The sequence below is a fragment of the Strix aluco genome, chromosome 24 (assembly GCF_031877795.1).
Source record: "Strix aluco isolate bStrAlu1 chromosome 24, bStrAlu1.hap1, whole genome shotgun sequence".
NCBI classification, from domain to species: domain Eukaryota; kingdom Metazoa; phylum Chordata; class Aves; order Strigiformes; family Strigidae; genus Strix; species Strix aluco.
Window position 1 is genome coordinate 8,414,333 of NC_133954.1, and position 60,948 is coordinate 8,475,280.

General features: G+C 56.6%; 2 protein-coding genes across 6 annotated transcripts; both read right to left on the reverse strand.

Annotated features, from left to right (window-relative positions):
- Positions 1 to 11,328: 11,328 nt before the first annotated feature.
- Positions 11,329 to 23,229, reverse strand: TBKBP1 (TBK1 binding protein 1). 4 transcript variants are annotated; one of them, XM_074849754.1, is made up of 11 exons: positions 23,100 to 23,229; positions 22,069 to 22,335; positions 20,277 to 20,501; positions 20,066 to 20,188; positions 19,871 to 19,975; positions 19,209 to 19,362; positions 18,966 to 19,126; positions 18,828 to 18,877; positions 13,693 to 13,811; positions 12,307 to 13,046; positions 11,329 to 12,084 (listed from the first exon to the last, which is right to left on the reverse strand). In XM_074849754.1, exons 3-11 carry the CDS (start codon positions 20,496 to 20,498, stop codon positions 11,956 to 11,958), a joined length of 1,803 nt encoding a protein of 600 aa, XP_074705855.1. In that variant the 5' UTR covers positions 20,499 to 20,501; positions 22,069 to 22,335; positions 23,100 to 23,229; the 3' UTR covers positions 11,329 to 11,955. The 4 variants fall into 4 exon arrangements, with proteins under 4 accessions (XP_074705855.1, XP_074705851.1, XP_074705853.1 ...); XM_074849750.1 differs by having other exon boundaries at positions 11,329 to 13,046; XM_074849752.1 differs by having other exon boundaries at positions 11,329 to 13,046; positions 20,277 to 20,505.
- Positions 23,230 to 29,505: 6,276 nt separating this feature from the next.
- On the reverse strand, positions 29,506 to 56,554 carry KPNB1 (karyopherin subunit beta 1). 2 transcript variants are annotated; one of them, XM_074849176.1, is made up of 22 exons: positions 56,417 to 56,553; positions 56,055 to 56,113; positions 52,744 to 52,926; positions 51,068 to 51,268; positions 47,848 to 48,000; positions 46,692 to 46,751; positions 46,215 to 46,304; positions 45,702 to 45,812; positions 44,024 to 44,125; positions 42,589 to 42,813; positions 41,999 to 42,190; positions 40,540 to 40,670; positions 39,193 to 39,340; positions 38,821 to 38,892; positions 36,336 to 36,480; positions 34,169 to 34,251; positions 33,429 to 33,536; positions 33,026 to 33,169; positions 32,769 to 32,874; positions 32,303 to 32,417; positions 31,529 to 31,690; positions 29,506 to 30,841 (listed from the first exon to the last, which is right to left on the reverse strand). In XM_074849176.1, coding segments are annotated over exons 1-22 (2,631 nt in total). In that variant the 5' UTR covers positions 56,457 to 56,553; the 3' UTR covers positions 29,506 to 30,840. The 2 variants fall into 2 exon arrangements, with proteins under 2 accessions (XP_074705277.1, XP_074705276.1); XM_074849175.1 differs by lacking the exon at positions 29,506 to 30,841 and having other exon boundaries at positions 31,525 to 31,690; positions 56,417 to 56,554.
- Positions 56,555 to 60,948: the final 4,394 nt, after the last annotated feature.

The following is a 60,948-nucleotide window of genomic DNA, read 5'->3' on the forward strand; positions in this document are numbered from 1 at the left end:
CGATGGTTGTCACACGTGTCCCTGCGCAGGGAGGACTCGCTCAGGGCCAGGGGGGAGCCGTGTCCTGACTGTCACCTTGAACAGCCTCCGACGGCCCCGTCTACCGGTGTCAGGGATGCTCCAGGGCACCCTCAGCCCGGGGATTGGGGCTTGGTCCCCCCCCGACGTCGTGTCCCTTGGGATGGAACAGTGTCTGCGCCAAGCGGCCGGAGCTCAGCCCTCCACGGCAAGGGAGCACCAGGATTTGGGTCCAAACCTCCCTAAAGCCGGGCAGCGACTCTGCAGCAGCAAATCTGGCCTGGTGTCCTCACCTGCAGGGCCCTTCCTGGAGGGCAGGAGCCCTGGGGACCTCCTCGGGGCTAAATTCCCCTCCTTCTTCAAGCCCCGTGCCTCAGTTTCCCCTCCGCAGCTGGCTGATGCAAGACGGCGCTTTGCACATCCGAGCATCCTCGAGAGCACGGGGCCGGTGGCCGAGGGTGGCAGCGTGTGGGCCCCCGTGCCCGTGGGTCCCGCTTGGCCACTCGTCCGGTTTCCGGCGCTCGCTGAGACACCAGCACCCGCAGAGGGGCCGGGGAGGAAACAGCTCACGCTGCAGGATACGCCCCACGGGCCGGGGCCGCGCTTGCTGCCTCGCAGGCTCTGCCCCATGGGCCACATCCCTCCCCAAAGCAGCCGCAGCGTCGAGCCCGCGCCCGTCCCCCGGCAGGACCTCCAGTCTCCCTCCCTGCCTCAGTTTCTCCTCTTGCAGCTGCAGGATTGAACATCCCCAACCTTGGGGTCCCCAGCACCGGCACGGGATGGGGGTTGGAGCCTTTGCGGGGGGGATTGTCCCAGACACCCCCTGTGACCTGTCACCTCTGTGACATGTCTCCATCCTGCATCTCACCGCTCCTGGACGTCAGCCCGGTTGATCCCAGGACCAACTCCCCGGCTGAGGCAGCGGGCAGGACCCAGCCCCCAGCAGGGTGCCCCGCTGTCCCCAAGCCCCCCTGTCCCCAAGCCCCCCTGTCCCCAAGCTCCCCTGTCCCCACGCCACCCTCCAGCCCAGACCCCAGGCAGGTGCCGGTGCTGCTGCGGGGATTTGCCTTTCCGTCAGGAATTTGGCTGTTGGGGACCGAGGGGAAACTTGGGGGTTATTTTCTTAGTAAATGGCATTGTTCCTGTTTTCATTATTAAAACGAGCGCGAAGGCACCGGGCACCCACGGGGGCTAAATTTGGTCTCAGGGAAAAACAAAAATACTCCCCCCAGCCCGGAGGAATTTGCATCTCGCTGCTGCTCGAAGGCAGCGCGGTGCCGAGAAGTTCATGGAGGCATGAATGCAAACCGCAGCGCGGCCGGGCCGGGCCGGCCACCTGCCACCCACCCGGGGGACCCCCGGGGCACCCCCCGCCACCCCTCTGCGGGGCCGCATCCTGCACCTGCCTGCACCCAGCCCTGGGTGCTTCACAGCCCAGGGGCCGGAGGGTGCAGGGGGAGATGGAGCCTCACCCCTGGTCCCTCTCTGCTGTACCCCCGAGCGGAGCGATGCTGCTGAGCCCCCCCCCAACAGCCCGCCTGGGCTCTCACCCTGCAAAGCCCCTTCCTGCACCCCCAGGCACCTTGTCGTCCCCCCCCCCAAAAAAAAGCACAGCCTGGTTCCACACCACCAGCAGTGTCCTGTGAGTCAGAGCGAGCAGGGGAAGCCGAGTCGCAGGTGGGGAATGGGGCAGAGCCGGTGGATGGTTTGGGGGGCTCGGCCCCCACCGCAGCGGGTCCTGGCCCCCATCCGCCCCACGCCGCCGCGCCCCGCCCTGCGCCCCAACACTGTCACCCCCCCTCCTTCCTGCCCCAAACCACTCGGCAGCCGCCACGCTCCACCCCGGCCCTTTGGCAGCCCCGCTTTGGGGGGAAGCCCCATGGCGGGGGGGGGGCTGAGGGGAAGGAGGGGAGTGGGGCAGGGGGGGCCGTGGTGAGCCCGTCCCGCTGTGGGGCTTCCCCTGAGCACCCTCAAACCATTTAGTGGGAGGAATCCTGACCGGTGCTGGGAGGATGCTCAGCACCTCCCGCTGCCGGATCCCGCTGGAAGGGGAGCACCCATGGGTGCTGCCCCTTCCCCAGCGCTGTCAGAGCCAGGCCGGGGCCAGCCGGGGGTGACAAGTCGATAGCAGCTCTGCGAGGCGGGGGGGGGGGGTCAGTGGCTGGGGGGGGCCGAGCAGACGGCTCCTTAATCTCAGGGAAGGAAGCAGCTCTGGTTACGGAGCTGCCCTCGGTGTAAAAGGAGAGCAACAGGAAGAAAAGTCATTAACATCGTTCCAGCCGCTGCCATCCAAAACCCTCCTGGTGCTCGGCCCCGCGTCGCCAACCCCCGCACCCCCCACGCCCCCGCCACCGCGCTCCCGGGGGGCCCTGGCATGGGGTGGCACGAGGGGTCCGGCCTAGGGATCCCCCCTTCCCATGCTCCATCCCTGGGGTGGTCCCGCTCGAAGCCCCAGCTCCCGGAGTCACGGGATTTAGCGGTCCTGGCCTCCTGCCTGCGGGACAGATCCTGCGCGCTGGCCCCGGCTGCGGCTCCAGTCCCTCCTCCTCCTCTTCCTCGCCGTGGCCCTGGGAGGTGGCAGTGTGCGTGGGGCAGCTTCCCACAACCTCCCCATGTGGGTGCCACCATGTCTGGGGTGTCACCATGCCCAGTGCGCCACCATGCCCAGGGTGTCACTGTGTCCGGGGTGTCACCATATCTGTGGTGCCGCCACCCCCCCACCCCGTGCACGGAGCAGGAGCACCAGGGAGCTTTGATGAGTGTGACGTGGGTGTGCGAGGGTGTGCATGGGTGTGCAAGAGGGCTGGCCAGAGCGTGTGTTAGTGTGGGTGGGTGTGCAAGGGCTGGGGGGGTTGTGCGAGGGGGCTGTTGTGTGCAGGGACAGCTGTGGGTGTGCAAGGGCCCCCGCCACACGCGTGTGAGGATGCTGGTGTGAGGGTGCCTGCGTGTGCGCAGGAGCCCGCGCCGTGCGAGCGAGCAGCGCAGGGTGTGTGTGTGTGTGTGGGGGGGTCCACAGGGTGTGCCAGAGCCCCCCCCGCTCCCCGCCAGCACCCGTCGAGCCGGGGGGAGCCTGTTTCACCCCCCGCCGCCGCTCGCCGGCCCCTCGCCCCCTTCCTGTACGAGGGAATTTGCTTCAGCGGGAGCCAGATCCTCGGTGAAAAGCTGCAGCTCCCTGGGGAGCGCCGGGGGGCTGCAGCCCCTGTCTGGCCGGTTTAGCGTGACGGGGGCGCGTGGGGCTGCGGGGCTCGGGCCCCCGGCCCTTCCTCTTCGTCAGCGGGAGGCGAAGGCCGGGGAGTGATGTGCGCTGACCGGGCGGGGGGACGGCGGGCGAGACACGGGCTACAGCTTCTGACAACACGCGGCCCCGCGGGCACACACGCGTGTGCGGGATCGCCCGCCCCGCTGCCCTCCCGAGAGCCCCCGATCGGGGATGTGGCCACGGGAGGGGTCCCGCAGGCTCCGTGACATGGGTGACATGGGGACATGGGGGTGCTGGACCCTTCTGGGATGGTGCTGAGGATGCTCCAGCCGAACAGAAGAGATGGTGATGTCTGATCCTGCCCCATAGGTGCCAATCCTGCCCCTTTAGGTCCCATCCTGTCCCTCAGGGTCCTGTCCTGCCACACAGGGTCTCATCCTGCCCCATTAGGTCCCATCCTGTCCCTCAGGGTCCTGTTCTGCCACTCAGGGTCTCATCCTGCCCCTTTAGGTCCCATCCTGTCCTGCAGGGTCCTGTCCTACTCTGCAAGGTTCTACCCTGCCCCACAGGGACTGATCTTGCCCCGTTGGGTCCCATCTTGTCCCTCAGGTCCTGTCCTGCCACGTAGGGTCTCATCCTGCCCTGTTGGGTCCCATCCTGTCCCATCAGGTCCCATCCTGTCCCATCAGGTCCCATGCAGTTCTGCAGGGTCCGACGTGGCTCTGGAGGGCCCGATCCTGCCCCGGGGGGTGGCACGGGCTGGGGGAGGCAGCTGGAGGCAGGACAGCGACAGGGACAGACACTTGCCGCGTGCCAAAACGGCAGAGCCAGGAGTTAAAAATACCCGTGGGGGCCCTGCGACGGAAGTGGAGGTGTTGGCACCGGCTGCTCAGGGCCGGGGGGGCCATGCTCAGGTGTCCCGGCCCCCACCGGGGACCCTCCTACCCACCACCGGGACCCCACCAAAGTGGGTGGCAGCCCCGGCTGTTGGGTTCCCCACCACGCAGAGTCAGGCACCCCAAAATACCGGGCAGGAGGAGCGTCACCAGCACCCATCCCGCGGCGGGCACACCCAGGCCGGCGTGCGCCCACCGCCACCGCGGCGGCACGGCGAGGGGCCTGTGGGAAATGCAAAGTGACAAATGACGCCCCACGTGCGTTAATTGATGTGACACGGGGCTGACACTGCGGTCGCACCCGGGGCCGGCACGCGGGAAAAGAAAAAAATCCAATCAAATGTTAAAAATAGGTCAGGGGGAAGGAGCCGGAGCCGGTTTCATTTCAGCCGCCGGTTAAAAGGAGCCGCCCGTGGGTCCAGCCGGCGCGGTGCGAGCCCGAGCGCGGCGGGGGGAGCCAAAAATGAGGGAGGGGTGTGATGGAGGTAGAAGGGGCCGGGACGTGCTGTCGGCATCGCACGGCTCTGCCGGGGCGGGGGGACCCCCAGCCCCAAATCCCGCCTGCCCAAAGCGCGGCTCTGCGCAGCACCGGGGCTCGGCATCACACCACGATGCTCCTGCTGGCACAAATGGGGCTGGATTTATCCCCAAAATGCTGCTTCCCCCACCTCGAGCCACACCGCAGGCGCTGGAGGGCTTTAGGGGACCCCCAGGTTTCCCGTGGGGGGGTTCAGGGCAGGATTGCAGTGGGGACCGCTCCCCCAAAGGGTGGCCTGGTGCCTGGGGTGGCCTCGTGCTGGTGGTGGCCACGGCCGCCGTCCCGGCGGGTCACAGGGAGTTCAGGCTGCCGGCGCAGGTGTCGATGGCCCCCGGGCACCCGCCTGGCGCTGGATTTTGGGCCACCGGCCAGAGCGGGGCCACCAGCGGGTCATGGCCGTCACGTCCCCACATGTCCCCGTGGCCGCAGCGAGAGCCAGGACCTGCAGCAAGAGCTGAGGAGCAGCTCCCCGGGGACATGTCTGCCACGGGGCCACCGCCATGGCTGGCCACCACCGTGCTGTCCCCGAGAGCCACACAGGGACCGGGGCAGGGGGGGTGAGGGGGACACGATTTTTGTCCCTCCCTCCTCTGCTTCCCCAGCGCTCCCAGCATCACGGAGCAGCACCCCCCGCATCCCACCCTGGGGGGTACCAGGGCGCAGGGGGATTTTGGGGTGGGAGGGGGTTGTCTTCCACTAGATCCCCCCCACTTTGGATGCTCGATCGGGGTGACCCCGAGTTTAACCCCACTTACGGCGCCGGCAGACGCTGCCCCCGACACAGATGGGTTGTGACAGCCGAGAAGTCCCCCCCCGGCGGGCGCTGGCAAGGCGCTGGCCACGGCGGGGGGGGGGGGGGGTGAGACGAGGCCCATGTCACGGCGCGTTGGCTCCGTCACCTCCCCGCAGCGAGATGGCGGGTCCCGTACGCGCGAGGCCGGGGCCCAGCCGGCAGCTTCTGGGTCCCCAGAGGGCCCGGTGGCACTTGTCTCTCTGCAACATCTGTGATGGCGCTGGGCACATGGCAGCCAGGGCGCTGTGTGTGTGTGTCCCTGCTGTCATTTGAGGCCGCGGCCCCCCCCCGATGGTTGGGAACGAGGTGTGTGGGGGTGTCACCGCAGATGGATGCCATCACAGGGATGAGGAAGGACATTGGGGTGGCTTGGCTAGGAGGGGACATGCCACATCCTCCCCGGGGTGTCAGGGTTGGCCGTGAAGGGCAGGAGGTCCCTGGGGACTGTGGGAGCCACCACCCACCCCCCCTGCCCCGCCCCAGGCTGCGGGGCGCGGGGCTGGGGAAGGCGAGGCACGTGCGAAAACCTTCTGTCTCTCCAGGAAGAGCATCTGCGAAAGGTCAGGCAGCTGCCAGCACACGTGTGTGAGGGGACCAGAGCCAGAGCCCGAGCTGGCAGGGCAGCGACAGGCAGCTGCTGCCTGCAGGGCAGGAGAGCTGGGCACCCCGGGGTGACACAGGCACCCCAAGGTGACGCACAGACCAGACTCCCTGGGATTTGGGCACCCTGGGGTGACGCAGGGACCTGGGAGTGATGTGGGCACACGGGGTGATGCTGGGACCAGGTACCCAGCCTGGATACAGGCACCCAGGGGTGACGTGAGCACCCAGGGGTGATGTGGGCACCCAGGGTGATGCTGGCACTGGGTACCCGGCCTGGACACAGGCACCCAGGGGTGATGTGGGCACCCAGGGGTGATGTGAGCACCCAGGGGTGATGTGGGGACCCAGAGTGATGCTGGCACTGGGTACTTGGCCTGGACACAGGCACCCAGGGGTGATGTGGGCACCCAGGGGTGATGTGGGCACCACGCTCCCCTGAGAAGGACCCGAGCTGAGAAGCTGAAGTGCAGCAGCCCGGGGCCTTTTGCAGAGGAATGTGGGCCAAGAGCAGAACCTGTGGCCACCGCTGCAGCCGCCGGTTGTGCCACCTCCACCCACGGGGCCAAAGGGCTTCACCCCAAGGGCGTGGGGTCCCTTCCCCCGGCCGGGCAGCCCCTCCATTTCTTATAAACGCCTCTGGCGATGCTCCCCCATGACATGGCAGCTCTGGGGCTTGTGGTTAAACCCCAGGGCTCTGGCTTTGACTCACACCGGATCCACGGCAGAGAGGGGCCTTTCGGCGCCCACGGCTGGAAAGAAACGCTCACCCGAGCAGGAGCTCCGGGCGCTTCCTCGCAGCGCCGTTTCCTATAAACCCCGACGGAGGGGAGCCGGTGCTGAGCGGCCACTGCAGCCCCCGAGCCAAGGCGAGGGATCCCCTGGAGCCCCCCTGGAGCTGCGGGGATCCCCTCCAGCTCAGTTTGGGGGGGATCAGCTTGCACACGCAGGTGATCCCCATGAGCACACGGAGCCCTTTGTCAGGCATAGGTGGAAGGAGCGAGAAACACCCGGGGTTAGGCATCAGCACAACCCTTACTAGACACCAGAGAATCCCCTTCATGGCACACACAGCCAGGGACACCAGGTCTGGCTGTCACCGTTGTCCCTGCCTGGAGCTGGCCCCGAACCCCCAGCAATGGGCCAGGAGCATCCCTGGTCCCCGTCCCCCTCCCTGTGCCGCAGGACCCAGCTGCAGGAGAAAGCGGGACCCGAGCAGCGAGAATTGTTTCATTTTTCCTCTAAATGATAGAAACGCCGAGAAAAGAAAAAAACCCAAACCTGAAAGCCTGCTGGAAAAAGAAACCTTTTAACCGGCCCAAAATAAGAGGGGTTTTTTGCTGGGAAAAACAAAAACAAAAAAAAGTTGCCACATAGGAAACAGCGAGACGTGACCTGATGCGAGTCCGGGACGGGGACGCAGGGGGACACGGAGCCACGCGTGCGCTGTGGGGTGTCCCACCACGGTGGGGGGGGCAGAGCCCTGGGGTGGGGAGGGGGCTGCCCGCACCCCGCGTGGCTCTGGGGACCCAACGCCCTGTGCAGATGTTGTGACATCCCCGGCGTTTCGGGGGACAATTCCCCTGCAGATGTTCCCACCGCGCTGGGGACAGGCTGGAGGAGACGGACCCCCAGCTCCTGCCACGGTGGGAAGTGCCCCCCCCCCACCTCACCCACCCCCACACACACCCCCCCCCAACCCCTCTCACAGCAGGGACCAGCTCGTCCCTTGTCACCGCAGCTGGCACAGCTGGGCCGCACCGGGGGCCCAGTGGGTCCAGTCAGACGCCTGACCCCCCCCCCCGAGAGCCCCTGAGCCCCAATTTGGGTTCTCCCACACCCCTGCTGCCAGTGGGACCCCCCCCAGACCCCCAGGCACGGTCCCCACCCCATCCTGGTGCCGTGGGGTGCAACACCTGGGGGGGGGGGGATGCTCCTGGTCCTGCTGTCCCCTGCCCCGAGATGTGGGGACAGCGGGGGCCACCCCCCACCCCCCACCCCAAGCACCCTTGGGGCAGCTGCAGAGGCACTCGGGGGTGGGTTTGGGGACTGAGGGGGGGGGTGGTTGGGGGGGTGCCATGCATGGGTGGCATCGCAGCACCCGGAGCCCTACGAGGTGGTCAAGGCACCCCAGGGTGCAGCGGCCCCCAGGAGCCCCGGGGGGGGGGGGGGGGGAGATGAGGGCGAGACCAAAACCACAACCCAGCGCTGCGGTTCGCAGCTCCCTCCTGCGAGGTGCCGAGGAGGCGGCAGCAACCGAGGGAGAGGTTGGGGGGTGGGGGGGGTCAGAGGAAACGGGGCCGCACACCCCACATCCCCCCCCCCCCCCCCACCCCGGGCAGCCCCGCTTGCCCTCACACCGAGCGGTGGAGCTGCAGGGGGGTGGGTGAGGGAAACTGAGGCACGGGGGTCTTGGGGGGGGGGGGTGCAGGAGGGGGCTGGGCCCCTTTTGCAGTGGGGGTGTCTCAGGGTTTCATCCAGGTCCCCACAGGTGGATGTGGGGGTGCAGGGGCGGGGGGTGTTGTGCCCGTATCCTGCTGACGGGACGTGGCGAGCAGGCACCGAGCCTTGTGCCCCCCACGAGCACAGGTGGCCCAAGGCCACCACCAGCCCTTTGTGTGTGTCCCCCCCCCACCCCAGCACCAGCAGCAGGAGCAGGGCAGCCCCCAGGCACCAGTTTTGGAGGCAAACGCCCCAAATTGGGGTGCTGGGACCCCCAAATCCCGCAAGCATCATGCGCCGGGGATGGGGACACGTCTGCCCTGGGTGACACACGTCCCAGAGCCACCCGGCTCCTCCCGCATGGCCCAGGAGCTGGAGAGGGGCTGGTGGGTTTTTTTCTGGGGAGGGGGCCGGGGGTCTCCGTGCCCTGGGGGGAGCCCAGCAGCCTCCTGACTCAGTGGCAGCCGCCCCCGGAGGAAAGCGGCGCTGAGTCGGTGGCAGGATGAGTAACGGCACCCGCCGTTTGACATTTATCACGTGATTTCAAAAAAAGAGAGAAGAGCTGGGGGGGGAGAGTGGGTGGGGGGGGCGGGGGAGGGGGCCAGGCACCCCCTGCCCACCGCTGGGCCCCCCTCCTCCACCCCCATCCCAGTGCATTTCCAGTCCAAACTGGTGGACAGGCGGAGAAGGAGCCCGGCCGCCCTCGACGCCGCCCCAGGTGCGGTTCAGGCCTCGTCCCCAGGTGGGTGCAACCCCCCCCCTCCCCACCCCCAAAATTTGCTCTTTTTGGGACCATCTCATCCGCACGGGGGTCACCGCGTGTGTCCCCCCCCAGCTCAGTCCCCTCGCTCCCTGTCACCCCAGAGCTGCCGGTGCCCAGGCGAGGGGCCGGATGGGGCTGAGCGCTGGGCAGGGGCTGCTCTTCCTCGCTCCCCCCTGCCCGACGCAGAGATGAGCTGCGATAACGCCCGCCGTGCCGCCGCCTCGCCGCCGGCGCAGAGCCTATCTCCTTCACACCATCAGCCCCACAGCCTGCCGTGCCTCCGCACCCTGCTCGGGGCTGGGACAGAGCCCTCCTCCTCCTCCTCCTCCTCCTCCTCCTCCTCCTCCTCCTCCTGCAGCCTCCCCCCATGGCAGAGTGGTTGGAGAACGGGCACAACTCATCGCACGGATGCGCCCTGCTGGACCCAGGGTAGGCAGGGGGGGTGGGATTTCCCACGAGTGGCCGAGTTTAAGGGTGTCTCAGCGCCGAGGTCACGCACCTGCACCCCCACAGGGTGTAAAACCAGCTGAGGACCCTGCGGGGCCAGTGCTGACCCCCACCCCGCAGGTAGGGAGGCTGCAGGCCCTACAATAACACGGAGGAGAGGGGCTCGGCAGTGCTGCTGGGGCAGCCGTACCCACGCTGGGGGGGGGGGACAGGGCTTCCCCACGCACAGGATAACCAGGAGGATGTCACCCCCCCACCCCAACCCGCACCCTGAGCCCTGCGGTGTGTCCCCCCCACCTCGGCCGGTCGCAGCAGCCCAATGACGAGCGGAGGTGTGAAGCCCCACAGCCCTCCCTGATCTCCCCCCCGCTGCCAGAGATACCCCCCGACCGTCACCCCGGTATCGTGCCCAAGGGCACCCCCTCTGTGCTCCCCCCAAACCCGGCGTTTCGCTTACCCAGCACCCGGGGGGGGCTGTTTGCTTCCTCCGTGGGTCCACCCCCTCGGCTCCTCCTGGGGTTCGGCGCAGCCCCTCGGCTCCTCTCGCCCAAATAACGGGGAAGGGCTGAGCTGCTCCGCGCTGGGGTCCCGCGTAGGGTTTGGGGGGGTCCCCACAACTATTTTACCCGCCGTTTGTCACCCTGGGGACGTTCAGCATCACCGCAGTGAGTGGCTCAGGGCGGTGCCACCGTGCCATGAGCACCCGTGCTGGCATCATCACAACCCCAATCCCCCCGTGCCCACCCCACACCCCCCCCCAGGCCCGGGACAAGCCCAGGGGGTGGGAGGGGGGATGTCCCCAGCTGTCAGGGGACCCCAAAAGCACCGATCTGGCCACACAGCGGTGCTGGCACTGCGGGGCTGGGGTTCGGCCATGCCCCTGCTGTCACCCCTGTGGGGCTTGGTGACAGTTTTTGTTTTGCTTTTGATTGTCCCATTTCTTGTTGCCCGCCAGGCCAGTAAACCCGAAACGTGCCACCGTGCCGGGAACGGGGCCACCAGTTCCCTGCAACGGGCACCCTGAACCCCGTCACCCCCGCGGCCGCCCCGCTGAGCCCTGGCGACACGAGTTGGCTCTGCCGGGGCTGGACGTGGCAGCACAAGGTTTGTCCCCTGCCCTGTCCCCAGCCCTGGGGGGGCAACCCACAGCCCAGCTCCCCCCCCTTCCCTGAGGACCCAAAGAAAAGAGGCAGCTTTGGCCCCCCCACGGCGTTTCGGGCACTGGAAGGGTTTTATTGGAGTCGGTGGCGTTGCAGAGAGCGCGGGTCCCTCCGCCCGGGGGTCCCGGTGCAGGGTGGGGGGGGCCGCACCCAGCCGAGCCCCTGGGGGTGCGTGGGGGGGGGGGTGGGTACGCGCCGTGGCACGGGAGGGACATGCAGCGCAGAGCGGCTTGGCGGGGGGGACGGCGCTGTGGACCCCCCCTCTCCCAGCAGCTTTGAGGTAGATTGAACGTGGGGGGGGTGAAGGTGGGGGGCTCGGGGTGAGCAGCCACCCGCAGCCCCGGGATAAAGCAAGGGGGGACCCGGTGGCGGGGGGCTGCTGGGGGGCTGCGCTGTCCCCACGCTGGGGGGGTGGGGGGCAAGGGCAGGGAGAGCCCCCAGGCCGCAGAGCCCAGTGCAATGGTGGGGGGGGGGGGGGGTCCAAGCTGCGCCTCGGGATGTGGGGGGTCATTTCTGAGCAGCATCATTGTGGGGAGGGGGGAGAAACGGGGCCAAGGGGGGCGGGTGCTTTTAATGTAAAAGAGTGGAAAGATGCTTGAACCGGTGGGACGAGGTGAGGGGGACCAAGAACAAGCAGCTGCCCCCCTCCCTCCGACCCCCCCAAACCCAACTCTGACCCAAGGAGCCGGGGAAGGGGCAGCCCCTTCCCTTCACCTGCTTCCTGGGGGCCGGATCCAGGACCCGGCCCCTCGAATCCTCCCTGAGATCAAGCAGCAACACCTAAGGGTGCAGGTGACAGCCAAGGGTGCAGGTGACACCCAAGGGCGCAGCCGGGTCCCCTCCAGCTGCCACCCGGGATGGCGTTTCCCCGGTGCCCCGATTCCAGCATCCGAACCCGGCGCGGATGCAGGGTCGGGGCGAGGCGGGAGCAGAGAGGAGCCCGCATAGGGGGTGGGGGGGCTCCGGGGTGTTGAGGTGGGGTGGGGGGGCTCAGTCTTTCTGTAGCTACTGAAGACTTGGAGGTATTTCGGGAGCCGTGGTCGCTCCTCGTGTGTTTTCATGCAGCATCCAAAGGTGGGGAAAGGCGGGGGGGGAAGGCTCAGATCTTGCTGTTCTCCAGGTGCGAGTCGATGTGCTTGACCAGGGCATCGTCCGGGTACCCGATGGGGAAGGCCAGCTGGCACAGCGGGCAGCTCCGCACCTCCGAGTCCACCGTCTCCAGCAGCAGCTGTTGGGGGGGGGGCACAAGGTGGCACTGAGCCCCCCCCCCCCCCCAAATCCCCCCTCGGCACCCTCCCGCTGCCGGGTGCGGGTTGGGATGCCGGTCAGAAATAGGGAAACTGAGGCACCCTGCTTGCGTGGTGCAGGGGGTTCCCTTGCCTCTCTCCGTGCCCCCCCCCCACCCCATCGCAGAACATCCCTGGAGCAAAGAGGGGGGGTCCCCACTTACGTTGATCGAAGGCCAGGACTGGGCGTGCTCTGCCCGGGCGTAGGCAGCGGCCGTCCGGTGCACGGCGTCGGCGTCGGGGAAGCCGGCGCAGAAGGATGCGCAGCGGATGGCCCCCGCCTCGGGGCTGGGGGGGCTGGGGAGAGCCCACTCCTCCTCGTCTGACGATTGCTTCTCGAAACGCACGTGCTCCTCAAAAGGCTCGCGGGAGCTCAGGGGGGCCCCCGCGCCCCCCAGGTACACCTCGCCGTAGGGCCGGTGCTTGGGGAGCGTCGAGGCTTCGGGCTGGAGCCAGAGCGAGCGGCTCTGCTGGTACAGGGCTACGTTGGTCACCTCCGAGTAGCTGCGGCGGCCCTGGAAGCCGGCTTTGATGTGGCGGCTGGAGGGTTTGGCGTATCCCAGCTCCATCCTCTCACCGGGCAACCGGTGCGGTGACGCCGAAGCCGGGGACGGGCACGGCGGTGGGGCTGGGGACCGGCGCTGCTGGGCGGGCGACTGGTTGGAAGGGGGCACCGGGGACCGGCGTTGCTGGGCAGGGGATTGGCAAGGGCCGGGGGCTGGCGAGCGGCGTTGCTGGGCCGGCGACTGGCTGGGGGGTCCCGGCGAGCGGCGTTGCAGCGCTGGCGACTGGCACTGGGGTGCTGGCGAACGCCCTGGTTGAGCGGGCGAGGGGCACTGCGGGGCGGGCGAGCGGCGTTGCTGGGCTGGGGAATGGCACTGGGACAGCGGGGAGTGGCGCTGGCCTGCAAAGCAAAACGGGGTGGGGGGAGAGCACAGAAAATTACACACACACACACCCCTGTCAGCTCAGCCTGCCCTCCTGTCATCTCATGGGGGGGGGGGAGAGAAAAGAAGAAAAGGAAGAGAAGAAAAAGAAAAAGGAATTTAAAAAAAGAAGGAAAAAAGAAGGGAAAGAAGGGAAAGAAGGAAGAGAAAAAGGAAGAGAAAAAGGAAAAGGAAAAGGAAAAGGAAAAGGAAAAGGAAAAGGAAAAGGAAAAGGAAAAGGAAAAGGAAAAGGAAAAGAAAAAGGAAAAGAAAAGAAGAAAAGAAGAAAAGAAGAAAAGAAGAAAAGAAGAAGAAAATAGAAAAAGAAGAAAAAGAAAATAGAAGAAAATAGAAAAGGAAGAAAGATGAAGAAAAGAAGAAAAAGAAAAAAGAAAATAGAAAAAGAAGAAAATAGAAAAGGAAGAAAGATGAAGAAGAAAAAGGAAGAAATAAAGGAAGCAGCACAAATACCCCCCGTCACCCAAGTGCATCCCGGACGGCTGGGGGGATGCGCCCCGCGGGGAGGGATGCTCTTGGGATGGACGATGGCAGCCAGCGCGGTCTCCCCGTTTTTTGCATCCCCGGCCACGGGGTGCAGCCCCCCCACCCCTGGCCCCCCCTTACCGCCGTTGAGGCTCTTCTCCTGCAGCAGGGCGCGGAGGATCTGGCTCTGCAGGGAGCTGAGGTTCCGCAGGCGACACAGCTCCTCCGTCAGCTCCGTGTAGGCCAGCGCCAGGTTCACCCTGCGGCGGGGACGAAGCGTCACCGGGGGGTGAAACAGCCCCGGTCCCCAGATGGGGGGGGGGGGTCCCCCTGCCATGAGGTGCTGTGGGGAGCACCCAAAAGTACCCCAAATTCAGGTTTTTAACTCAAAAGGGAAAAGTTGTGGCTGTGCATCGTACCCGTGGGCACCCCCTGGGGAGCAGTCAGGAGCGGGAGGGAGGTGGGTGCTACAGTCACCCCCCCCCCCCCACTTTCCCAGCTCTCGGAGGCCCTGACAGAGTCATCAATTCTTCCCCAACTTCGGTGTCGCTTTTCAAAAGCATATTCTCCGCGGTGATGCGAAGGGAGAAGCCGCCTCCCGAGGGCCCCGCGGGGCTGGGGGCTCAGCGCGTCCTCCCGCGCCACGCGCCGAGGGTTCAACTGAGCCGTTGTGACACCCCGGGGACCCGGGAGACACCGCTCGTAACAGCAGCTGACAGGTCTGCCCCTGCCCGCCCTCCTGTCATCTCATGGGGGGGGAGAGAAAAGAAGAAAAAGAAAAAGGAATTTAAAAAAAGAAGAAGAAAAAAGAAGAAAAAGAAGAAAATAGAAAAAGAAGACAAGATAAAGAAAGAAGAAGAAGAAAAGAAGAAAAGGAAAAAGAAGAAAAAGAAGAAAATAGAAAAAGAAGACAAGATAAAGAAAGAAGAAGAGAAGAAAAGAAGAGAAGAAGAGAAGAAGAGAAGAAGAGAAGAAGAGAAGAAGAGAAGAAGAGAAGAAGAGAAGAGAAGAAAAAAGGAGAAAGGAAAAGGAGAAGAAAGGAAAAGGAGAAGAAAGGAAAAGGAGAAGAAAAGAAGAAGAAGAAACGAAGAAGAAAAGAAGAAGAAAAGAAGAAGAAGAAGAAAAGAAGAAAGAAAAAGAAAAGAAAAAAGAAAAGAAAAAAGAAAAAGGAAAAAGGAAAAAGGAAAAAGGAAAAAGGAAAAAGGAAAAAGGAAAAAGGAAAAAGGAAAAAGGAAAAAGGAAAAAGAAAAAAGAAAAGAAAAAAAAAGAAGAGAAAAAAGAAAAAGAAAAAAGAAAAGAAAAGAAGAAAAAGAAGATAGAAAATAGAAAAAGAAGAAAAAGAAAATAGAAAATGAAGAAAGATGAAGAAAAGAAAAAGAAAAAGTAAGAAAATAGAAAAGAAAGATGAAGAAGAAAAAGAAAAAGGAAGAAAAAAGAAATAAAATAGAAAAAGAAGATAAAGAAGAAAATAGAAAAAGAATAAAAGAAAATAAGACAACAAGAAATGAAGAAAAGAACATAGAGAAAGAGTAAAAAAAAGAAAAGAAAGTAAAAAAGACCTTTCTGTAGCTGGGTACCCGTGTCACGGCCCCGAAGTCCCCAGGGCGGCCCCGCACGCGGCTGCCCTGACCCCCCCGGCACTTCCCCGCTCCCTCCTCTCCTGCCTCCGCTTCCCCCCGTGGCCCATCGTGGGCTGCGGCCGCTCCCCGAAGCGGGGGGGTCCCGGCTCCCCCGGCCCCGCTGCTGGATTTCGGTGGCTCCCACCATGGGGGGGCCCACCCCAGCCCCCCAAAGTCACGCTGAGGCGCAGGGAGGAAGCGCCAAAACCGCAGCGCTGGGGTGGAGGAGCGAGCGGTGCCGGGGGGGGGGGTGTGGGGGGGTGTGGGGTGGGGGGACACGAGCAGCCCCCGGCCCCCACCCAGGGCACCCTGCCAGGACCCCTGCCTGCGGGTGGGGGGGGCAGGAACCTGCCCCATGGGTCCCTCCTGCAGCTGGGGGGGTTGTGAGGCTTTTCAGAAGGTTTGATGCCAGCGGAGGGAAATGTGGGGGGGTCTTGGTGCCCCCACCCCCCCAGGCATCGTTTCAGGGCAAAACCGTGGGGTTTTGATACGCGACTGCAGATAAGCGTGAGAACAAAACAGCCACCGAAAACCCGGCCGCCCACGCCTGCCCCGCTGCTGCTGGGGGGGGCAGATGGAGCTGGGGGGGCACGTGGGCCCCCCCCTGCGACCCCAGTGGGACCCCCGACACCGTGTCCCCTCCTTGTCCCCCACCAGCGATGCTGTGGCTGGTGGGGGGGGGGGGGGGGGGCATGATCAGCCCCAAGCACAGCTGAGACCCCCCCAAGGCAGGACCACCAAAGCAAGGGGCTGGGGACACACGGGGGGGGGGGGGGGCTGGGGTGCAATGTGTGTGTGTGTCCCCCCCAAACCACCCCGTGGGGGGCACCAGACCCATCTGAGGCGGGGGAGCAGCTCCCCCCCGTCCCCAGCAAATGACACCCATCATCCCTGCGGCGTGGTACCCAGAGAGATACCAACCACATCACATCCCTCTCGCCTCACCGCAGGGCTGGGCCCCCCCCCGCCCCCCCCCCCCGGCCCCGTGTGGTCCCCAGAAACCTGGGGGACACAAACACACACACGATGGCATCTTCGTACCACCAGGACTGGGGTTTGGCCCCCACTCGTGGTGGCAAAGTTAATCCACGGTGTGTGGGTGATGGCCAGGGTGCAGACCCCCCCCCTGGTGGGGTGGAGGGGGCAGCGAGGAGTTGGGGGGGGGTAGGGGGGAAGGGGTGACCTTGAGCGAGTCACACCTGGTAAACAAGAAGTGGGCGAAGAGCGAAATAAAAGCAGGAACCCGCAGGCACAGCTGCCAGGGGGGGCTGGGGGGAGCATGGGGTTGGGGGGGGACCCCTTTGCTGGGGGGGCGGAGCCAGGGAGGGGAGCAGGGGACAGTTGGGGACATCCCAGCACAGGCAGCAAAGCACCGTTAGCAAAGGAGGCAACGAGCAGGGTGGCAGCCCCAAGACGGGCACCCAGGGGTGCAAAATTCATTAAACCCCCTAAAATCCCACCAAAATGGTGTCAGCAGCAGGGCAGCGACAGGCACGGGGCTGAGGGGGGGGGGGTGTGTGTGCTCTGACCCCCCCCCTGCACCCACCACCCCTGGTTTTTGGCCCTGTGTCACCCCTGGATGGTGGCGGCGAGATCCTGGGGACGGATCCTGCAAAGCGGCCCCTGGTCCTGCAGCTTCCCAGCACCCTCCGCGCCCCCCCCCCCGCACCCCCCTGCTCCCCCCGGGGCTTTCTCTGTGATTTAGCTCCCCGCTTTTCCTGGCCCCGTCCCGAGGAAGCACAAGTGGGAACGGTTGGAACCTCAGAAAGGACAAAAAAATAAGGACAAAACCTAGAAAAGAAACAAAAAAATCCCAAAATATCCCCAAAACAAAAAAATTAACCAAAATAATAAAAAAAAGAGGGCCGGAGGGACCCCCACCCCGCTCCCGCTGCGGCAACACGCTGACTAATTCGACAAAAGCGAGCCAGAAAAGTCACCCGGAGATGGAAAGCGCCGATAAGGTGCCTTTCACACCAAAAAAGTGGTGGAGAGATGCAGGTTACAAAAAAAAGAGCCGTATTTACCAGAAAAGAGCGAAAAGAGCGGGGAGGGAAAGGCTGGGCCCGGGGAGGGGGGAAGGGGCTCCCAGGCCTGGGGGTGAGGGGTGAGGAGCTGGCCCTGCCTCAGTTTCCCCACCCTGACCTGGGGAAGTCGGGCTTAAAAACAAGGTGGGTTTGGGAAATGTTAATATTTGGAGTTTTATTTCTCGGTGGGGGCTGGATATTGTGGGGAGGGGGATGGGGAGAGGGGGTACGGGGAGAGGGGGGGCGGTGAGGAGAGGGGGGATGGCACAGGGGGGGTGAGCTCGGCTCTCCCGGACACGGCAGGGCTGAGCTTTGTGAAAAATAAAATGAATTATTTTTCGAGGTTCTCCAGGGGAGGGTTATCGAGGGACCCCCCCGGGGCAGCGCGGTGGAAAAATGGGGCGGCAGCCGCGCGGCCGCAGCCCCCCAGGGACGCTGGTGCGGAGGTGCCTGGCCCCCCCCTCCGAGCCCCGCGCGCTGATTTACGCCGGGGAGACAAGAAATGGCAAAAGCATCCAACACCTCGGGAAAAAGGAGGGGGAACGCCCCCCCGCCCCCCCCCCCAAACACCCCGGCACCTCCCTGTGCCAGGCGAGTCCCCGCGCGTCACCTCGTATCTGTCGGCAGCTCGGCAGGGGCTGACGGCCCCGGTGGATACTGGGGGGGGGACAGTGGGGGGACACAGGGGTGCCAAGTCCTGCTGCCACAGCCCGGCAGCCCCGCGTGTGCGAGGGCAGCGGGGTAACGAGGCTGTTGCCTAATTAATCAGGTTACGGGCGGCTGCTTTGCACACCCCGATACCAGGGTTGGCCCCGGGGGCCGGACACGGGGAGAAGCCCCTGCCCTGGCGCAGCCCCCCCCCCCCCCCCCCAGCCCTCATCAGCCCTCCCCAGATTTAGGGCTGTCTTGGCCCAAACCCCCCCCAAATCCGAGGTGCTCAGTCCCTCTCCCAGCCCCCCACGGTACCTGGGGGTGCCCCAATGGAGCCCCCAGAGCTCACAGCTGCAGCGAGGGGGAGGCCAGGAAGAGGCGCGAGGCCCAGAGGACGGACTCGGGGCACCGGCACCGCGACAGCTCCGCGCCCCGTTACACCGTCACCAAAAGAAAAACTCTGGCAGGGTTTGGTACGGAGCCGGAGATGGAGTCGGGGCAACCAGAGGCTCCTCCGAGCAGCCTGGACACGCTCCTGGTGCTGCCCGGTGCAGCCAGGCCGGTGTCCCGCGGCGTGGCACAGCATGGCACGGTGTGGCACGGTGTGGCACGGTGTGGCACAGCATGGCACGGTGTGGCACGGCATGGCACAGCGTGGCACGTCGTGGCACCGCGTGGGCTCGCTGCTCTCGGCAGCCACAAGCCGTCAGTGCCCTCTGGAGGCAGCGGCTCACTCGCCCAGGCGGCACCGCGCAGCCCGTACGGCACCGGACACACCGGCCCGCGGCCACCCCACGCCTGGAGCCCAGGTCAACCCCAACCCACCGGGGCGCAGCTTTTGGGGTGCAGGATCCCACCTGCCCGCAGCACTTCAAAGCGGGGGAGGCCCCCAAGTCCTGTCCCCAGCAGAGAGTCCTGCGTGTCCCCAACCCTCCCTGCCAGCGTGGGGACCCCCCTCCCAGCACAGCCCAGCACTTACTGGTCGTCGCCCACCTTCTTCACCCAGGCCATGTCCCGCTCCGACTGGTCCTGGGGAGAGCAGACGCCTCATCAGCACCCAGACCCCCACCCATGGGAGATGGGGGATGATCCCGCGCAGCCGCCCCCCACCCGCTACCTGCTCCCGGGTGTCCTGCAGATGCTTCAGCTCCGCCTGCAGCCGCTCGCACTCGGCTTTGAGATGCTCCTCGCGGTGCTGGGCCCGCTGGGTCTCCTGTCGCGCCGCCTCCAGCTCGGCCTCCAGCCCCCGGCTCTGCCAGCCCCCGGCACGCTCCAGCACTGCGGGCGCCACACGGCTCAGCACCCCCTTCCCCGGCACCAAGGCTGTGGGGCCGGGGGGAGAATGGGGGGCGCTGCTCACCGTGGGTCAGGCCAGGGTTGGGGTGCAGGGCGAGGAAAGGCACCTCCTGGCCCGCCAGCGGGGTGCCCAGCCCGGGGAAGGTGCCGCCGTCGCGCTGCCGCAGCTGCTGCTCCAGGCTCCGGATGCGGCTCAGGTGCGTCTCCACCAGCGCCCGCTGCCCGGGGAGGGGCGGGGGGGAAAAGGGCTGAGCCCCGTGGACACAGCACCCCCTCCCCGGGGTTCATCCCACCCCCCCTTCCCAACAGACCCGACGCTCGAGGTCCCCGTGGAGCTGGTGGCCGTGGTGGCAGGGTGACGGGGGGATCTGTCACTGGCACGTGGCCGGCTCAGAAGAGGGTGGCACGGTGGGGGTGGCCCCCACCTCGGGTCGGCAGAGCGTGGCGCTGGATGGGGCAGGGGAAAATGGGATGGGGGACAGGCACCACGCCGGGGCCGGGAGCGTCCCTCGGCGGGACGGGGCGGGGAAGAGACGGGGATGAAGGTGAGTCCCCCCCACCGCGGCCGTAACGGGGGCAAGTGGCCACGGCCCCCCCAGCCCCGCTGAGTCCCGGCGGTGGCCCTGGCAGCGCCGGGGGACAGAGAAGCAACAATCTGCTTGGCTGCTGTCGCAGAGCGGGGAAGGGGGACCCCGGCGTCCCCCCAGGCGCCCGAACGGCACCCACCATCTCGCCCAGCTCGGTCTCCAGGTCGGCTTTCTCCACGCAGAGCTTCTCGTAGGCCTGGATCATCTCCTCCAGCTGCTCCTCCCGCTCTTTGCTCTTCTGCAGCTGCCGGGGAGGCAGGCGGGGGGGTGGGTGGGCAGTTAGGGGACCCCCCCCCACCCCTGCGTCCTGCGGCCCCCCGCCAGCCCCACTCACCTCGTGCTGGAACTGGTTGAGCTGCTGCTGCAGCGACGCCTTCTCGCTCTTGAGCAGCGACGTCTCCTTGGCCTCGTAGAGGGAGAAGATGTGCTCCTCCCCGAACTCGCCGATCAGCGGGTACTGCGGCCGCGGGGCACAGGAATCAGCGGGGACCCCCGGCCCTGTGCCTGCCCCCCCCCCACCTCCCCGGTCTCCCCCAGCCCCTCACCTTGACCTCGTACATCTTAAGCCGGCGCTTGAGCGTGGAGTTCTCCCTCTCCAGCCCCGTCAGCCGGTTCTTGATGTCATCGTAGGCGGTGATGAGGGCGAAGTGGGAGGCCGAGCACATCTCGCCCGAGAGGTCGGTGTTGGGGCTGTCGAGCCAGTCGTCGTCCGGCCCCAGCGCCTCCTGCGTCAGGATGCTGATGTCGTCCTCGAACATGGAGTCCATGTCCTGCCTGGGGGGGGGACGGATGGACAGACAGACAACAGTCACCCCGTGGCCTCACTCCCTAGGCAAAGCCTCCCTGAGCCCAGCGGGAGCAGCCCAAAGCCCCTGGAGCAGGCTGGGCTGGGGGGGCACTGGGTGCCTGGAGCGGGGGGAGCTGCGGATTGGCCCCCCCCAAGCCTGGCCGGGCCCTGGGGGCAGCGCGGGGTCTGCAGGAGCTCGGCATGTCCCAAGGGCAATGGGGGAGGGACAGTCCGGGGAGCTGCCACCATCAGCAGCTCCACCCCACAGCATCCCCAGGGTGGGGGGGGGACAGCAGCCAGGCGACCCCCCCATCCCCGCTGGGGAAAAGGGGGTGACGGGGGGTCCTGGCAGCCCCTGCAGCAGCGGCCATCACCAGCGGGGACAAGGTGGTGGCAGAGAGCATCCTCGGCGGAGTGACCCTTGGAGGGGGGGACACGGTGACTTTCCCCATGTGTGTCGTCCCCCCCCCACGGGAACAGACACCAGAAATAGCATCAGGTGCCGCCGGCGCCCGCCCCGCGCCGCACGCGAGAGGCTTCCTGCTCTCCCACGCCTCCGCGGCGGCACGCAGCCCGCGCCGTGCCCTATATACCGGCACCGCCGCTCACCCCCCCGGGAGCTGCCTCCCTCACGGGCACGGCCCCGAACCCTCCCTGGGGTGGGGGGGCCTGATCCTGCCCATCCCGCTCCGCCCAGCGCCGCAGGATTTGTCCTCGGTGGAGGATTCTGAGGGGGGTCGAGGCTCCCAAAAGCCGCTGGCACCGGTGGCTCTGCCGTGGCTCCGTGGCCGGTGAGGAAAAGGCGCCTCGAGCCGATGGCGACTGCGGTGCTGAGCCCCGGCACCCGCACGCGGGGCTTTGGCACGGCCCCCCCACCCCACCCGGGGACCCTGCGGCCCCGCCGGCGCGGGCAGACGCCCGGGAGCTGCTGCCACACAAATAATTCATAGCATGAAGCCAGGAGAGGGAGGTGATTTCTGTAGGGTGATGGGGGGCTCACAGCCCGCCCCCCCCCCCCACCAAGCCCAGGGCCAGCACAGCACCCTGGCACCCCCAACCCTGGGGGGAGACACCCCCCCCACCCCAGTGCTCCCGCAGTCTCAGCACGGCCAGAGCCGGGTGGTGGTGGGCTGCTGCAGCCTCCGCCGGGATGAGAATGAAACGTGCACAAACCCCCACCCCAGCACCGTGACCCCTCGTCTGCCCCCTCCCCGTGAGGGTCCCAGGGCAAGGATGGAGGGGACCCACCCCTGCTCGGGCAGGGAGGGCACCATCATCATCACCACCCCCCTGGGGAAACTCAGGCTCCCCAAGTCCCTGGTGACCCCCTCAAAGCAAGACCCCCAAGTCCTGGGGCTGGTGGGGGCCCAGACCCCTGCTCGGGGGTCCTGGGGGCACCACAGAGGCAGAGGGGGACCCCCCAGTGCCAAACCCCCTCCCTCCCCGATTCACAAGGCCCAGCAGCAGCTCTGCCCCCAGAGTCCCCCGGCCCTGCCCTGCTGCTCCCCAAACCGTGCCTCAGTTTCCCCATCTGTATCACACGGTGCCACCTGCCTCGCAGTGGGCCCCGGGCGCGGGGCGAAGCGGCGCGGGCTGGGCAGGGCTGCGGCGCAGGCACGCGTGTCTCAGGCGTCGGCAGCGCAGGCAGGGAGCCGCGGCGGGCAGGCACTCGGGAGCTCAGCCACGAGAGGGTCGGCGGGAGATGGCGGCGCTGTCATTAGGTTCCAGGGGTAACGGCGGAGAGCCCCACGGCACCGTGTTGGCTATGCTCCCTCCACGTTCCCAGTGCTCAGCCCCTACTCAAGGCCTACAAATACCTTGAAAAAAAGCAAAAACGGGGCTGCGGGAGGGCTCGGCTGGCGAGCGGCTGCTCATCGCCCCGGTGTGCTGGCGGGGACGGGAACGGGCCGGGCAGGGGGTGCTGCCGGGCCACCGGCACCCCGCTGGAACTGGGGGAGAAACACCCCGCAGCCCCCCAACACCACCCTGCTTTGGGGGGGTCTGGAGGATGCAGCCTTGGGGGGCTGCGATGGGGACAAGCCCCCTCCCCACTGCTGGGACCTCCCTGGGCGCCTTCCCCGCTGCTGGGGGTGGGAGATGGGGGGGGCTGGGGGAGGCCAGCGAGTGTGATGACACCCCCCCCCCCCAGCCCAGAGCGAGCGCAGAGGGGCTGGAAACCGGCGTGTAAAAACCGGCGTGTGAACCGGCGTGGGAAGGGGGTGGGGAGCGAACGAACCCCCCGACGCCGGGAGCGGGGCCCGGGCAGGCGGGTGAGCCCGAGCGGGGGTCGCGGGCACCGACGGGGCGGGGGGACACGGGACGGGGACACGGACCTGGCCTGCGACAGCCCCAGCGCCTCCGGTAACCCCCCCCCCCGAGCAACCCCGGCCCGGTGCGCCCCCCCCCCCGCACCCAGCCCGGGGCCGCACCGCGCCGGGGGACACCGGGCCGGGGGGGGGTGGCGGGGGGTGATGATGAGGATGGAACCGGAGAAGACAGGCCCGGGGAGGGCGGGGGCGGCCCGGGGAGGGCGGGGGCAGCCCGGTTCCCCCCCCACCCCCGGCCCAGGCCCCGCACTCACCGGCGATGCGATGCGATGCGGCGGCGCCCGCCGGGATGCGGCTCCTTCCCCGCCCCGGTGCTCCCGGTCCCGCTCCCGGTCTCAGCCCCGGTTCCGGCCGCCCCCGCCGCAGCCCCGGCCCCGACCGCCGGTTCTTCCGCTCCGGAGACACCGCGAAACCACGTGGGCACCGGGCGGCCGCCAGCCCCTCCCCGCCGCCACACGCCGGTGCCGCCCCCCCCCGGGCACGGCGGGTCCCCATGATGCTCCCGGAGCTGGGGGGGGGTGTGTCTGTGTGTGCGTGTGTGTGTGTGTGTGCGTGTGTGTGTGTGTGTGTGTGTGTGTGACACCCTCAACACGCTGCCCCGGCCCCCACCCTGCTGCAGCCCCCCCCCCCCCCTCCCGGAGCCGCCACCCCCTGCCCCGAGGACACACACACACCCCCCCCGGACCCCAACCCCCTGCTGTGATCGGGGGACCCCTCAGTGGGGCTGGGGGGGCTTCTCCCTTCTCCCGGGGTTGGGGGGGGCGATGGCAGAGCTGAGCTGCAACCTCAGGCTGTGGGGGCTGGGCTCGCCTCCCCCCCCCCCCCCCCCCCCCCGAGAACATTTTATTCCCTGAATTGTTCTCTCTGAGCCGCTTCCATTATGGAATTACATTTTTTTCCCTTTGCTGCGCAGGGTTATTAATAGCTGCTCTCCTTTCGCCGGCGCCGCTGCTGCCGGGGGCTCCACCAGCGAGGCCTGTGCTTGGGGGGGGGGGCCCAGACCCCTGCGGCCCCCTCCGGGGTGGGGGGATCGCTGCCAGCCAGGACGGACAGACCCACGGCACCCGATGGCGCTGACGGGCACGAGCATCCCTGCCGAGGCCTCGTCCCAGCCCACCAGAGGATCCCGTGGGGGGGGGAAGCGGAGCCCCCAGGATGGGGACGAGGCCGGGGGGGGCTTTGCTGGTGGCAGAAGCGACGGGGGAGAGGCCAGCGCGGTGCGATCCTGCGCCCCGGCGCGTGCGGGGCAAAGGCGTCGGTGCAAACCCAGGAAAAAACGGCGCTTGGCTTCACCCAAGCCCTGTCCCTCCCCCTCGGAGACCCAAACGGAGCGAAGCCCCCAGCTGAGGAGCTCCCATGGGGGCCCCCCCCATCCCAGACCCCCCCCTTTCCCAGCGCTATGTTTAGCGCAGCCGTACCACCCCTGGGATGGAGCCTGGGCCGCGGCGGTGATTCAGCGCGTCGAAGCGTCGCCAGCGGCGGCACGGCCGGACCCCCGCCCGCCCCAGGTTGGCATCGGCGTGGGATTCCCACAGCTGGAGCAGGAGCACGAGCTGGGGGGGTTTGTCGAGCCGAAAATGCAACGGGAGGGTTTGGGGAGGGCGATGGCAGGCGGGCACCCGGCTGCTCTGAGGCTTCGGCGAGCGAAGTGCGGCCGTTTCCATCTGAATTTCTGCCAAAGCGGCGCATTGCCTCCGGTGCGGGGCCTGGAGAAGAAAAACAGCTCTTGGGGGGGTCGCAGGGCTGGGTTGAAAGGCAGGAGAGCGACACCAACCCCGGGGGGATCGAAGGGGTGCAGGCAGGGGCAGGCAGGAGTCGCAGGGCCAGGCTCTGCCGCAAACAGGGCCCCAGAAAAATCCCCGAGTGCCAGCTCCGGCGATGCTCGCGCTGGCAGATTGCTGCAAAACACTTTGAAGTGCAAATTAAGGTTTTCCATCAGGTTGGAAGTTAATTTTGACGCAAAGGAAACAGCCCGGCCGCAGCCCCGTGCGGCGGAGGCAGGCGTCGTGCCGGGGACGCGCAGCCCGGCGGGGAGCGGGGGGCAAGGGGGGTGCGTTCGCCCCCCCAGGAAGGAAAAACCTCGCAACCGCCCCAGGAGCCGGCGCAGGGTCGGCCGCAGGGAGATTTGAGAGGCTGGAGGAGCAAACACAAGCCAGGCCCTGGGATTTTTGGGGTCCCCGTTGCGCCCCCACGGCCAACACACCGGCCGCCAACGACGAGGGCTTGCAGCACCCTCAGACATTCGGGGTGCGGTGGTTGAGTGATGCAGCGCCCAGAGCGACGGGAACGGCTCCAAAGCTGCGTTTACAGCCAGATTTCACAGTAATTATTGCAAACCCAGGTAAAATCCCAGCAGTGTCCGTGCACGAACTCACCAGGCAGAGGGATCCCAAGTTGTTTGTCCAGCAGTGGGCCCCCGCGCCGGCTGCTCCAGGCAGGCAGGGATGCAGGCAGGGACGCAGGCAGGGACGCAGGCAGGGATGCAGGCAGGGACGCAGGCAGGGATGCAGGCGCTCACCCCATCAGACTTCACCTTTCATCTCCCAGCTTTGCTCACAGCAGAGGAAACACCAGCACCCACCTCCCCCGCCCAGGAGCTCCGCCAGCTTCTCAGCTGCTTCAAAATTCTGCTCAAACCCACGTTTTCTCCATCCCCCCCGATGTCACACGGGCCTCCGCTGCCGGCCAGGGATGCTCCCTCGTGCTCCCTGTCCCGCTTTCACCCTGCAGCTGGGCGGGGGGAGGCTGCCTCCCCCCTGCATCTCCAAGCGTCTCTCCTGCCTGCCTCTCTCCCAGATCCCCATCTTAACTCCTGAATTATTTAATTTTAATGCATTTCGGGTACGCTCGAGGCAGCTCCTCAGCGCACTTCCACAGGGCCCATGGCAGGGAATGCTGCAGACCAGGGGAAGAAAAACCTCTCCTGACCCCCCGCCTGCACCAACAGCCCGTGTTACTTGGGAGGCTGCAAACTCCCCGGGTTCACACAAGGCCTGGGCTGTGATGGAAACAGCAGTCGAACCCCAAAACGTCGCCTTCATCATCCTCAGTGACTGTCTCTCATTTGTTACCCCCATTAACCACACTCAGAAGGAACGAAGGAGCCTGTCAGATCCCTCGGTCGAAGGCTTTACTTGCCTGAGCATAATTATTGATTAGAATTATGGCGGAGGCAGCATTGGGCTCCTTGGTTATTACCAATGAAAAAAAAGAGCCTGGCTGCCTTGTGGCAGGGGACACTTAAAATGCCTCCCAGGATTTTAAATGTATAAAAAAATGAGCCCGGTGCCTGCTGAGGTTTCCCCTTCTACCCCCATCAGCTCCAGCTGCCACCGGGACGAGGCCGAGCAGTAAATTCATCCCTCGGTTGCTCCTCACAACCAGGCTCTAACACAAACCCTCATCCCCACGGACAGGGCTGCGGAAGAGGCACCTTCACGGCGACACCCTCATCGCCCTGTCGCGCGGAGCACAAAACCTCCGACTGTTTTCCACTCGGTTTATCCAGCCCCGCTGGGGAACAGCGCTGGCTTGAAAGAAAAGCCCCACGTGCTCAAAAAGGCAGCGCTGAGCTCGTCTCCCACCTACCCAAGGCACCCCCGGGGGTGCCCGAGGACCCTCCGCTGGGTGCCCACCCCTGCGCGTTGGGTGCCAAGGCTGCAGGAACGGCCCCAGCCCGGTGCTGGCGGGGGCTGCACCCAGGAGCAGCACAGCACCTCCGGGCTCCCCAAAAGCTCCGAGCGCGGAACGACTTCGCTAAAACACAGAGGCAGCTGCACGCACGGGCGGAGAAAACCACAGTGTTATCCGGCACCGGAGAGCTGCAGCGGTGGGATTCGGCGTTTCCTCGCCGTAGGCTCGAGCTCAGCGGGGCAGGACACAAGTGACGGGCTGCGGGTCCTCGTCCAACCCTGCTGCTGCCCGATCCCCTGCCCTGGCCACGGGAGCAATAAGGGGAGGAGGGTCCAGGGGAGCACAAGCAGGGAAAAGCTGCTCGGAGAGCATAAAGCCCCCACGCCGGAGCCTGTCCCCGCTCAGCACAGCCCTTCCACAATCACACTGGGCCTGGTTGGGCCCATCCAGCTCCCGCGTGCTCGCAGCAGGGAGGTCGGACATCTCGCATCCAGACTTCCCAATATTTTGGATCCCTGCGGCCGCGCGGGGCCCGGGTTTTGCGGGACATGGCGGTTTTCCACCGACGCTCCCCAGCAGCCGGCGCACGGAGCAAAACCACCCGCTGCGCTCGCACCCGCGCCTCAGCAACAGGGTTCAGGGGAAGAGCTGTAAAATTCAGCTCCCCGCAGCGAGAAAGTTTCACTCGAGTGGTGACACCAGCTCAAGGGCCACGCTGACCGCCCTGTCCCCCCCCCACCCCGGACGCTGATTCGTGCCACCCTCACGGGTGGGAAACTGCAAGTGCCGGCGGCGCCAGACAGCGACTGCGAGAGGGCACCGAGGCCACGGCACCACCTCCAAGACTAGAAAATCAAGTTGTTGGGTTTTTCCCCCTTCTTAAGGCTGCAGGAAAATCAGGTTTTATCCTCACGCTGCGGGACGCAGCCGGCCTGGGGGAGCTCAGCACATCAGCCCGCTCACCTCGAGCCACCCATCGCTAGGAAGATGCTAAATAATAAAATCCAGCGTCGGGAGAAGAGACCGAGCTCCTGCTCCCAGAAATAGCTCTGTACGGCCCCGCTATCCTCGGGTGCTGGAGTGGCACATATGGCTGATGACACACTGCTGTCACCTCCGGCTCCCCCAAAGAGGAAACGGGCGATCGTCACTCATTGAGCGCACACCCACACAGTCTCTCCGAGCCACCGCGGCGGGGGAAGAACGCTGGCAGGAGGAGACGCGGCGGGCTCTGGGAAAATGAAGCAGCAAAAAAAAAAAAAAAAAAAGTAAGGAAAACAAAAATAAAGCGTTTTTTTTTTTTAATTTAAAAGGTAAATAAATCGGTCCTACCGATTTGTTAAGGAATTGGGTCCTTTCCAATCGTTATTACCGAGAGGGGAGGTGACGCGGCGTGTCAAAGCCTTCGCTACCGGGAGGCGCCGGTTCCTTCGCTGGGTGCGACCGACAAATCGACAACGTTAATAAAGGAACTCAGCTGGGAGCTACGACTTCAGGATCGCGTTAATGGGCGCTTTTAAACTCTTCCCCCACCTGCGCCGAGAGATGGATGTAGAAGGAAAAGGCCCGACGCGAAGCGACAGAGCGGAGCCGCCGCTCGGGGCACCTTGGTAGCCGCGTGGCTCCGGCGAGTGGCGCCCAGCCCAGGTTGCCCGCTGAGGCTGGGCTCTGCTGAGACAAGCATGTTTCGATTCTAGTGCTGAAATGGCACTTTGAAAAGAAAAAAAAGAATAATCCAGGATTTATTCTGTTAATTAGATGTGCCAAGCAGTGAAATCGCCTCTTAAAAAAAAAAAAAAATATATGTATAAAATGGGTATTTGGCCCTCCCTCTGCAGCCAGCAAGGGGATCGAGGGGTGAGAGGCACAGGGGAGGCAGCGGGTGCAGCTCCTGCTCACGTAAAGCCTGCACCGCTGCAATTACTTTGAGAAACGAAAGCAAAAAAAAAAAAACAAACCAAAAAAACCCAAAAACAAACCCAAAAAAAGCCCCAAAACAAACAGGACAGACACAAGGTTTGTTTCCACTACTGTCTCAGTGTACTTTATTCTCCTGCTGTCTACAGCTGAACAGCCACACAGGACAGAAACAGGTAGCACTGAGGAATGATCAGATTTCTTCCCTCCACACCCCCTCCCCAACTTCAGGAATGGCTTTTTCTTTTTTTATATTTTCTTTTTTTAGGAAATCCCACCCCACCTCAAGAAACAAAATAAAAAGAAAAGGCATTACTAGAAATGTGACCCAGGCCTCTCCCTAGTCTGTGCTCCGGAGCTGGCTGGCTCTCCCAGTTCACAGAGCTCCTCCTCTCCTCTAAACACCTGGGATTTTTTATTTTATTATTTATTTTTTTTTTTTTTTTGTACACTGGTTCAAAGTCGGCACTTCGACTGCAATCTGAACCCAGCACTGAAAGGCACATATCTGATACCCTGTACAAGAGCTATTGTGGATGCTGCAGTGCAGATGGGCAACGAAAGCGGAGTCCATTGTCATGGATCCTAGGATCAGACCGGGAAAAGGAAATCGGGGGAATAAAGCAGATCCTTGCCTGCTTTTTTAGAAAAAAAAAAAAAAAATAAAGAAAAAAAAAGAAAAAAAAATACTGGCTAAGGTTTTCTACTCTCCCTCCCACAAGCAGCTTTTAAAAATGCCCATGTTAAACTGCAGATTCAAATGCTGGTAGTTATCAACAGCTGCATTAATAAAAATGAAATGAAAAATAGTCTCAAAACCCTGCACCTCCTCCGTTTTTTTTTTTTCTTGGCTTATTGCTGACAATCTAGGCTAAGCAAGGGACTATTCCTCAAAAGCAAAAGTTGGGTGTTTTTTTTTTTTTAAGAGGAAATGAGAGATTCTGATCCTTCATGTGAAAATAAGACGTTGCATGATTGGGGAAGCAGTAAACAGCCAATTCATTTCTGAGTTGCCCATCAGACTGTTACTACTCTATTAAAAAAAAAAAAAATCATTAATGGGTTCCCCTTTTACTGGAAAGACCAAGAATACAAAAAGGAAGTATTGGGGAATGTTTGACACCATTTTATTAATCTTCAACTGCAGTGGAAAAATATAACCTTTTACAAGTGCCGCCTTGTGTAAGCTCAAGTCAGTATATATATATTTTATATAAATTTCTTTTTTCCTTTTTTTGTTTTTGAAGTGCAGCAAGAGACCAATACCACATTAAATTTGATCAAATAAAGAGCACAAAAGGCCAAGCAGTTTCCAAATGGCATTTTATCAGATTTTTGTTTGAACATTGAATTTATCCTCATTTTGCAATCCAAAATATTACCTGAAGTTTTATTTTTGTTTTTCAACTCTTTGGCACAATTTTTGTGGGTGTTCTGGCTGCTACAGTACAAGTCAGGAGAGATCTTTCCCTTTGCGTTCTCACTGCCAATTCGGAGCACTTAACGTTTGTATTTTTTTGTGTATTTTTTTTTTTTTTTTTAAGCCTGAAATCTTGTTTGACAATTTATTTCTATTCCCTCTAACGCAAGAGTTTTGTTTTTCCCCCATTTCTACATTCACAGTTGAACAATATTAAGGAAGGAAAGGCGCTTTGATGAAACGAGATCATGAAAAGCGTCACTCGGATCGGGAGCTCTGAACATTCGTCAGTGTTTCCCTAAAATAAAAAGCCCTAAAGAGCGACTTTCCTTTTTTTTTTTTTTCTTTTTTTTTTTTTTTTCTCTCTTTTCTTTTTTACATCTCTTATGCTGCATCAGTAGACTGAACTTCGGTTAGTTTATGAAATGCAACAGCTAACCCTTTTTTTTTTTTTTTTTTTTCTTGGGAAAAGATAAACTGCAATGACTTGAAGTTGAGAATGTGGATACCGCCTCATTCACACACACTCACTCCTAGACTGAAAATCCTTCACCCCCTCCTTTATCCCAATGCACCGACAGCATCGTGCGGCAAAGGTTACAGCGGGCGGCTGGAGACCCAGGCTCCGTCTCCCTCCAGCAGCCAAAGCCAGACCTCAGACAAAGAGCACCACAGTTGAACCCAGTTTCCTCTCCTCCAAACCGGCCGTTCTCCTTCTGCGCCGGAGAAACTAGTCCTGATCTGTTGGAAGAAGAGACTCGCTCGTTACTCGGACAGAAATCGGTCGTTCCCTCTCCCCGGAGATGGCCGACGCCGGGTTTTCTAGGCAAGTCAGTGCTCAGCTCGCTAACAGCGCTGCTGCTGTTGCTGTGGCGGGATTTTCAATGTGGTGTGTTTCAAGCCTCACTCACTCATCCTCTCATTCCCAAACATTCAGCATCCGTGCACACTCCTCACTTCCGGGTTTTTTCAAAAGATTGGAGATTTCCAGTGGGGGTCTCAGGTGTCATCCCAATGGTAACAGATCTGCAAGCAAAAAAAAAAAAAAAAAGAGTCCGTCAAAAAAATAACCCCGACACCACAAAACGCCCAAATTCCAGAGATAAAATTAGCATTAAGTGGGAAAAATTGACTAATAGGGCCAGTAAGGAACTTCAAGGTGGGGCGACAACGCTGTAACAAACTTCTCCCCCGTGCAGACACACCATCACCCCCCTCTCCACCACCTGCTCCTTTTAGAAGGTGCTTCAGCGGACTCGCAAGCTCAGAGTATCTCAAGTTGGAAGGGACCCATAAAGATCATCAAATCCAACTCCCTGCTCCTCGCAGGACTGCTGAAACCAAACCAGACGACTCAGAGCGTCGTCCAGATGCTGCCCGAACTCCGAGGAGGACGGAGGAGGCAGCAGCTTCGGTTACGCGGCCTCTGGAGCAGCGCAGGATCGCCCCCGCCGAGCAAAGGGGCCGCGTTTCACCACGCCAGAAGCCCTCCGGGCTGCGTCTGGGTCTCGTGAAAGCCAAACAATTCACCGTGTTTCTGGGTCTGTCTTTGTTCTGATACACGAGACCACAGATGGGGCTTGTTTACAGAAAAATAAATGAGAAGCAACCTTCTAGAGAACAAGGCTTTTGCGAAGCGTCTCTTTCAGACTCAGGAGTTTAGCCAATTTCATAATTATGCAACATGAAAAGGAGGTGGGTGTGATCCCTTACCAAGCTTGATTCTTCAGTTTTCTCAGTTCTTTAGTCGCCCAGGTAGCGAGGGTTTTTGTTTTGTTCGTCTTGGATCTTCTTCCTTCAGTTAGCAGTTCATGTATCATGGGTCTAGCTTCTACTAATTTCAGTACATCTTTCCCAAAAGCTGTACACAAATCCCTGAAGAAGAAAGAAAGGCTTTGAGGCTGAGTGCCACAAACAGATGTGCCAGTACCACTCTGATCAGCTCTCGCTAGCAAAAAGAAATCTGACTCACAGCTAACGTCCTTTTTAAAATGCTGCATATGGTCACTAATTTCAGCAGGAGAAGAGCTGAACAGTTTTCTAAAATTGTGACTAACCAGAGACATTCAATCTCTTGGCCAAAGACCGATCTCCTCCACGTTCCCAGCAGCTCTCCCTAAACTCAGTAGAAAAGATCAAAACCCCCCGACCCGAGTTCCCCCGTACCCAGGGAATTAGGGGTGGGGTGTTTTGTTTTTAAGCCCAGACCATCCTTGAAAAAAATCCCAGACCTGGAATTTCTGTAAGACACCTCCAACTTTCACTTCTACCTGCTGCCTTTCACCCTGTCAAGTTAAAGGACCTCACCTGCATAACCACTTCACACCTTGGGTTAAACAGACAACACCAGACCGTAAAAACCCAGAACTGACGTTAAATACTTCTGACAGCCATAAAAATGCAGCTTCAAATATTAAGGCTGTTGTACAAATATTTCCTTCTGTCTAACGAGCGTGCTGTCAGTTGAAATCGGATCGGGGTGCTCACCCTATCAGTCCAGCAGCACATGCCACTACTCCATCAGTGTGATCCTCGTCTCCAGCAATGTGGTCAATGTAAGACAGAATAAATTCTACTCTGGGCTGCACCAGCATCACATCCGCTGAAAGAAAAGAGATTTACTATAGCAGGGTGAAACACAGCTCGTGTTTAATAGTCTGTCCTGTATAAAAAGGATTCCAGTATAGCCCCAAAAAGGCAGAATCTGAGCCCAGGAGAGCAATCTGAGATAGGGAGGGGAAAAACTGCTGGAGGAAGAGGAAGCGCAGCAAAGGGCTCTGCAGCCAGTCCCTACTCACGGCAGCAGAGCCTTCACTCCCACACGGAAGGGAACGAACAAGGATACGCCCGTGGTCGTGCCAACAACCGTGAAACAGCCTCTCCAAGCAGAGTTCCTCCTATCTCCCTTTGCCACGTCAGGCACGGAAGCACCGCAGCAGGACGGAGTACTCACGGTGAACGTTTTCTTGGTCTCCTTTCAATCCCTGGATGATGCCAGTGTACGCCTCCAGGCAGCCCTCCCTCAACTCGTTCAGGTAATCCACCATGTCGTAGTCAGACTGGAAAGGCAGCAGGAGAGCCCCTTCAGCACCGCCCCCACCCTTTAGGATCTCAGTGCCCCCACCCTTTAGGATCTCAGTGCCCCCCGCCCTTCAGGATCTCAGCAGCCCGCGCTCCTTTAGGATTCCAGTGCAGGAACCGCTGCCTTACCTTATCAACCTGCGCTTGGGAAGCCTGCTGGAGGGTGTTCAGGACGACGTCGAGGTACTTCTTAAATTCCCCTCCAATGGCAAGGGCGATATCGCCAAAGACCGAGAGAATCTGAGGCTTCACAGACCTATGAACATTTTCATTCTGGAAGAGATCGCAGCGCCATTACGTTCAGTTGCGCTTCTCTTCAAGGGGGGAGGAGCTAATAAATTAAGATTGTTTATTTGAAATGTAAGTCCTTACCCCCAATAAATTTGGATCCCATTCAAATAGTAAGCAAGATAGTTGTCAAACATGAGATCTTCAGAGCATGCCTAACACTTCTGCTTCTCCCACCTCCCACTTTCTTCTCAGTGTGCAAGCCAACTGTTACTAACTGGCTAATGAGAAGGTAAACACTCACCCCCAAGTTCTCCAAGAGCAGCTGCATAACCTCATCACAAAAAGGCAAGATGTTGGATTGCAGGGCTCTGCATAAGTCACCAACCAGGCCCACTGCAGCCAGACAAACCTGCAAATAGAACAGCAAGTAAGACACCCACCCTGTGAGTCAGTCTTCCACACTCTATCCTTACAGCTTCGGCTTATTAAAGCACTAAGTAGTGGTGAGAGTCTGCTGCCATTAAACCACCGAGAATAACGACCCTCATATATAGCAGCTGAGTCCCTGCTTCCTTAACCACTTGTGTCACAGAGCTGCAGAGAGCTGACCTCGCTTCGCCAAGGGGGAGGGCAAGAGATCCAGAGGCCAACAAAGTGACAGGTACTTGGTCTGAACAAACGCTGCCAAATTCAGGAGCCAGGTGGTCTAAAACATCTGCCCCCCGGTGGGTACCACGACTTGACCTTCTAATGGAAATTCACAGCCAGCACCAACCTCTTTCCTCATCAAGGACGACTAATATACAGCCACTGTGAAAACACAGGTGTCAAGGCAACGAAGGCATTCTGCTGAATTTAAATAGAAGAGAGTCTAAATTTGTGTGTGCAGCCAGTAATTAGAGAAAAGTCTATGGGGCTCCAATTGTGGTTTCAGCACAGAAGCTGTGGTGTTTTACAGATGCACACCTGCTGAACTCAGCATCTGCCAGCAGATGAGAATTTAGGGATTGTGAACACTGGGCTGCCTGGTTTGACCTCTACCTGGTACTCAGCATAGTTCTTCAGTCCAATGCCAAGGAACGGTTTGAAGGCATCCATGTACTTCAGAAACTCTCCACCTAAGACTGTGCGTGGAAAATATTCGAGTTAGAAAAAAAAAATCGCAACCTACAATGTATTTGCTGGAGTTCAACAAAACAGAAATCCACCATTATATTCCACCCAAACCCAGAACTTGTACGGTCCACAGAAGCACAACAAATCAATTCTCCACTAGGCATCACATAAAAAACTGAGCATCAGTGAAACGTGTCTGTCTGGACTAAACAGATCCGAAAGCGCTCAATTCCTCGCAGGCCTTTGAAGACAAGACACCCCCCTCCCTGTGCTCAGAAAGGATGTTGAGATCTTCCTGACTGAGCAGACCCAGCAGGGAGAGGGACGTGGCAGCACACGCCAGACAGGGTTTGGCACCGCCGTGGTGCTTTGCATCAGCTGAAAACTCCACACCTTTTCATGCAGCTTTACTGCCCTACCAGCTGTAACCTCTGCCTTTTGGAAACAGCTGCCCCACCTCTTCAGAGCTGTGTGGTTCAAGCAGGGCACTCTTCAGTATGTTTCTACTTAAGCAATATTTGAAGTAAAGTATTTCTGCTCTTCTCTGCCAACTCCTACCTTCTCCAAGTCACTTGCATCACTGAGACCATGCATGCAGACTCATCTATCCAAAAGTGAAGAGGTCTTTGTCCCAAGAGGATACACGCTTTCACTGGCACTTCCTGGTTAGTTTGCAATGATCCCACTCAGCCTTCTCATTCACACAGAATCCCAGAATCATCTCGGTTGGAAAAGACCTTGAAGCTCCTCCAGTCCAACCATGAACCTCACCCTGACCGTTCCCAACTCCACCAGATCCCTCAGCGCTGGCTCAACCCGACTCTTCAACCCCTCCAGGGATGGGGACTCCCCCCCTGCCCTGGGCAGCCCATTCCAACGCCCAACAGCCCCTTCTGCAAAGAAATCCTTCCTAAGAGCCAGTCTGACCCTGCCCTGGCGCAGCTTGAGGCCATTCCCTCTTGGCCTGGCGCTGGTTCCTTGGCTCAAGAGACTCATCCCCCCTCTCTGCACCCTCCTTTCAGGGAGTTGCAGAGGGCCAGGAGGTCTCCCCTCAGCCTCCTCTTCTCCAGACTAAACCCCCCCAGTTCCCTCAGCCCAGTTCACTTCCCAGTTTCCTCACACAATCCCACTAAACATTCCCAAGAGCAGTCAGAGGGGTTCCTGCCAAAGGCCGGCTCTCCAAAACCCGCTGGTGTTGGAAGGGGCTACTGCAAAAAACCAAAACTGACTCTGCTGCACTTAGGAGGTGTCCCGTGTTCTCAGGGCCATCAGGCACGTGCTCCCACTAGAAAAGGGTCCCGTCGCCTGCTCGGGCCCTCGCAGGGTGCCAGGGTAACAGCCTCGGGGGAAAAAGGAAGACTCAAACGAGCCTCTCTACGAACAGATCTCCCCCAGGCCCGTTACCAAATCACGCACGGCTTTTATTAGAGGTAAGGCAGGAGCGTTAGGCAACGAGGTTACAGACAGACTTCCAACAGCACCTCAGCTTTCACACCCATGTGACAGCAGAGCGTGTTCCCAGAGCTCCAGACGATGCCACAGCCACCGCTTTCTAAACCTGAGCCGTGAAGCTCAAACCGCCTGGAACGCCACAACCCAAATTTTATTTTACTTCGCCCGTTCTGACCCACTCTAACGCCGATCTTTGCCACCGTGATTTCTTTTAAACAAGAACAATGACTGTAAATCCACCGCTGACAAAACACCACGAAACAACCACGGGTCACAGGCAGCGGCAAGGATGAATCATTAAGATAACGTTCAATCTGTCCTGCAGCAGCACAAAGAGATCAGGTTCCCATTGTGCTGGGCACTGTACAAAGTAGCACTAGGGTGTTTTTTTTTTTTTTTTAGCAGAATTTGCATTGTAGCTACGTTAGTAACAGAAAACAAACCATTCACGAAACACAGTCTAGCGGAACCAGCTTTGCAGACAGATGTGGCGAGACGTGTGGTCAAAACCATACCTCAACCAAAACCAGGAAGCAGTAATATTTTTCATCACATAGTCAAAAAGAGAAGGAAGCAAACCAGTTCTGTCCCAGCTCTGCCTCCCCCCGAACACGACCTCGCTCTGCAGCGCAGTACAGACCTTCTACCAGGGTGCTGACCGCCATCAAGGCGTCCTCCTGCACACCCCCCGAGCCCGCCGTGCTCTGGAACATTCTCAGCAGAGATGCCATCACCACGTCGGAGATCTGCAAAGCATCCTGGTGCTGGACCTTCCGGAGGACGTTCTGGGTGGGAAGGGATTAAAAAAAAAAAAAGATTGTAATTGCTTCCATCTCTGCGAGGCTGGATCGTGCCTTTACATCCCCAACGCTCGTGACCACGTTGGGCTGCTAAAAAGGAAGCTGCTGTTTGAACTTTGTCGCTGCAGAAATATGCTTTGTCAGTGCAAGTGCAAAGTCCCATTCATTTTAGCTGCATTCAATTTTCCAGCTACAGAACAAGCTGAATTTACCTTTCCTGCTGCATAGGCTATTCTCTGGGCTTTCCATTTGTAAGCTGGCATTAAATGTGAGCAGCCCAAATTTGGCCCTATTAAAAAAAAAAAAAGCCCTTTTCCATCACAGCAATGTGACTGCAATCTCTTACTGCCAAGCATGGGCTGCATGGAAGCTTTGCTTCTAAACCACAGAATTAAAACTTCAGAAATGCCAGTTGTTAAACTACGACAGAAGCATGTCCTCACTGCTAACTGCAGCTAAACCTCTCCTACCCAGGATGAACGGAGAATAAATTAACATACAACCGATGCACAATACGTTTACAGGAACACGTTTAGCACCGAGGTGTCTGAAAAGCAGGACTGATTTCTGGAGAGAGCAGAGGCAGCCTTACGTAAAGCCGAGCAGGCTGGCGAGCACACGCGTGCTCCGTGTTATCCAGCACGTTACAGGGAGCAGGAGGGCCAAGGAAACACCGCAGGTAAACACCTGAGCCTAACCTCCACCTGCTCCTGCTGTACGTTCTGACCGCCTCTTCCAGCATGTGAACTACAGAACACAGCTTTGATGTAGCCTTATTTAAAATCCATTTGCATTTCCTATGAAAAGAGAATGACTGATTCCTTAACCTGCAGAGGGGAATAATTATTTCCAGTCTGATTCTTCAAACTGAGTCACTCCAAAGAGATTGACTTTGACTGTTTAAATAATCGGTCTTGATTTTCTCATTCCTTTTAAATACTAACAAATGTTCTTCCTCTGCTGGATGTTCATAATTGTATTTCCAGAAGAGAACAAGCATGTAACAAATTAGTATATCTGAATACGTAACCCCGAAAAAATCTCCCTCCTGATTTTTACTTAGTGGTATTTAAGTATCTGCAGCAACTACTGTAAACACTTAAGGTACAGATTTTGCAATAATGAAGGAACACACATTTACAAATTAGAACTAGCAGTTTAATTCCACCTGTCCTACACTTCCCACAGGCAAACAAAGCTGTCCTGAAAGAGATCAGTGATCACACCGTGCCAAAAGGAGAAGATTCTAGATACTGAAGTCTCCCCGTTAAAGCCCACCATAAAGACAGATTATTCCCATCTACCCATTATTTGAAGAGTTACCCTAAAAATTGGAGAGCGAGAGTAACAGCTGATGCTATGGGCTTTTGAACGAGAAGGATGAAGTTAATGATTTCTCAAAACAACCTGGAGACAACACCCAGGAGACCTCCTAACCTCGCTCAGGAGAATGGGAAGCAGGCAGCTACCTGTGGGCAAGGAAAAGGCTCCCTGGGCTAATCGGGAAAAACAAACTGCAGAGAACGGGTAACACCACCCAACAACAGAATAAAGCTGAGTGGAGGTAGATACTCTGCTCTGCTTTTATTTCAGTTACATAGTACTGTTCCACTCCTGAAGAAAATGTTCCTTTCTTCTCCTGAGCTGCATTGATGCTGAATTTACGTCTATCATAGTTTTAAAGCAGCGCCTTGTAAGTGTTAATAAGCTAGGCTTGACAGCACAGAACCACCCCTCCTGCAGCACAAACAGGGAAGCTGCGCTATCACACACCACCTAGTTCAGAAGGAAGGTCTGATGAACCTCCTCAACAGTTTTTTTTGGGAAAAAAAGTGGCTGTTTTCAGTAGACTTCGTAGGAGTAAGCAAGGAACTGAAATGCACTAGTACTCCAAGTCACATGGAGTGTTCATTACCAGATGTTTAATTTCAAGGACACTCAGTGCATTTTAATTAGTGCCATTTTAAATAAGAACACCAACCACAAGAGGCAGATGAACAAATTAAAGCCGTTATGGGTTTTTTTCTGTGCCAACCAAAGTGACTGTTCAGCCTGTAGCAAACCTAACAGCCAATCTGAAAGCAAATACAATATTTAACACGCCACATACAGTGTTCTTTATTCATATTGCCCTAAATTTTATAAGTTGTACTCCACTGAAGCCTTCTGAACCTTGTATCACCTCCCACATGTCAGCTGGGACACAAGATCCAATTTCCTCATTCAGATCTCATAAACAGAACCAAACCCACATCCTGGGGGGCACAGAACTGTCTCTAAAATCCCCTTTTACCCATAAGCACAACGCAGGAGACAGGAACTTACCTGTAGAGTAGCACAAAGGAGAGACTGAAGATCATTGAACTGGATTCTATCGGAAGTGCTCTGGATATGAGACTGAAAAACAAACCCCCACATGTGAAAAGCCTGCATCGCAGTCCACGCAAATCCAGCAGATTTTGACAGCACTACGAGCTGCAGAGATTCAATTTTAAATATTTATTTCGTCAAATTTCAGACAAGAGGTACTGCTCAGAGGCTTTGTATTTTTTTGGTAGATAAACGCATTATAACATAATATACACAGTCAGCAACAAAACTCATTTTTCTACACCAGATGAAGCCACAGCACAACAGCACCATCACACCTACTTAGTTTCCTTAAACCCCGGGGGTTTAAACCTCAGGTTTACCTACCTCCATCTGCAGCACTTGCTGGAGTCGTTCCATGATGACCAGGGTTGTCTTTTGGACAGCAGGGTAACAGTCCTTGGCACTGTTTTTCACTATTTCCATCAGAGATTCATATGCAGAACTCCTCAAGTTATTCTGGTGTCCATCAGGCCTGTAACAGAAGGAATATATTTGCAGCTCCCAGTGCTCAGGCTTGCCTAGAAACAGACTTTTTTTTTTTTTTTAGTAAATCAGCAACAGCTAAATTTTAGTGTTGTGACAAGCAGAAGCACTTGCATCCCTGTATTCCAAGACTTGAAAGTAAATGAAATTTGTGAAGCCACTTTTAGAACGTTTTTTCATTTGCTATTAATAATGACTTCCAATATCTGCAGTCACTGGCAGCAAGTACAGGAGCAGAAAAAGCCTCAAACCCACATCTTCCAGTGTGCTGTTATCCTGCCTGGGAAGGGATGGTCTCGAGAGGTGAGCAGCATACATTACTACCCCTGACATCCCTCCGAGATGTTGGTGAGGGTGTTAAATTTGAAATAAAGACAGCTGAGATCTATGCTAAGATGACTGATGGGCTTCAGAGCCTTGAGCTAGACACTACGCTTCTGGTGGGATGTAAATTAGACAGGAAGAGTTTCGACTTTGAACTGTTCAGACAGGGACACCGTTTAAGAAGAAGTAGTCCTGCAGCAAAAGGCTTCAACTGACGATTGAACTGATCCAAGGATTGAACTCTGAGCTGTCAAGATTTATGCGACCTTCAAGGCAGAATATGACTTCAGCATTACCTCTATTTTTGCATCTGCAGAACTGAGAAAAATATTTTGCCTCGTCTATTTATATTTCAAGTTGGTTGGGAAAAGGACAGCATCTAGCCTAACTAGGTCCTCGGCTCTTCTGGGAGTACCTGGTGCTAATGTAAATGGATGTAACACCACAGCAACAACCACAGCATTAAACAATCAGAGTAAAATTAACTGTACGATACACACAGATTTCTAATTATGTCTTGCTGAATCCTAATTATTCAGTGGCCTTGTAGCCAACCTTGAATACTGTACAAAGATGTGCACAGTCTTAAACTGTGCTCGGAGACTTCAAAGTAAAACATGGAAGAGACACTCTTGGAGGAAACCCCAGACTTACTAAAAGCAGATACGGACAAAATGCTGAGAAATTATTCTGTGTGAATAGCTTTCTTCCTGGGGATTAGCATTCTATATTCCATGTGATACCAAAAAAGCCTGGTTCTGAAAAACACCATTCAGATCTAAGCTGCAAGAGAAAGAGGACCAACAGCCTGAAGTAACATGAAAAGCATCTTTGTAGAGCTTAAGCCAGCTGGTTTAGTGTTACCTATCTGCAGTCTCCAGAAGTTTCTGAACTATTAGCTCAAACGAAGAGGATAAGCAGTAGGTTGCTGGTTCTTCCTGATCATCAGCTACATCTGCAGCTTCATAGGCAGCTTCAGCAAGACTAGAGAAGGCCTGAAACACAGAACCACCGTTGCTATTACTCAAATGAGTTTACCCTCACAAGTCCAGAAACATATTCCAACAGTTTCCATTCTAACAAAAAAAAAAAAAAAAACCAAACAACCCAAAACACACCCCAAATGTACAAGATTAACAGCTCCCTTCATGAACAGCTAATTTTTACTGCACCAAAATTTGGTACAACAGCGTTGAAAATTTGAAAGACTTAAAACCCAACACGAACACGCGAGGCAGTGACGCTGTCTGCAGTCAGACGTCTGCACGGTGTTACTGGTCTGAGCGACTGGTACCTGTCAAGAATCAAACTGAATAAAGGCAGATTGCTTGACTCTCGCAGGGTATTAACAGATTCTACCCACTATCCATCATCATCACCACAAGTTAAAATCCTGGTTTAGACACGGCTGCGGACTGCTCAAATCCCCCACTGCAGAGTAATTTTAGCTGCTCTGAGAGACAGGTGGATTAGAAGAGTTGAAAGCCTCCTGATTTTCATTTCAATCTAAAAACGTATGGTAGTCATCATCTTCAGAAGACAAAAGCCACAGCTACATGGACTTTTGCCAGGATCAACGTACTGGGGAAAAGCTTCCGTGCTGACTAGAAGTCTTCAAACCTCTGGAATACTAAGAGAACAAATTCTGTCATTTCTACAACTTGTTTTGACATGCAAATACTCATCTCTAACTCAATTCTCATTGAGCAGCTCTCTTAAAAGGCAGTAAGGGACACATCCTCTTTATAGTGAAAGATCAGATATGCTACTTGGTAGTAGACATGCATCAAGACGAGGCTACAACTGAAGGTAGCAAATCAACCCCAGGGACTGCAGCTCTGTAAGTGAACAAAAAAATTCCCTGCTCCTCAATTTAGCTCTGGAACCACTACGGAAGAAGCCTTAGGTAATGGGAAACAAGGTATCCTGTCTCTCCTGGAAGATTAAGGCGGCAATACAGCTGCCCCCAATAAAAAAAGCAAAATCCCAGCACACCTTTTCTAAACAGCTATCACAGTTGTTATCAAGGACAGCTCCCGTAGCCTTTTCAAACCAAAGGCAACTTCTAAACTCAGTGCACATTAGCATTTTTGTCCTTAAAATCCATTTCTTCCTTTATCCTTTCCTACCAGAGCCACAAAACAGACTTGAGATAACAGTTAACAGTTGTGTGTGCTGGATGACCGAGCCACGAGTCATCCCTGAAATGCATTTAAGTGCAAGTATAAATCTGCATGTGTGTATACACACCTACGTATGAACGTGAGCTGCATCCCCCTTGCTGACAAACTCATCACGTCCCCCAGCAAAGGGTCTGCCTTACCCAGCACACGTTGGAGGCCACTCTGGGCTCGGCGCTCAGCCCCTCCATCAGACACTGCAGCAGCGGAGCGAGGTAAATGTCATTGATGGCAGCTTCAGGAAGCATCTCACAGATCCTGCCCACGGTCCAAGCCGTTGTGTCTCGAACCACAACACTGGGGTCCTTCATTAGTTCTATTAAAGTTGGCATCGCCTAGAACATGATTGCAGTCAGGAGAAAGATGTGATCATACTCAATATATGGACATATGGATTTGCCACCGTTGACGTATTCTCTACGAGTTCATGGTAGATTGGAGAGGGGAGGACAGTTTAGATCCAGTTCGACCACTGTTCTCACATTTTAAGATTCATAAAGTTATTTCCCAGGGGGTAAGACTGAGGCGTCTGGAGTCAGGTATTCTGAAGCCCTGCATGTCCCCATGAATCAGAGCTATGTAACCTGCCCTGGGCCCAACAAATCTCACTAAAACATGACTAAAAGGAGTCATCCTTTTGCTTTTCCTCAGATTAAGAACAATGTGCAAAGCAGGCGTCATCCTCCAAATAAACCAGAAAGTTTTTGCTCCAAGAAAACACAATGGGTCTTACCTGTATGACTAGTGGTTTGAGCTGGTTAGGCTCTGGTCCTTCCAAAATGCACCCAAAAGCCATCACCGCTGCATCTCTGTATCGCCAATCTGGATTTTTAATGTGTTCTTTAATAAAGGGCAGCACATGAGGAACAATGTCATCTTCACAGCAGGTCGCCAGGAGCATGAGGCAGACGCCTGCTGCTTTGCAGGGGTTCCAGTCGTCGTCATCATCGTTTTCATCCTAGGAGGAGAACAGCAGCCCTGGTCAGCCTGGGGGAAAATATCCCTTACCACAGGCAGGGGCATCCTGTTGGATCTACTGCAAGTAGCGTTGCCTTACTACCAGGTGTTATATTTAGAAATTAATTCAGGTCTGGAAGTACGAGCTGCACCTCTGACAGAGAGGCAACCTGAGTTACTTGCATCATCTGTACCTTTCCATCCCGGTGTAAGGCTGCCAGCTCTTTCCTGACGCACCTACAGTAGCCTCATACATCTTCCAAACTGCTTCTCTCTCATCTAGGTTGAGATTTTGTTCCTTTGATCCATGCCATCGCCTGGCGGAGTGGCCCCGCTGCACCAGTTAAATAGCTTCTTCCTCCCCGCCGCCCCCGACTGTTAGCTCAGCCACTTACCAAACTCCTTTGAAGCCGTGTACCTGTGATTCTCTTATCTGTTTTATCTTTCCCATTTTAACAAGCACTTTAGAACCTCCTGCAATTTAAACTCTCCGCATCCAAGCGGACAGCGATACAAAACAAACAGGGAAACAATTCCCTGATTTCGCTAAGAGCACCAAGCATTTTCCCAGTGCATTGCAGTAAGCCAAATGAACTCCGTCCTGTACGGCTTAATTAACAGTTTTATTTTATAATTAGACCTGCTGTAGCAAGTGATTCCATTAATTTTGATTAGGCTGTGAAACACAGTCCAAACAAATCCCTGTGAAGTGCTTAATAGGTACTAAATAAACATGGACTTCACAGTTCAAAAAGTAAAGCTCAAGAATTCCAGAAATCGGATCTCTAATGACGCAGAGACTGTATATTGGTTTTAATTTCTCAAACAATTCATTAGGAATACAGATAACTATCAAACCTCTTCAGAAACCAGAAATACAAGCGTGTGTTAAGAGAATTCAGCATAAGAATGACACTGCAGGCAGCCTGACAGTCTCAGCCCTACAGAAGGATGCATCATCCAGTCAGAGTGGTGCATGATGTCTCATCACAGACCAAGGGCTGCCACCACGGGGGCTCCCAACAAGAGCACCCTAAAGAACCACCCAAGGGGACCCAGAGCACCTTTGGGACCAAGCGTATGTGAAGTCACCCGTGCGAGGGAGCCACGACCACCGCGGACAATTGCTGCTCATTCAGCAGCACGGTCCCACGATCTAAAGGAGGCACAGTACGGCTTCTTCAACAGGCACCAGTGACTTTGCAACTCACCTGTTTTGTTAACGTTTGTGTTAGAATTGGGACCAAATATTGTAGCGCTCCCTTTGCATAAAATTTGCTAGTGTGCTCTGGAGGCCTTCCTTGCTCTGCTGCCTAGAAAAAAAAAAGGTTTACAGAATGATTCTCAGTGGCTATATAGGCATGAGGTCTGAATTATGAACTCCAGGAGATACAAATTTCTTTTTTGCACGCCTTCCTCTCCTTCCCAACACAAACCTTAAGTTACCGTAACAGACAGGAACCTCAAGGACACCCTGGACCAGGCCCAGTTAAATATTCAATAAGCAAGTTCAATGTGCCATTCCATACACGTATAGAGCCCCTCCTCACGTGGTACAAATATAAATATTTTCAGTTTGCAGTTATGTATAATTAACAAGTGACCCCAAGCAGAAGCAGCAAAAGGTCTTCAGCGTATAAACTAAACCTACGTGCTGCTGACTGTCCTTTTATCCTTGCTGTCCTTGCTTTGGGCTTTCAACATAAATATATATTTAGCTACTTTTAAAGATGGATATGATTCATCTGGAGCCCTTCAAAGTTTAAGCTACTATTGATCTCTACAGCTAATTTATGCAAACAACATCTGCATGCAGAACAATACCCCAAATTCATCTCCAGCCCCATGCGTTGTAAGCGATAACGATTACTTTTATTTCATGCCATAATTTTATACTTAACTCATAAATAATGCATTATACAGAATGCGATCAATCTTTTTGCGCACTGGGGTAGGACTAAGTCCCTCACACCTGTAACAGACCCCAAAAATCTTACACATCAGCTAACAGAATCCACTAGGCCTCCAAGACAGCAGGTAATTCAAGAAACGCTCTCAACCCGTTTCTCAACAATTCAAGATGCTGTCTTAACGAAGCAACAGCTCAAAGATTTTCATGATACTGAGAATTTTCTGGTATTATACTGTGCCTAGTATACACGCTTAATGCACATTTCAGTTCACCTTACAGAAGTAGCTTGAGCTGACTTCTGAATGCTAAAAATTAATCAGGTAACTGTCACGTACCGTTTGCAGAAAACCAGCACTTGTATGTCTCAGTGCGTTCTCATCAAACCTGTCAGAGAATCTTTATCTCAAGTAGTTTTAATTCCAGCCAGGCTGGCATTAAAACTATTTTTCTCACTTGAAAAGGCAGTTCATCCTGATCTAATCTAGTAAGAAGAAGGGGTTATATTCAAGCTACACTAAGAAATTTACCTTAGGCTACAGAACCTATAAAATAACCCAAATGGTTATTAAAGGGAATTTCCAACAGCAGCCCCTGAGCACCCCTCAGCTACAAGTTCGCATTTACCTTGAACAGCGGAATGAATTAACCATAGCTGAGACAGCTGCTAGTACCCCAGCCAGCAGCCACAAGCTAAGCTGGGTGCCACAACCCCGTGCTGAGGTCTGCAGCACGTAACACCCCGAGTCAACCGGCCTCGCGGGCTTCACGCAGCCTCCGGTCTCAGCTTCTGTCACAGACACGCATCCCGCGGCACCAGAGCTGTGTAATGTCCCACCACAGGCCCACGACTGTCCCACAAGGGGCTCAGACGGGCTCTCCTAGGCTATCCCGCTCGGGAGAACAGGAGGATTTCCACACGTGGTTCAGAGACACGAGTTCCCAAAGCGACGATCACGGGCAGTCACCGGCGAGCTCACCTCAGACGCCTCTATGGCCAGGTCCATCTCCTCGTCGCAGACGTTTGACCAGAACTCTATTCCCTGTAGAGCCACCTCATCTATGTCACTTTTCATTGCTTCAATAGTTATCTTTAAAAACATGAAAGAAAAGAGGATGTTTCAGCCAGTCGTTTCTCCTGAAATATGTGCCCCAACTTCTGGCCAGCCGCTACGAGATTCAGGATTGTCTGAAATCAGCTGCCACACTCTAGAGTTACTGTTCTTGAAAACCATCTCCTCGTTTGGAAGTTTATCAGCTGTCAGCACCCCGGGGGGACTGCAGAGCAAGGCGAGCACTCTGCACTGCCCTGACTTTGGGAGTCTCAAGTCTGATGTGGGTTTTAGGGATTTTGCTAGGAGAGGGATTCACAGCGTGCAGTCACAGCCAAAGAAAGGAAAACAAGTCAGGAACGTAAGAAAACTTTTCCTCTTGGATTAGGACAAAGTTGTACAGAAAGATCAGACAACTAGGTATGAGAACTGAGTACTCACAGCAAAAAGCGCAGGACCCATGTATGTCTCCATATACTGATAATAAAGGGACATAATCTTCACCAAATTCTGTAAGGCAGCCACTCGTACCTGTCAGAGTAGAAAATGGATCAAGATGTGACCTTTCCAAGTGCTCTGAAACCCAAGCACAGCTGTAACCTACCACAGATTAACCACCCAGCCTTTCTGCTGATTTAGTTTCCACACCTAATACAGTCTTTGACAAGCAGCAGCTTAAATCCTCCTAGCAATTTACTACTTCTTTAAGTATAACTAATACTAGCCGTGTACTAATTCTTTAAGTATAAAAATAACACTTAGAGTATAAAACTAATTTTTTTTGAGTATTTACATGTGCACCAATAATTTAACAACACTGTTTATCTCATGTAACACTTTTCAACTGTTGATACTAGAGGTTGTAGCCAGCTCCTCCAGAGAAGTGCAATGGCAAATCAAGCATTTAATTTCACTCACCCTTGTGTCTGGACACTGCGTTGCTTCACAGACTACTTGCATAATAAAGTGCCTTTCGGACTAGAAGAAGAAATAAAAGAACATTAGAACTGCCTTACAAAAGTCTTTGCAAACCTTCCTAGGGAGGACGGATTTTGAGTCTACACCAGTCCTATCGCTTATACAGCACTTCTGAAGATCCACCAACAGTACAAGTTGCTATTCACTGCAGTATTTTAAACCATTTTTTCCCCAAAATGGGAATCCCAAGCTTCCATTTTAAAAAGCACTGAACAGGCTGTCCAAAATAGAAGGATACAGCAGAACTCAAGACACTACGTTTTCAGGGTGGGGAAGAAAAAAAAAAAACCTGCTGTTTCCTGAAGGATTTCAGCAATTGCTTCAAGAAACCTCAGAACTCGGCCAGGACATACATTTATTGAGGGGAAGTTCCTGGATACTTGCATTTTAGTAGGAAGGAACAGACTTACGCCCAGGCTGTTTACAGTACTGCAGCCCAACAGAAATACAGCCCAACAGGATCATGCACCTCCCACCTCAAACCCTGACGGTCTCTAGTTGATCCCCATCAACATCCACTGAATAGTTGACTGGGGAAAGTTTTCATTAAAAGACCTTCAATATTAATTCCATCCTCCCCTCATATTCTCCCTGGTAGAGACCTAGAGGACAGACTTAATCCAAGAAGGAAAATCAATAGATTTCTCTGTTCTGAAAAGACTCTCATTCCGAGGCCCCTATTCTGAAGACTCTTACAGACCTTCCTCCCCCAACAATTTTCAGAGGCAAAGTTAAATCTGGATTGCTGCCACACCACTTGAAAGAAAGTGCTGATCCAAGCTCGTACTCTTACAGCAGCATTATAGAGTAGAGTTTGATTAGGAAGCAGAGCATCTAACAGGCTAAAAACTCTAAGGTCAGTTCAAATTTATCCAAAAAAAAAAAAAATCAACGATGCTTCCTTTCCATTGACAAATCTCTGCAGATTTCCACAGAATTTCTGCATTACAATGAGAACGTACCGGATTTACAGAAATGAATCCAAGTCTCAGTTGCAACATAATTATGCATCAAAACTCAGCGTGGTGCATGATTTCTCATCATAGACCGTGGATTCAGCCTTTGCATTTTGGGCCAAGAATTGTTATCCCCTCACCTCTTTGTCAAAGTTTGCTTTGGTGAATTCCAAAGAGTTCAGGAGTGCATTAGTAGCTGCTAGCTTCACATTGTTGCTGGGCTCTTCCTTTCTCATTCCCTGGATGATGGCTGTCAGGATCTCATTGGATTTGTCCTGAAGCTGCTCTGGATCCTAAAAGAAGTGTTGATAAAGTTATTTGCCACCTGAACAGCTTTCTCCATATTTTAAAGTAAAGATTTGGTCCTGAAATCCACAAGTACAAGTTTTGAGACACGAAGGCCAAGAAGCCCTTTGTTCACTGGGAGGACCAGAACACAAGTACAAGGAATTGATACACCATTATGTCTTTACAGCTTCTGGGACAGAAAAGAGAGCACCGAATGGAGCACAAATACTGCAGATATTCAAGTCATAAATGCCAAATAAACTCCACTGTTTAAATAGTAGGCCAACAAGCTGCAGACTACTTGACTTCATTCAATTAGCAAGTTAAAAAACACTGACTGATCTCCAATTCCTTTAGATACTGGGCAAAGGTCTACGCCCGCAGTTGTGATTGAGACTTTTATTGGTAAAGTTGCCAATCTTTTTCAGACACATGGCAAAAATACTTTGTCTGGACCAGTAGCAAAGGCAGGTAACTTAAGCACTCAAGGCTTAAAGAATAAAGGTGTGAACATAGTCTAAAGATTAATTTTTCTTTGTGGTAAATTTAAAGACTGCAAGATTCCCAAAGTAAGGGTGTTAATTGTTACATCAGAATTTATCCAGCAGTAGATTCCCAAACTACGGTCACAAACTGTGTCACAATGTGACTGGCAAACTACAAAACTCTAAGAGGGACATTGGTTACAGAATACCCAACCAGCAAGCCAGGGCAACCAAAAACCCAGAGGCCAACGATTCATACCACCCAAGGAAACACACACTCAAGCCTTGCACGGACTTGTAACAACCAACGCCTGCCCTGGAGCACCCCCCCGTACAGCTGCAGATTTCCTCTTTTATATCATCGATGCTTCATGAAGCGACCAACCTCCCCAGTGAAGCCAATCCCCTGCAGCCTGATGGAAGCACCAAACAGAAGATTTCTCCTTCTACCTCATTAGCACACAACCATAGAATGGTTTGGGTGGGAAGGGACCTTAAAGATCATCCAGTCCCGCCCCCCTGCCACAGGCAGGGACACCTTCCACTAGCCCAGGTTGCCCAAAGCCCCGTCCAACCTGGCCTTGAACCCTCCCAGGGAGGGGGCAGCCACAGCTCCTCTGGGCAACCTGTGCCAGGGCCTCCCCACCCTCACAGGGAAGAATTTCTTCCTTAGATCTAATCTAAATCTCCCCTCTGTCAGTTTAAACCTGTTACACCTCATCCTATCCCTACAGCCCCTGATCAAGAGTCCCTCCCCCCTTTCCTGTAGCCCCTTTCAGTCCTGGGAGGCCGCTCTAAGGTCTCCCCAGAGCCTTCTCTTCTCCAGCTGAACCCCCCCAACTCTCTCAGCCTGTCCTCACAGGGGGGTGCTCCAGCCCCCCGAGCATCTTCGTGGCCTCCTCTGGCCCCGCTCGAGCAGGTCCGTGTCCTTCTGATGTTGGTGCCCCCAGAGCTGGACCCAGCACTGCAGGGGCATCTCCTGAGAGTGGAGCAGAGGGGGAGAATCCCCCCCTCGCCCTGCTGCCCACACTGCTCTGGATGCACTCCAGCACACAGGTGGCTTTCTGGGCTGCCAGCGCACATTGCTGGTTCAGGGTCAGTTTTCCATCCTCCAACCCCCCCCCCCAAGTCCTTCTCCTTGGGGCTGCTCTCAATCCACTCCTCACCCAGCCTGTGTTTGTGCTGGGGATTGCCCCGACCCACGGGCAGGACCTTGCCCTTGGCCTTGTCGAACCGTGGGAGGTTCACACGGGCCCACCTCTCCAGTTTGTCCAGGTCCCTCTGGGTGACATCCCTTCCGTCCAGCGCGTCCCCCACACCACACAGCTCAGGGCTGTCAGTGAACTCGCTGAGGGTGCCTCGATCCCACTGTCCATGTCCCCAACAGAGATGTTAAACAGCGCCGGTCCCAACCCCGACCCCTGAGGTTCAACTATATCAAGGTTCAACCAGCAACATGCCACACGGACATTCTCCAAGGCATTCAGTGGCACCAAAAAAGCAGCAGCTAATTTTGTTTTTTAGTGGTAGGTCAGACAGAACACAGGGCTTCTGCAAGCAATTTGCATCAGATACTCGATGCAACACATTGCGATACTGCAAGCTACGCTGATAAAACTGGGAGGCCTTTTGCAGAAGGTGCCTCTAAGAGATAAATATTCTTGCCTGTGCATCAAAAAATTCCTAAATTAAGAATAAAGGGACTCCTCATGCAAGATGAAGGGAGTTGTCAGGTTTCCCCAACACAGAAAGGAATCAAACTCTTCTCATCCGTAACACCTGACACAACTGGACACTCAGCTGAAGTTGTAGAACAGCACCCCTCAGCATCGTACGACCGCAGCGACAGACTTAAATCTGCACCTTATGAAAGATGACCTGGATTTGTGCTGCGAAAGCAGGTCAGTCCTTTCAGACACCATCCTTGCGTGTTTACTGCCCAGCGCTCTGTCAGCACAGAGGCATCCTCCAGACAAGTATTAAAAGACAGGCACGAGGAAGCACTGCAGCCTGCTAGGTACAGGTGTGGGAAAGGAAAGGCTGGAAGAGAAGAGGAGCTGGGGAGAGGCTGGGCCAGCGCTTGAAATATACTTAAAATACATTCACAATAATTTAAATTACTTAAAGCATACTCGTGGTAATACAGAGAATCATAGAATCATAGAATCATAGAATCATAGAATCATAGAATCATAGAATCAGAGAATCAGAGAATCAGAGAATCAGAGAATCAGAGAATGGTTTGGGTTGGAGAAGACCTCAAAGATTACCTAGTTCCAACCCCCCTGCTATGGCAGGGACACCTCCCACTAGATCAGGTTGCTCAAGGCTCCATCCTACCTGGCTCTGAACACTTCCAGGGATGGAGCATCCACAACCTCCTTGGGCAACCTGTTCCAGGCCTCACCACCTTCACAGTAAAAAACTTCTTCCTTATATTTAGTCTAAACCTCCCCTCCCTCAACTTCCACCGATTACCCCTCACCCTATCCTTACAGCCCCTTGTAAAAAGTCCCTCCCCAGCCTTTTCGTAGGCGCCCTTCAGGTACTGGAAGGCCCAGTAAAACGGTACTTAAAATACACTCACGATATCCTGACAGATGTATCCAATGGCCTCCAACGTCGACTCTTTCATGTGCTCCGTACTGTGCTGATTCGTAACGTTCGCTACCAACTGGGGAATGAGTTCGGGCCACTGGTTCATGGGGATCTCCGCACACGCGATGCCGGCCACGCACTGAGAGGCTGAGCTGGGCCTGTATGTTTCTGTACCCAACGTCTGCAAAACCTGCGGGAGAGACGAGCAGGCGATGGGGTTTGGTGTCGGTGACCGAAGCGACGGGCGCTGCCTTGCCACCGAAGCCTTCGCTTGGCGTTATTCCCAACGCACCCCTGACCAATAAAGCAGTCTGCTCGTTCTGCTTTCTCCCGCCTCAAACGAGGCCGTGACCATGGACAAACAGTGTTTGAAACGAACTCGGCCACGGCTGCCCCTTTCAGGAAGTGAGATACAGCTGTGTGATTACACACACTTCTACCACATCCTTTAAATCCCATACACAATGCTGTGCGCCATAACGCGCAACAATGACTCACTGAACAATTCCTCCCCGCTTGTATTATAAAGCAAAATTGCAAAAGCTGAACAAATTGTGGTTTAAAAATCCCCCCCGCCCCCAATACTGGACTGTTTATGCCAAGACAGTCTGAATAGGACTGAATAATTTTCTTCCGTTTTAATTGCAATCAATGAGAAGAATGATTTTTTGTATACATCAGCAACATTTCTTTAAAAAAAAATAATGGAGGGAGGGACATGCATTTGTTTCTGCATTTCCAGTTATACATCTCCATTTTCCATATATCCACTTAACAAATTCTCTATTTCGAATGTTACTTGACAGAAAACAGTAATCAACTGGTTTATTTCGCTGCAGCAGGCAGCAATCTGACAGCTCCTGTTAACAGTGTAAGTTCCCCTGTAGCCATCATCAACATAAATAAAAGACTAAGTTGTAGCCTCATCACTTGCCCAACCTTTTTCTGCGATATACGGACTCCAGTAACACAAAAATGTTCTATAAAGCGTACGGCCAACTTGCACCAATTACATAACCCTGGTACATCCAAGCACACCTTTGTTCCCATTAGCAAAAACCCACTAAGCCACCAGTTCTGCCACCGCAAGTCCTGAATTTTAACTATCAAAGAGCTCGGGAATCCTCAGGCAAATTCCCCATCTGTGTGAAAAATTTAACAATATATTTTCCTATTTGGAACTTGTAAATTTTGACCACGTTCTACTCTTAGAATCTGCTAGGCCTCACGTAAACACGTGTGTTCCAACACAGATTATGCTTCGAAGATGTTAATGTGGATTGTAAAGCAGCTGAGGAAGCTGTTCAAGTATAAGAAAAAGCAAATGCCAACCCAGCTGCCATCACCCAGTGGGGAAGCCAAGCCCGTTAGCTCCCGCAGTCGCACCAGACTATTCAGAGGCTCCTTATAAAAGTATTTACAGGTGTGAATTTAAAAGTAGCAGCCTCACGCCTGTGTGGCTCTTTACCCTAATAATTCTACAGATTAAACATGCCACAAGCAACAAAGCACCCAAGCAAGCACAGATGACGTTGCCTGTCTCATGAAAGGCAGCAGCCAGCCAACAGAAGCCTCCTCGGGTGGAAAAGGATGGACAAGACATTCATCGCTCATCGCCCCCAACGAGAAAACAACCAGCGGAGAACCAAAAGTCGCAAAACTTACGTAGTTCTTGACTTCCCTGCGGGCGTTGGCGTCGATGGCGAGCCATCTCTGTTGGTACTGGGCCTTGATGTCGGGGTCCTTGGAGGTCAGGGAGTTCTTGATCTGCAAGCCGGCCGCCACGCGGGCAACTTGGCTGTTGCCAGGGTTTGCCAGCACTCTGGACAGTTCCACCAGGAAGGTTGGCTGGGGAGAGAGGAGGGCTCAGCACCCCCCCCTGCCTGCGCCTCCCCGCTGACAGGGGGGGAAAAAAAAACCCCAATCGCCCACCAAAACGAGACCACGACTCCCTGAAGCTCCTTCTCTACCAAGCCAACCGCAAAGCGCCGCCACCGCTCAACAGCGGCGGCTCTATTCCGAGGTTACGGGCGTTAAGCTCCTAATTAGAACCGCTGGAAAGCCACGTTAAGTTGGCGTTGACTTTGCTGGATTTTTTTTTTAGCTTACCTGAGAGAGTGTTACCTTCCATGCTCCCGCCTGCTTTATGTATTCCCTTAAACAAACTACTCGGGTCATATACCAAGAAATGTATTTTCTGGATGGATATCAAACACAGCGAAGAGTAACCCTCTGCTACTTATTTCCTTGCTTCAAGGCAAACACCCAAACCATAATCTAACACAGGAATTATTAAAATGTGAAATCAGATGCTCCTTTGGTGCGTTACAAATCGGTTTGTAAGATTATAAACTTCCTTCTCTGCAATCAAAGGGGCACAGACATACATGAAGATTAGCCCCGATGAAAAGCACATACGTGTGGATAAAAATACCTGACATTCGTGCCACTTGCTTTTGGTGAGAGCTAGTGAGAAATGCCTCCGCATTTAAATCCTTTCCTGATTTGACAGCTTTACGTTTCAGAGACTTCCGCTGCGTGCAAGATACAGCTAAAGTTTCAGCAGCGAAGCTTTTTCATTTCGTTGGCCCTATGAAACGTTTTGCCTACTAAGAAAACCTTTCTAGGAAATAGTGGAAACAGCTGCACCATGCTGAAAACCCTTTCACACCAAGCAGGAACACGGTTTTCCTGAAAACGTTTAACATACAGTTATATGGAAGCCACTTCTAAAAATCTCTGTAACAGAATTTAAAGAGTCCATACAAAGATTATTAGTGCACCAAAACCAGCCATTTTAAATACTAACTTAACTTTCAAAAGTTCACCAGAAACAGAATAAATCCAGTACCTTGGACTTCCCATTTTCAATGACCAAGTGCAGCTCTTCAAAAAAATTTTAGTTGGACTATCCAGTACTCTTTAACATTTGAATTGCAGAATTTGGAAACAAAAACATGGGCCACAAACCGATGAGTGTAAGCCATTAGGAATACTCTGATATTGTAACACAATGGACAAAACTACAAATATACCACACTAGATCACTTACCAACCATCAAGATGGCTCATGTTTTGTACTCTGATTTTATTAAAAGTGAGGAACCATTCAAAAAAAGTTCACAGGGCAAAATAAAAGTGTTGCTGCCACTCTTGAGAAGAAAATCGTACTAAAATGCAAAGGTGAAGAAGCATCTCTGGATTTTTCACTCATAAATTAGCGAACAAAACCTGTCTTTTCATGGAGTTTTAAGAATAATTCTAGCTAAAAATAAGAAGCGTTACATTAAGCTTTCCAGACTTGAGACTCAAAGCTAATGCAGATGCGTACGACCTCAGCTCCCACACCTACAGAAGTGCCAGTGAAAAATCTCAGAAAAGGGTCTAAATTAACTACAGGGAGGAGGAGGAGATGGGAAGAACAATCCGCTTTGCAGGTGCATCTCCACTAACTGGGAGATCCCTCCCAGCTCTGGGCGCTCGGCTGCAGCCTTGGGTGCAGAATCTCTCGCTCGAGCCCGCAGCTCCTGCCCATTCCCGTCTCGACCCCTTCCCTCTCCCCGGGCTGGCTGCAGCTCTTCCACCCACCCCGCACTGCAGTGGGAACAGCCCTCAGCCCCACATCCTCGCTCTCCCGCCTCATCCTCCCGCAAAGCCGAGTCATTAACTGCCCTCACACCCTCCCTGGAGCCCCTCAGCCCCTGCCAAGGCTGCACGGTTCCACATCCTCATCCCACGCCAGAGCACAAATTTTCAGCCCCAGCATGAGCTCTGCTTCCTCTACTCACTGCCTTGATTTGGCTCTTGCAAGGCACAAAGTATAAATGAAACCATGAAAAATTGGTGTATCCCTCAGCTCTTTTAAAAGCCGAAAAGCCAGAATCATGAGCTGCTGCAGCACATCGCCCTGAAATACTTCAGGTAACACAGCCCAGGATGCTTCAGCCTCACCGGGGGGATTCTAAGACTTAAACAGCGATTCAGAGAATTTTGACTCTAAACTGACACTGAGCGCAAAGGCCACACAATTCCAATTCTGAGGGGCATCTCACACCCCTTAAACCAGAGCAACAGAAATAAAGACTCTGTGACTTTCCCAGCTGCCACCAGTGGAGACCAGCATCCGTAATGGCTTAAAAACCGAAGGCCACCAGCTCTGCCTGCTGCGACAACGACAGCACCAAAACGCCAGGAGCCAACCCCCCGCCCCCCCCCCAGCACAAGCCGCCCTCGGGAGAGCCCAGGGCGGCCGCAGAACCTTCCCCGCTCCGAGGGCCGCGGAGCAGCTGCGGCACCGCCTTGACTAAGCAAAAACCCGGCTCCGCCGCCCGCCCGTTCAACTTCGCCGCCCCCGTTCCAGCCCGGGGATGAGACGTTGGATTTGTTGGTTGATTTTTTTTTTTTCCCCCCTCTTTTTTTGCTTTCTTATGAGGTTTTTTTTTTTTTTTTGTCTTTTTTAAGAAGGTGACGGGGGGAACTCCAGGCGCGGCTCCGCTCCCTTCGCTCGGGGTGAAGCCACAAACCCCTGACCTCCCCTCACTCCCCCACCCCTTCCAAGGCCGGTTGGGCTCCGGGGGCTGCTCCGGTGCTGCCGTCCCACCGCCCCCCCGGCTCGTGCGGAGCACATCGGGCCGCTGGCGGTGCGGGGGGAGGCGGCCGGGCCGGCGGCGGAGGCCGGGCGGCGCCCGGGGCAGCGATGGCCGCGGCCGCACATGGCCCGCGGCCGCTCCCGCAGCCGGCACCGCCCCCTCGCCCGGCGCCGCGCTCCCATTGGTTGGTGAAGACGCAGAACGCGCTGCTATTGGCCAGGCGCGGCGGCCGGGCGCGGACAGGGTAGGCTGCGCTCTATGGCGGTTCGGCCTGGCCGGGCGGGGCGGGCGGGAGCGGGGAGCTAAGGGGGGGGGGGGGGGGAGGGGGGAGGGGAGCGCCCGCCACCGGCCCCGCCGCCCCCGGCCCGGCCGCCCCCGCGCGCTCACCAGGTTCTCGATGGCCGCCTGCTCCAGGAACTTCTGCGCCGCCTCGAGCTCGGAACGGTCTGCGGGGGAGGGGAGGGGAGCGGGGGGAAACCGGCGTCAGTCAGCGGGCGCGCAGGGCCCGACCGCCCGGCCCTCAGGCGCCGCCGGCGGGCCCCGCGGCCCCCCCCGCCCCGCCTCCCCGCCCCGCTTCCCATCCCCGGCCCGGCCGCCCCGCGGCCTTCCCCGCCGCCGCCCACGCCCTCCCGGGGCTGGGAACCGCCGCCTCGGCCGCCCCAGGGGTGCGCGGCCCCCGCCCCGCCCGGCCCCGCCGGGGCCTACCCGCCACCCTCCCTAAGGCCGCCGCCGCGCCGCCCGCGCCCTACCCGGCGAGACCGTCTTCTCCAGGATGGTGATGAGCTCCATGGCGGCGGCGTGGCGGCTCCGGCGCCGGCGGGGAAGGGGAGGGGGGAAAGGAGGGGAGGGGGGGAAAAGCGGGGCGGGCCGGGACCGGAGGAGGGGAGGGAGGGGAAGGGGAGGAAGCCGGGGCCTGCCCCGCGGAGGCGGCGGAGGGAGGGTCCGGCGCGGAGGCCTGGCGGGGCGGCGGCGGCGGCGGCTCCTGCTGCTGCGGGCGGCGGAGGGAGAAAAGGGCCGCGCGAGCGGGGCGGGCGCGCGCGCGCACACCGAGCGGGGCGGGTGGCGGAGGGATACCAGCCGCTGCCCGCCGCCCCGCGCCGCCACGCTCATTGGTCGGCGGCTCCCGGCGCCGCGGTCTCCTATTGGCGGGGGCGCCCGGGGCGCGGTTCATTGGCGGGTAACGGGGGGTGAGGGGGGGGAAGGAAGGGCGGGGGCGGGGCTTCCGGCGGCGCCCGCCGTGATTGGGCGGTGCCGGGAAGGGCGAACCGGCGGCGCTGGGGGGGGGGAGGGAGGGAAGCAGCCACGTGGGGACCGCGGGGGTGCGGGGGACCGGACCGGGACCGGCGGGTCCCCACCGGCGGTTCCCGGCGCCGGCTCCGCCCGTAGCGCCGCGGGGAAGCGCCCCCTGCTGCCCCCGGAGGCGGCCCTGGGGGAGCCACGTGCTGGGCCCCGACCGGGGAGGGGAAGCGGAGCCGCGGGAAGGAACCGGCCGCCGGTTTCACGCCGCACCGGGGTGGGGGACACGCGACGCCCGGTTGCGCTGCCGGGGCTCCGGAGAGCCGCGCTGGGACGGGCATCCCGCAGGAACCGGCGCTTGGTGCCGCGGGGGAAGCGCCGGCCAGTGCCGGTAGCGGCGGGCGGGGCCAGGGCAGAGCCCGGGCAGAGCCCCAGCACCGACGGCAACGGCCCTCGCGTGTCCCCTCCGACGGGGCGCAGCGGGGCCCCCTCTGCCCCCCCGAGTGACCCCAGCAAAGGGCGACAGGGGCGCAGAGCCGAGGGCAGGGAAGGCTGGAGGAGAGTAGAGGGGGAAAAGAATTTTAAAAAAAAGGAAAAAATGAATACCTGAGGGAAAAAAGGGCGGAACAAAGGTGGAGCTGAATAATTAAAGCTAGGTAAAGGCACAGCCTGTGACTTGCTGGGCTCCAGCTTGCAGGAGGGAGCAATTAGTAACAGAAGCAGGCGGCATTGTGGGACTAAATCAAAAGGCCACAGGAGAAGGGACAACTCCCGGGTGACCAGCCCCGTCCTCTCCCGAGGCCGCAGGGAAGAGCCCTGCTCCGCTCCCGGCATGCGCTGGGCTCTGCTCCTACCTGGCAGTCACACTTCGGTGATTAATTATTCTTTGCTCTGAATATATTTCGGTTTTCTGGGAAAGGGACACGCTCGAGGAAGAGGCTGTGAGCGACTGCAGCCAGCACTGAGGGGGTGAGCGAGGGGAAAACTGGAGTTACAACTACTTGGGAATAGTTGACAGCATCAGCGTGACCGACTGTCGTGACAGTCGCGTTCCTGCAGCTGAAGACACACCTTCAGTTCAAAGAGCTGCACCGGTGGCCCAGCTGCAGGCAGGTACATCACGCCAGAGGACGGCGGCACCTTCCACGCTTCGCGGTGCTCCGTGACCCTCCCGAGCCCAGGACGGGGTGGGGGAGCAGCTTCCCGAGGGCTGTGTCCCCACCGCTGGTTCCTCACGGGGCTGACGGCCCAGGCAGGCTTCCCTCCGCTCTCCAGCTGGAAGCGGAAGATGGGGAAAAGCAGCCTCACTCCTGTTTGATGGCTCCAGGCCTTCCTCTCCCACACGGCCACTGTTTTCCCCCCACAAACACAAGCTGTTGCTTGAGGAAAGTCTTAACGCTGTAGAGCAAAGCAAGCGCTGGCCCCTGAGGACTGGCCTTACCCAGTGCTGGGGAGGTGGACTCGCCCACAGCTGTGCAAGACAAAAAAGATTCATCTCTCCCCTAAAAAAATTCAGGTTACAGGGACAGGCGGGTACTCTGGGGCGCAGGAGACCTGGATCCTGTCCCTGCCTTTGCCAGCGGCCTGCAGGACAACCTCCAAAAACTTCTTTTGTCTACCTCGGCCTTTAGTCTCAGATTTTAAAATGGGGACAAATCCCGATTCAGCTGCTTTTTTGTAAAGTGCTTTGAGATCTCTGGCTGAGGAGCACCGAGTATCACGCTGGCAGGTTTCATGCAGTTACAAGCAGGGCTAAAAAACGTCCAGACACGGGGATTTGTATTCTGTTTGTCCTGCTGCCATCGTCTTATTGCACGTTCTTACAGTGTCTCGCCTGCATCTGTCTCAGCCACTCCAGCTGGAAAACTGCTGGAAAAAAAGCTGAGACTAAGCTCGGGAAGGCAGATGGGGTTGGCATTCCCTGGTGACTGCAGAGGTTTGAGATCTCTGAGATCAGCCAGTGAGGGAGCGCGGGATGCAGGGGCACGGCCAGCGTGAGCACGGCTCGCAGGGGGAGAGAGGGGTGCTGGTAAATCTGCCCCAGCGGAGGAGCCTGGCTGGGCAGATTGTAAACAGTCACATCACCGACTCGTTTAAGACCAATTACTATTTACAGCTTGACTCACGGAACAGAACGGACACGTTATTCAGCCTGGAGGAACGGAGTTCACTTTGCATACAGCCCTCTTCGCCTCTGCTAGCGGATCAAAGTCAACTCACCGAGCAGCGTTTGGGTTGAAATCTGGTGAAATTCACTCTCTGGTGGCAAATGCCCAGCGGGGAGGAGGGATAAGACAGGACCGGAGGAGCCTGACCCACGGCACGGTTTGCTGCTGAACACCGTCCTGCTCCAACACGCTCCTCCAGTACCTGCCCAGCCCGAAGCTCTAGGACATGGCTCAGGCGTGCGCCGTGTCGCTGACCCTTCCGACCCTTCCGTGTTGTTTCCTGAGGGGACTGACCAGCGAGAGAGAGGAGGATTCAAGAATTCTGTACAAATCTGGCCTTAGTAGCAAGGAAAGCCTGAAAACCCAGTGTAAAATGAGGATAAGCGAGACTGGAGTCAGCTCCCCCCAGCAGTGCTCAGGCTGGAGCTGTAAACTTGAACTAGATGCACTGTTTTTCTCCTCGTTGCCATAAATGGCATACTCAGCATTCACATTACAGAGGCTTGTATCATCTCCTGCTTTCATAAACCCAGCACAGAAACCGGGAGAGAAATGCTGAAAAGTTGCTGACTCTGGAGACAGGGTACTTGGGGTTATTTCAGCAAGTGAGGAGGTTGGAACAAGAACTAGGTGACCAGGTTCCCCTTCCTGAGTCTATCAAGGCTGCTCAGTACCTTCAGGTTTCTCAGAAAATCCTACAAAAATTCCACAGGACAGGAACTCTGTGATTTTTTATCTATCCAGAGGCTGGAGTTCAGTGGAAAACTCTGAGAAACGACCGTCAACGAAGCAGAGTTTAGACGATGCCAGGTTTGAGAAGTTAACACAGGGATCCAGAATAAGATTATTTACACAAACGAGCACGTGCACCGAAAGGACAAACACATGCACCAGGTGCAGCCCTTCCTCTGTCGGAAGCGAAACGTCAAAGGCCGCTTAACACTCAACATTTCTCTAACCCCGAATTGCAGCACCACGGTGGATTTTCCGCGCGCTCAATCTCGCCCGGCTGAAGCAGCCCAAAGGTGACTTAGGTGCTGCGCAGAGATGATGTGTTTTTCTAACAGTCAGGTGGTGAAATCCAGTTTTGAAAAAAACCTGGATGAAATCCAGACGGCACAGATAAGTTACACAAGGCTGAGCAGAGACACTCACCTGGTCTTGCTTAGAGGGAACGATTTCCAAGCACTTTGGTTCTGTTCAGCCTTAAAATAATCTCATTTTTCTTTCCTGGTTTGGGTCCCTGTAAAAGAAAAGTTAATGAGTCCACAACATCAACCCAGGGGAAAAAAGATCACAGCGGAGCACAGCACGCTGTCCTCTTCAGCTCTGAGTTTTGGCACATACGTGTGTTTTCCCCACACATTTTCACTCACGTGAATCATTTTAACCTTCAACCACAAATTTAGCCCAGCAAATTGAGCTCTCCTGTAACGAAAGTCTGAAAGAGCCCAAATGGAGCTCGCTGAGGCAGCCACTGCTCGGCCTGATTTTTTGATGGTCTGTTGCTGCTTGGTCCTTCCTTTGCTGGGGTGGAAGGATGCTCCTGTTGACGTGGTCACTGAGGGACAAGCCACACGTGATCCTCCCTCCCTAACCAGAATCCGCTGGGCAGTAGAAGAGAGCTTTGCTGTACCAACCCTTCAGCTTCCGTGAGCCTTGTTCTGATCCTGGCGGCCAAGACTCAATTCTCCAGCTCCTGGCCCAGAACATTTTCACTTGCACAGGTGTTTTGCGTGGGCTGAGGTACCTTTAACAGAACAGGGGTGTAACGTCTCTGAAACGCAGCGCTGATGGCAGGGACAGTCGGTGGTGGGAACACTGAGACCTCCCTGCAGCCCCGACCCTGCACAGGAACACGTAGGTACGTGTTAGAG

Coding starts and splice junctions, on each gene's coding strand:
- TBKBP1 (XM_074849750.1), bottom strand. CDS start 20,498: ATGGACTCCATGTTCGAGGACGACATCAGCATCCTGACGCAGGAGGCG. Junction 18,878..18,965: donor TGCAGGACACCCGGGAGCAG/GTAGCGGGTGGG, acceptor TGCTCTCCCCAG/GACCAGTCGGAGCGGGACAT. Junction 13,047..13,692: donor GGAGAAGAGCCTCAACGGCG/GTAAGGGGGGGC, acceptor TTTGCTTTGCAG/GCCAGCGCCACTCCCCGCTG.
- KPNB1 (XM_074849175.1), bottom strand. CDS start 56,456: ATGGAGCTCATCACCATCCTGGAGAAGACGGTCTCGCCGG. Junction 56,114..56,416: donor GGAGAAGACGGTCTCGCCGG/GTAGGGCGCGGG, acceptor CCTCCCCCGCAG/ACCGTTCCGAGCTCGAGGCG. Junction 42,814..44,023: donor CACAAACGTTAACAAAACAG/GTGAGTTGCAAA, acceptor TTCTCCTCCTAG/GATGAAAACGATGATGACGA.